We start from the raw sequence: 60948 nt of genomic DNA on the forward strand, positions 1-60948 counted from the left end.
TTCATGGATCCTTGAATTTCTCTTTAAACACAGACATGTAAAAACAAAGATTTGCTCATAAATTTTGAACAAAGCAAAAATTCAAAAATCCAGTAAACAGTTTTGTAGCAATGGGTAAGTACAAGTATATACTAGTGATGAAATATACAGCAGAAATTTCTTTTTAAGTTAAATCACTAAGTTTCAGCACAAAGCCATACAACACTGTTCACATGCACTTTGACGGCGTCATAACTGGTTGTTTGTATAACTAATTGTCATACATTGTTGTGCTGAAATATCATAACTGATCCATTATGTTGAATTAGTGCAATTTTAAAAAATACATGTGAATGTGGAAGTTTATAACTTCCTGCACTATACCTCTTGCTAAGTATGATCTTGTAACATGATTTACATTGTGCATAGATTATGGTGCTACTAAAATAATGAAGTTTAGGAGTGTGTACATGTACCTTTTACCATATATGTTCATGTTTGCTGATGATGCATTTTTGTTTTTTACGGAGTAATGAAGGCTATACACAACACTTAAAACCTTAGTGATTGCTTTATGAATGGTCAGTTTGTTGGCAGTTTAAGTTTACAACATTTTACTATATAAATGTAAGCATTTATACACTTTGGACCATGCAGTATGTTATATATCACTATAATATGGTCACATTATCTGAACGTCATAATTATTGACACTGTTGACATGTACCCTAAAGGCCTTTGTATCATCAACTTAAGGTCCACACACATACCAGATGTTGCTAGCTGCTAAGGACAGTCATTTACTAGGCTTTTGGAGATCTTTAGACTCGACTGTAACTCATATATACTGTAATGCAGTGTGGGGTCCTGTGTTGTTGTTGGTTTTTTGGTGTTTTTTTTTACATTAGCACACTTACATTTTTAACATGCCATGATGTGCTAAAATGACATACCAAAAGGAGTAGCACATGTACCTGAAACTGGAGACATTTTAGTGTGCTACAAGTCTTAGCACACCTATAGTTATTTGTAGTTACACTGCAGGGAGAAGTTACTATACTAAGAGAAAGTTGTCCTTCAAGCTTAAGATTAGACATGTGTACCAGTTAATTGCTTTGCCCCTAAATTTCATTAATATTAGCTATCAGTGTACTTGTAATTTGGTATATAGCCTGAGGGCATAAATATTACCAGGTAAGTCCAAAAATGAACATACTTATTATATTATACACATGATATTGCAAAGGATCATATTAACGCTCAGTTTGCCATCTGAATTATCCCCACTTACATCCATCACCAGAGGCCATGACAGAAGATGATATCATTTTCAAGGATAAATGTTCATAAATTTAGTTTTTTTTAACAGCCTGCCTGATCAAATTAATTTGTAACTCTGTTTAATGAATTGGTAGAACCATGTGGTGCAGACCCAACATTCTTCATCAATTGAAGCTATAGCACAAGCTAAGAGGTGCTTGCCATCTCCAATCAACAGAAGCTGGTCATATATACAAGACTAGTTTGCACAAATATTTACTCCTATATTGACATAGATCCTTAAATAACATTAACTTTTATTACATACCATCAGTCTGGTAAAACTATAATGTTCTTAAATGAAGATACCACTTGTCATCTTTATGGAAAGACATGTGATCACCCCTGTAGTATAACATCGCCGTACAAAAAGAAATAAAAGGTGTTGTTATTATTATTACAAAGATACTGATATATAAAAGTGTACACACGTGTTTGCATCTGGATGAAGCACAAAGTGTAAACTTTACTGCTTTGCTTTTTTGTTTGCTTTGTGGGAAAAAGATGGTAGTATTATCCTTCTCTTCTCTCCCCTCTTCTCATCATCTGCAATAACTACAGACACCTTTTCTATTACACTACAAGGGTCTTTCTCTCCCTTGAAGCCACCAGCTATAAATAGAGCTAGCTGGTTATTCCTATCAGTGAAGACAACTGCTGAAGCACCATATCTCGACACTGTAGTGCGACCAATATATTTCCATTCTTGTGTGTCAGGTTCGAACCGCAATATGTCAGAAAACGGTTCCAAATCTTTGTCACATCCACCCACTACAAACAAGGATTCTTTGATCACAAATGGAGTGCTGTTGAAATGTGGTACATCCATAGCCAATTCTAATTCTACTTTGTGTTCTGGATCAGGTGGAGATGGTAAAAGCAAAGCACCAACATTGTGAATCTTAGCCATTTTACTTCCAACAAAAATAAAAATGTCATCTTTGATAATAGCACACTTTATATGATCTCTAATATGTTTTTTAAGGTTAACAGTAAATGTAAATGGACATGACATGGTGTCCTCCTTATTGGAGATGAAGAATGTGCGATTGTTGTAAAAATGGACAAGGTACTGTTGACATTCTTGAATCATAAGATCTTGCACACACACACAACCGCATTATCTGTTTGTCTGCTACAAGAAGAGGATCCAAACAAATCTTTCATACTTACACCGACGACTTACACCGGATGTTTTCGAGGTCAAGAGTGATTTATCAGAATGCCCACCCGAAGACCACTCATAGCATTGGGATGGTTCTGTTAGAGATATAACCCAACATTTTTTAGTGTACTGGCTACCATACGCTGATGAGTATAGTGATGTGTACCCTGTTGATAATGTTATTTGTTCTCCGATTTTGTAACCACCATGAAAACTTTGGTATAATTCCGGCAAAGGACCCCAGATGTAACCATCTTCTTTATCTACACCCTCAACCAGGGTAACCATACAACCACGAATCACACAATCACCTTCAATGACGTTAGCGTCCGCACCAAAATAGCTATACGAAGCTCTGTTTGTACTGCGTGGCAAAGCCACGATTGCATTTGAAGGCAGTGTTCCACCTTCTGATGTTCTCTAAATCAAACTGAAAATAAAACTATTACCACGTATGTATTTCAGATCCTTGAACATACCTTAATTGGCACTGCAGATATCTCCGCCATAGCTATAAAGCTCCGGATATGCAAAGTGTCAATTAAGTCACATGTGCCTAATAGAGCCGGGGCAGTCAACTTTTATGAACATTTAAGGATCAAAGACACTGGTACTACGCCGGGTTATACCGTATAGCCTAAATATTTCGAGAGGGAAAATTTTCGCTGATTTCGCGGTGTTGGGGGTTATCAGCGAAAATTTAAGCTTTGAAATATTCAGACTCTTCCAAGTGTTTGGCAAATCCGCGAAGATTTTATTTTTAGCAACATATAGCTCAACCTCGAAATATCATGTTTAGGCTATACGTACATTGCTACGCGTAGCTAGCTATAGCTACGGCTAAAAAAGGGGGCTAGTTGTGGCCAAAAAGCTAGTTGTATGCCGGGTGACTTTTGGCTAGTTTTAAATGGTGATTGGCCATGGGTTAGTTTATATATATATATATATATATATATTTGTCAATGTACAAACTGAATCATGAGTAGCTATATTCGTACATATGTAGTTAGCTACTTATTTACAAATTTATATAATTATTAAATAAATCAAGAGATGGAGCTTGGATAATATGATCATCTAGCCGGTTGGTTCCGGCATAATTTTATTGTAAAAGGAAAGAAGGAGTTCTTATAAGCATCTACCCTTGTTGGCAACTGCAGAAATCTTTGATGGTGATCTCTAGTTGTGGTGTTGCTTGGTCTAAACTGTTGGTGCACATTAATATCTACCAACGTTGAAACCGGGTCACTACTGCTGACCCGGATGACCCACTGACCCGGATTGCTATCCGGGTCAGACCCGGATAGCAGACCCGGATTTGACCCGGATTGACCCGGATGTGACCCGGATTAATTAAAGCCGAGACGCGTTTCGGCTAGTCTCGAGCGAGCGAACGAGTCTACATTTTGAGCGTTCGATTCGTGTTGAGTAAATATTGTAACTTCAGCCTAGCTGTAGGTTGAAGACCAAAAAAAAAAAAAAAAAAAAAAAAAAAGAAGGTCTTCACCTACTGACAATAGCCTCAATTTCGTGCTACATACTACACTTACTAACAAATGAGCGTGGCTGAGCGTATGTTGGTAATGCGATAAGTGGGCGTGGCTCACGAAAGAGCTACGCGATAGCATTTATAAGTTTCCACGTCGTCAAACGAACAATTTCGTTTCTTACGTGATCCAAATCCGGGTCAGACCCGGATAAATTGTAAACCGGGTCAGACCCGGATGACCCGGAGAAAATGTGACCCGGATGACCCGGATGACCCGACCCGGTTTCAACGCTGATATCTACCATGTCATTAATTATTTTATATACATTAGTGAGGATCTCAAATTATTTCTTCACTTCTCCAATGTGTGCCATTGTAAACTGTTCAACATTTCTGTCTCACTAGCTGTTCTATTATAGTTATTCATCACAAACCTTGCTGTTCTTCTCTGTACCATTTCTAATTTATAGATGTTATGTTCATGGTATGGGGACCACACTGTACTGGCATATTCTAGAATGGCCCGGGGGCGAACAAATGTATTATAGCAGTAGCATTTAACTGTTGTAGGACACTTTGCTAGATTCCGTTGTAAAAGACTTCTTACTGAGTTTGCTTTTGCAGTGATCATGTTAACATGTTGTGTCCATTTAAGATTTTTGTCGATACACCCAGATACTTTGTATGACTTACTGATGGTATTAAGGTATTAGATAGGTAATAGGATGATTGAACATAATTAATTTTATCTCAAAAGTTCAGTCTTTGAAGAAATAAATGACATCTGCCAAACATCAGCCCATTGTGATAAAGTATCTGAATCATTCTGAAGGGCTACCACATCTTGTTCAGAATGAATACTTCTGTAGAGTAAAGTATCATCTGCATACCACCGAATTTTTGATGAAATATTTTGTGCAATATCGTTAATGTAACATAGAAATAAGAGTGGTCCCAACACTGACCCCTGTGGCACTACTGAAGTTACTTTACACAGTTGGCTATATTCACCATTCACAACAACTTGTTGGGATTTGTTTGTCAGAAAGCTTTTAATCTATCTTAATACATTTCCACAAATACCATAGTGACTATAAGTTTGCTACAGAGTCTGTTTATAGGTACGGTATCAAAGGCTTTGGACATATCTAAGAAAATTGCATCAATTTGTCCTGATAGGTTGAGAGTAGTGGCAAAGTCATCAATTGTTTCAATTAACTGGGTTTCACAAGATCTTCTGGATCTAAAGCCATGTTGTTGGTCAGCAAGAACGTTGTGTTTATTTAAATGAGAGTAGATATTTGAAGATATTATATGTTCTAGGGTTTTGCACACAACACTGGTAAGAGAAATTGGTCTATAATTTGCTGGTAAACAGCGATCCCTCTCTTAAAAACAGGTACCACAAAAGCTTTCAGGGATAATTCCTTGTTCTAAGGATCCTTGGAATAATATTGTAAGACAAGATGCTAGTTCTGAAGAGAATTTTTTCAAAAATCTGGTTGGAATATTGTCAGGGCCACCAGCCTTTTGAGCATCCAAGTTAGACAGTGATTGTGTCACGCCTTCATCATTAACTTCAATATGTAAGCCGGGTGACTTTTGGCTAGTTTTAAATGGTGCATGATTGGCCATGGGCTAGTTGTAAAAGTCAGGCTAAATAGCAAGCTGCACCACAGAAAAGTATAACCTTAAAGTTTCGTATAATATTATATGTGCACGTGTGTGCAGCTTATGATTATGATTACTGAAAACACAGTTACAAACTGATATGTTCAGGTAAGGAAAACATTGCAAATCACATAGATAAGAGTCAGTTATAATTTATCTAAAAATACTTGTAGAGATTGGGATTCTATTGTGTCAGTTGGTAAATTGTCCCAACCACAGATAGATTTGGGGCTTAACTGACTGAATCTCTTTTACAGGGATTTGGCTAAAAGTACCTCAAGATCCTATCTTGAGCTAGATGGCTATAGTTTTCAGGGAAAACCTCTCCACTGACCTCCACTATTTGATTAGAAATTGCCTTACAATTTAGCCTATATATAGTCATAGTTACTTTTGTTACAGTCCATGATTAAAATTGCCCTAAAATCTAGCTAATAAAACAATAGTTTATTCTTTAAAAAAAACTACTTTCAAACCCTGTAACTATATGCTGCCTCTATACATAGCTCTTTTTATCCCGGCTTTCAATTTACCATTTCCTTAAAACATTCAGATTTCAGTCATTTCTCTCAAATTGCTTCCAGATTCAATCTCATTACAGCTACATTTCAAAAATTTCCTGGGGCAGTATATGTGCCCCAGCCCCCCTAGTCTCCCTTCGGCCTTCCCCATCCACTCACACTTCACTAAACAAGTTTTCTCTTCATATACTTTAGCTATTTAGAAAATCACAACAATAACTATAGAGTACAATCAGTATACGTATATATACATCAAACATAAATGCAAATTTTGTTTACATGTGTAACAAATACCCCTGCATGCTCTCAGGTTTGGCGGGGGTATGGACAGTAAGGCATACATGGACAGTAAGAAGTAACAAGAACAGCTAATCTCTTGTAGGAATTGACAAGAGAGGGTTAAAATTATATTTTTGGAGTCTGCCAAAAGCTGGTAAAATTGAATAATCCCTAATAGAACAGTCAACTATAATACTTTAATAGAGCATCCATCCTTAAAACAATTAGGAACAAAGCCCATGCAGTGAGCAAGTTGAACTCTTCTTGGCCTGTGCACCATTATGTCAAGTGAATTAAGTCTAGCCATGCCAATTGCCTTAACATTTTATACTTTCTATGTACAGAGCCATAAGACATCAATTCTTGAACAGTTATTCAGGCTGCTTTGGTGAAATATGTGACCAAACCAGTCATTTATCCTTTCTAGATTTCCAAGTTTTATAACCCATAACTTCACATGCCTTTGGAATCTCCATTAAACTTTGTCACATTATTATGCTATAGCTCAGTATAGAGCTGTAAGCTGACAAGTATCAAGGTACTAATATTATATGCACCATAATGCACAGTATTATGATTTGTCAAATTGTTCCAACCAGAAAGACTATAGATAAGACTTCAAAAATGATTCTGGCGTAAAGCTGGTGATATCTCTTCTGCACAATGCTTTACTATATATGGAGATATATAGTCAGGACCACTGGCTTTGACAAGCTAAGTGTACACTACATTACTAGCTCAGTGGGCTTTCACTTTGAACCAACCATGGCAATACCATGCTTGGGGTGTCCATGGTATGAATTTATTTATTTAATTTATTTATTTATTTTATTATAAGGGTAAGGTAATTACAAAAGGCAAATGCCTATGAAAAGCACAAGATACAAAAACAGAGAACAACAAATATTACAAGGACATTAGTACACTATATATCGATACAGAACAAATATAATTAAATACTGTAGCTAGCAAGAGGGAAAAAAGTGTTATAAAAAGTTATGCAACTCTCATCTAAAGTGAGACCGATGAAAATATCATGTGGGACAGAATTCCATAAAAAGATACCATTAACAAAAAAAGAAAACCTATAAGAGTTTAATGATGACTGCTTATAGAAATGTTTTTTGAAATGCACAGAGGCCATCCAGCCACCACAGTCTGTAGGTACTTCAGTAACAATTCGAGACTACTTGAACTGCTAACCCACAATCGATCCTCTTCAATAGTAGCTACTTTTATCAATGTGTTGATCACAGTGACATGCTTGGAGGTGCTCCTAATAAATCGTAAGGGAGTAAACTGTATCCCAATTGGATTCTTTGAGTTAAGAAGCTCGTTAAGAAGTGTTACGTTCGTGATTTAGTCCATAATTCTGGCCGGTTCTGGTTCGTAGCTAGCACGTACACGGTCATGGTCGAAGTTGGAATGATTTTCGATCATCTTGTTCTCAGTGATGTGAATCTAACTGAAAATGATATTGGTCACGGTGCTTTTGGAAGAGTCTTTGAAGTTAACTACCATGGAACACAGTGTGCCGCCAAGGAGATACACGCACTATTGTTGCAATACGCACAAGGAGAGGAACTCCGCAAAATCACAAATGATTTTCTCAATGAGTGCCAAATCTGGAGTACTATTCGTCACCCTTACGTTGTTCAGTTTCTGGGTAAGATCATAGATTATCTCATAGATTATTGAGTAATAGTTTTGCGAATGTAGCTAGCCAAAGTCTGCCGGACCCGGCATATATGCGTAGCTAATGGGGGTATCTAGCTAGCTATATATCCACGGGTAGGGAATATATAATCTATGTTATATCTTTCTCTAGTCAGACGAGGGGTTGTATTGCCCCACCTGCCCCCATGCAGGAATAGGAGGAGATTTATATAATTTTCCTACCCTGGGGCGAAGTTGCAGCATCTAATCCCTTCCCTTTCTCCATTTGAGTACCTCGATCCTTGTCACAAAGCATATATTGCTAAATTCCCACATCTGGGCATAATTTTTTATTTAATTCCCTCATTATGTACTTGTTTTTCCCTCATCAGGGTGGGTGGGACAAACTTTGGTAGTGCATTACAGGGCTGGAGTAGGTTAAATGGTGGTGCTGAACTGATCATGGGTAATGATACAAATTTGATTGGACAGCATATTTGTGGTCAAACCTATAGACCGTACCATAGCAATGAGTCTCAGTGGACTATAAATATCAGACCACCAAGCTAGCTATTATGTTATTTAGGATTAGTGAAATGAAAAATTGACCCCTTTAGAATAGAATTTGTAACTCAGGGGGTGAGGTTTGGACCCTGAAATGCCTTCTGTTTGGGATATAGCTGACATCACATTGGTTACATAGTCACTTCTGCATGGTAGAAAATGTATGCATGCATGCTGTTAGACTTTGCCTCGAGGTTTGTTGAAACTGCCTTTCTAAATAGGGGCAGATCCAGACTTTTTAAAAGGGGGTTCCACTCTGGAAAACTTCAGCCTAGCTGTAAGTCGAAGACCAAAAAAAAACATTACCTGCTGACAATAGCTGCCCCTCACCTTAGATACCCTCACCAACTTACTATATTTCCTTATTTATAACTCCACACTAGCTTGCTACACTGCTCCTCTTAAGAATACTGAGAAAATTTATCCGGGAAGCCATAAAATTCTCACTAGCAAATATACCAAAAGTTTGAATCTGCATAGACAAGCAAGGGATGGTCATATCCAAAGGAGGTGTCATTAACTTGCATTGTTAAGAAGCATGAAGGTTCAAAGTATATGAAGCCATAGACGTGCAATGTATTGCGTCTGCCTGTACTTTTTACAATGAAATATTTGCTTAAGTGTTTTATTTTACCACAGCTTAAAGATTTTCTTGTAAAAATATTCAAATACATTCATGCTATCAAAAAGATTCTGAATACATGTGTATGGTTTCCTGACCAGCTAGGAAAGGATTTACAACCTAGTTTTCAAACATGCCCTAAGGCAATGATTTTGACATGGCAACGTATCTAAAATGATTTAGTATACCTTGTATACAGAAAATTTGGTGCTTATCACAAAGTGAACTATTTCATCAAAATTTGTTGTCTAGCTACTCTACTACATGCTTCTGAGCTAAGGCTATCACAATAGCTCTTTAGTTTTGGGCCACCCTAAAATAGTTCATTAAGTACACAGGCTGTAACAAATTGTTTTGTATACCTGGACTTAATCAGTTCAGTAAAATTCAATAAACTTCTGCACCATGTTTCCAATGTCAATCAGCTTTAATCTTTCAAAAGCATAAATAATAATTTCAGATAAATAATACTAGTGTCACCCAGACTGCACTCTGGAGAAAGAGTATTTATTTACCCGTCTATTGTCAAGTAGCTAAATGATGCCACCTTGTATGTTGTAGGTGTGTACTACAAAGACCAAAATAGGGCTACCTTACCCATTATGGTGATGGAGAAGATGCAGTGCAGCCTGAGGAGTTTAGTAGAAGAGCATGTAAACATACCCTTAAATGTGAAGCTATCAATATTGGATGATGTGTGTCTTGGCATAAGGTACCTCCACAGCAGGGATCCACCAATTGTACACCGTGACCTCACCCCAAATAACATATTACTAGGAAGCCACCTTGAAGCCAAGATCACTGACCTGGGTGTTGCTAAGGTAGTACCAGCTGGTAACACAAAGACAATGACTAATGTTCCTGGAACACCAGATTTTATGCCTCCTGAGGCACTTACAAGAAAACCATCTTATGGTCCTCCTTTGGATATATTTTCATATGGTGGAGTAGTTCTATATGTTATTTCTCAACAGTGGCCTGAACCTACTGATAAATTACAGTCCAACAATGGAGAATATGAAGTGCTAACTGAAGTGAAAAGACGTCAGCACCACCTAGATGCTCTTATCAGAGATGCTGTAGACTTAAGGCCATTAGTGACGACTTGCTTAGATGATGATCCTCAGAATCGTCCTTTAGTGGCAAATGTATCTGAAGAAATAAAGAGGGTGAAAGACCACACTGATGGCCGTCATGTAATGAGTCCTATAGCGTGGTGGGCTATGATATCTGGTCATCTAACATCACAGCAGGTGTGTGTACATTCACTTTACGTAGTTATTTTTATATAGTGACTTAAACTTTAATCTTTCTTGCTATAATGGTCCAATAATATCAGTGTCTATCACCAGCATATGAAAAAAACAATTAATGGATGCATAAAGCAATGTGGAATTCCGTATCAAAACTTACGATTTGTGTGATCGTGCCATACATTGTAATTTTGATGGCTATTACATCATCTCACTACTTTTGTTATTTTCACTTTTAAAATACTAGAGTTAATGAGAGTATCTAATGCTCAAGGTGATTTGGCTTCTTGGCCAGACATGTTAATGGAAATGTAGAATGAGGCATGATGTAAACCATGATACTCATTTTATAATGAAACAGGGGATATATATACATAGCTCTGTGGGAAAATCCCTATATTGGCATGTCAGAACAATCAATGCCAAAATAGGGATTTTCCCACAGAGCTGGGTCGTTCATCTCTCTTGTTCCACTAATTGCTTGTTTCTCTACTTTATTTTTAACTTTAAATAAACAAGTTTGTTTAGCTTTTCATTATAACTAAGCTATGATATGCATCTATGACTGTTCTCTATTAGAATATCCAACTTAAGGTGATTGCTTTATTAGAATAACTATAATACCAAAACAGCCAAGCTGTGAAAAAGGGTGTGGCCCCCAAAGATGTGAAATCCAAGATGGCAGCCAAGAAATGGCTGTGATGGTAGGTTAATGGCAAAAAATTTATTGACAACAATTCAGGTGAATTTGTGTTGCCTTCTCCAAGTTTCACTATTATTTGGCACCAAATTCACCTGAATTGTCATTATTAAATTTTTGCCATTAAAAAATGGCCACTCACCTTCAGCATACACTAGATCTTAACAACTGCTATTGAATATACTGTACATATCTTGTTGTATGTATGCTGTAAAGCAAATAATAAATAAATAAAATAAATAAATAAAAACCTACCATCACAACCATTTCTTAGCCACCACCTTGGATTTCACACATTTTTACCCAATGTAGTTGGATTCTATACAGGGTGACTTGTTGTAGCTGAACTATCTACAAGGTGACTTCTTTGTAACTGAACTTTCCCCACAGGGTGATTTGTTTGTACCTAAGGTGAATTATTTGTAGCTGAAATCTCTACAGGGAAATGCAAGATGCAAACCTGATTTTTGGCCAGCCAGTCGTAAAACTAGACACTAAATGATGCATCATTCTGTGAGTGCTATCCGAGTCAGATGACCACCATTTTTAGCCACAATAACAAACTCATTATGCTTTGCATATGCTGTAAAGCTATATACAACTAATCAACCTAGTTACCACTATTCTTTACTCCTCCGGAAAATTCCTAAATTGGCATGTTTTCACCATCTTTTAGTGCCAAAGTAGGGATTTTCTCACATTGTAACAATGTGCATGCCAATTACAGTAGGGATTTTTTCCCTCATAGCTACATCATCCCTTGTTTCACTACTTTTTATGCTAGCCCTACGTGATATTTAATAAACATTGCACTAGTTTATTTGTTATAGAGCATAGGTATAAAATACATGTGTGGTTGTGGCTGCTGTATTAGAGTATCTCGATCTCTCTGCAGTGCTACCACAATAGATTAAGTGGGGGTTAGTGTATCTATGGTGGTACAATACCTTGCTTTTCACAGAGTTAGATCATTGAGGGGGATGGCCTCAGCACTGATTATTAGAGGTGCGGTGGTGTGGCTGACTACAATTGTTTTATAAGCCCACGACCAAGGATACTACTGTCCGTTAAGCGTCCCTAAAATAGTTTTGTGGCATCTGAATATGCTCATGCAAGGAAAGTGTACTACAAAACATGATTCATCATATATATGGCTTCATGGTAACTTATTCCTGGAATTGGTACATGTATCCACTAGTGTTGTGCGATATAGAGTGTTTTGTATATTGCCTATCACAATTTTTATTGTGATATGATAATTATAATATCAGCATCCATGAAGCCATGGTAATAAATTGCTGACAAATGTAGCACTAATATATGAAAGTAACAATGCACAAAAAAAACCAAAGTCCCGCCTAACCTACTGGAAGTCTCTATTTAAGAAAACAAATTTTTTTATCTTCAATTCTGTCTTGAACATTCCAGTTAACTTTGTGCAATAGTGCTACACCATCATGTGTCATGATAATATCATGACATAAATATCATGATATAAAAAGTTGTATCATAATCACAATAAGTTATACACCACTAGTCTCAACCAATCCAAACTGTGATGCTTATTAACCATAGCACAGGCTAAGGATCTGTGCATGACATGCCAGGAACATGTCACCATTACTATCCACTTGATCCAAAGGTACTTGAATCAGAGCTATCGAAAATATTTACATTTGAAAATAGAGTTGTTATGAGTGAGATTAGAATCACTACATGTCAGGGGTGGAGGAAGTAGTTGATATGAAGGGGCCCAGACTTATGGAAATGAAGCATTACATTGTCTCTGGTTTGGTAAGGTGAGACTAAAAAAAAAAAGGTCACAGCCAGCTAACAATAGCTTCCCACCTCACCAGCTACACATTTATAACTGATAAACTACATAAAAATCCTTACATAGCTCGCTACACACGGACTACTTTATTAGAGTGACTGTTCTATTAGATAAGAAGTTCATAATTCATTCTAAGAGATTGCCATGAATGCCCAAAGAAGTTAACTTTCGCAATAAACGTTGGTGTGGGACAGTATCAAACACTTTCTGAAAATCTAAGTAGATTACATCAACACAATAGCCATTATCCAAACGCTGAGTAAGGTAATCCAATACCTGCAATAACTGGGTAGAACATGATCTTCCCGGCATATATATATAAAGCCAAATTGATAAAGAGAAATTAGATTGTTTGTAAATAGATGACTTAGTATGTGATCTTTAACTATAGACTCCATCAACTTACTGAAGACAGACGTTATAAACTTACTTGTCTGTAATTTCTAGCAAGATTCCATGGACCTTTCTTAGGAATTGGTGTTACATTGGCACACCAACTCATTATTATGTAATAGCTATTATTATTCTATCTTATTTCACTATACTTTATTGCTGGAACCCTACAATTGTACTAGTGTCCGTCAATATCAGGACAACATGCTATTGTACATGTACGTATGTATGTACCATAAGCGTATTAAATTTCGTGGGTAAAATTTTTGTGGTTTCCCAAAAAGACAGATTTGCAAGTGTATTAAATTTTGTGGGAATAATTTTTGTGGTTTAATCTCGACGAGTCGGTTTATTTTCTCGAGCTGCGGGGAGCAAAATTCGTGCTTTAAGATTGCGTTTAAGGTTACAGCTTAACGGCTTTGGCTATAATCCATTTACGCTGGCGTACTTATCTGGGACTAAGCAAACCATTTTGCCATTGACTCACCATAAAAGAATCTTGCCTGTTGGAAAAATACTTGAACAAGACCATCAGTATCTATTCACGTGGTGAACAGGTGCACGTGTCGTTGTCAGGTCGTACTTAGCGCATTACATAGAATTAATATATTATGCATGTTAATAGTGTAAGGAAAGTGTATTGGTGGCAACGGTTAGTATATCTATGGTTAATAGGTCTGCTTGAGCCAAGACGTGAGTTACTAAATGGATTAATTTTCGTGGATCAGTTTTATGTGGATTAATTTTCGTGGATCAGCTGCAAACCACGAAAATTTACACACCACGAAAATTTCTACGCTTACGGTATGTATGTATGTATCTATGTACATATCTATGTATGTGTTGCTGTAAACTTGCAGACTAGCTACTTACATGCTGTCTATCCAACATACATATTTCATGCTTCAAAATTCATAGATGGTATCATCTGCTGCCAAACCTGTTGAGATGGCAGCAGGAAATGAAGGGCTGAAGAAAGAGATTACTGATTTAAAGAATGACAATGATGGTCTAAGGAAGAAGAATGATTACTTAAATACACAAATGGATAATTTGAAAAAGCAGATTGATGATCTCAAAGTGAAGAATGATGACTTGAGCAAGACAATTGCACAACTAAAAGAAGACAATAAAAGTTTGAAGGTAAGGAGGGAGATTAAAATCCCTCTGAAATTTAAACTTGTAAGCTGGCAGCAAGAACATTACACTAGTGAAGTTTGATTGCACAGAAGTACAAGAGACAAGTGCAGTAGACTACTATACAGTACTACTGTACTGTATGATACTTCTTTAATCCATTAAAACCTATATCTCATGACCATCCATAAGCTATCAGGGTTCTGCCCAGAAATTCCTGAGTGGCCAGTGGCCTAAAGTTAGCATGATCTGATATGCTGTGTGTTATATTAGAACGTTTGTGTGCTATATTAGAGTATGCATATCAAAACTAATGTCATAAATTTACCGGATTCCGCAAGGTTTTGCCTGTTTCCGGTAAAAATTGCACCACCTCGTAAACAAACCACTATAACTTCCGCATACTTCAGTTTACGGAAACACCGTTTGGTTTATCGAACTCGTTAATGTCAGGCGAGTCCTGTGGTATGTTAGATTTTGCTCTGAGACGAACAGGAAGGTCAGAAAGAGCTTTGTTCTGGTGAATTACGCATCATCAGGTACGTAAAATAATGCTGGAAAATGGAAAAACAAGGTTTTTCGAGTACTTCTCTGTAAAATTACCAGCTAAACACTTAGTACAGGTGGATTCTTAATCAGTACGCTTCAACACATACAATGATACCAAGTTTTGGGGATTTGGTGGAGGATAACAGCCTGTACTTTTGGGATTTGTCCACCTGCGTAATCAATTTCTCCAATAGGCTTTTGTATGGAGTGCGCATTATGCCGTAATCAACAATGAATAAGTGACACTGTGGTAACGTTACAATTCCAGTACGGGCAGCATTGTATAGGGAAATTCATGGGCTTTCTTTCATTGTATAATGTGCTGTAGAAATTAATTATGGGTGCTAATGCCTGTACTTTTGTGTTTTCTGAATATATTACAAAATGCATTTATTTTGTATTGGACAAGGGAATTACAAGGAATGACAAAGTTTTTTTAATCAGCTTGTTTGACAAACCTGAGGTAGTGAAAGGGTTATAAAGTAGATATTACATCTTTTTAATGTTTAATTCTTTATAATTAAGGGTAAAACTTAGATTTCTGTGAAAAAAAATTTGACCATTGAGGTTTTGGCTGTGATTTGACAAAATGTACAGAGTAGTTTTGATAATATTATGATTGCATGTACCTCAGTGATGTATGTGAGAATTAAACTGGTTGGGTTTAAGAAGGTACTGGTCTGTTTGAACCATGCCGACCAGTGTGGACAGAACCCTGAACTATGTAACTGGTAACAATTGTTTGTCTTTGTATACTACTTTATAATCATTCATCACATTCTTTATTGAACTCAATGGGTAAGGTTTAACAGCTAAAAAATTGCTAAGGTGTTTTTGCTATCATTTGGTATTGACTTTGAATAGCACCTTGCATATCATCTATAAAAATATCACTTGAAAACCAGACTTATTTTCCTTCATGATGACTCGGCAATATTGGTTAAGCCCAAATGTGACTTCAGGCCGACAAAATATAACAACACTTCTGACAAGCTACTGCACTGTTTAAATGTACCAAATTTGCTGCTGACTAACTAACTTTTAGAGTATTTCATTCTTACTGCTTATCTTGAATGAGCTATAATGGGTGGTGGCACTGTGCTCTAATAGTTTTAAGGGCTACATAAGTCACTCTGCTCTGATGATTTGAGGGTGTGGTTTTTAATTGTGCTTTGATCATTGTAGAGGTGTGGTTGCCTTGATATTTGAGAGTGTGATTGACATGATATGATTATTTGATGATGTGGTTGTCCTGCTCTACTCTCAGTAGCAATCAAATTGTTGTATAAATAATAAATCTACTATTACTGTATCAACTCCCTCTTACAATAGTGCCTACTGGTGCTTTGTGGCATATTATTTCAATTACACTCCAATTAGGATGTGTCAATATAGAAAATTAATGCCTTAAGTATGGTTTCCTGGCATGAAGAAGACAACCATTTAATCAAAGTTCAGTGGAAACACTAGGCACGGGGGCAGACACTCGTTGGAACCAGAAAAGACACATCCCAAATCTGAGTTTGTTACTGATGGTAGTTGTATGTTGCACCATTTAGCTTCTAGTCTTGCAACTGTGGTCTGGCAGGTAGGTAGACAGACCAAACATTGCTTTCCCTGACAGTTTTTTTAGTATCTGACCATGTGTAAGGGTTTTCTTATTAGATTTAAACTCTTCTGTAAACATGTTTTTTGTTGCCCAAAATACTTCTATGATGATTTTTTGGTGGCAGCATTTGGGGGATCCCTACTACTGTACTGTATGATAAGGTTGTATACAATAACTGGACTGGACTAGTGGACTGGACTGATAGACTGAACTACTGGACTCAGGTTCTCTTTTAGCACATAGTTAGGCAACTGGTTGTAGCTGTTGCTACATTAAATGCAAAATATGCAGGCAAGAATTAATAATATAGAGAGGAGAGTGTCTAACGCCGTATAGTCCTGTAACAGATGATTGCGCAGAAGTTAAACGGCTTCTTTTCCGTGTAACGACAGACTGGCTAGTATATTTTCGCATTTAACCACAAAGGCTATCCCAGACACAAGGGCGTGCGTTCAACTTGATGTTCAAGTTCACCACGAAGAGCATCGCTCTGTTGCGTAAAGAAGTGTGGCTGTTAACCTCGAAGATAACTCTGGAGGAGAGCGTCTGAGAAACCAATAAACACTGAACCAAAGGCGGAGTATTGCTTCGAATTTTCACTGCGTCGCCATGTTACCCTACCTTTGAGCATTCTTCAATTGAAGGAGCACTGTTCCCTGTACATACAGCTCAGCCTTTAGTTCAGTCTTCGAATATTCTCGAGGATTCATCACGGTGCGGCTAAACTAATTGCGGTAAGGAAACGAACAAATACTAGAAGCCTGTACGTTACACGGAAAGGAAGCCGTTTAACTTCTGCGCAATCATCTATTACAGGCCTATACAGCGTTAGACACTCTCCTCTCTTATTATTAACTCTTGATGCAGGTGAATCTGTCTACTTGGTAATACAGTACATGTGTACACGTATGTAGTGTTGTGGTAGCCGTGCATCTTCAATAGCCATCGAGTCAGCTACATTAAGGTGTGACATTTCACTGTCTTGCTATTCCATAACTGATACGTAGCTGCAGCTGGGAAATGTAGACAAGTCTGGCATGATCACACCTTCTTTTGTGTGTGTGTGTGTGACCGGGGGTTCTTTATTTGCGGGGGGAGTAGTCTAACTACATGAGACTAGCATACTTACAACCAGTTACCCAAATGCTTGGTGAAAAAGGGAAAATACCCAAGTCAAGTAGTCTAGTCCAGTCCAATGATTGTTTACAACCGCATGATAATATCATGCCAGGAATAACTCTGGTAACGGTCATAATTAAGTAATTATTTTTATGTTATGTTATATGTATGCCTTTGCAGGCTGAAAAGAATAACATACAGCATTACAGACATGATGACTATGTGGATGATGATTATGCAGGTAATACATTTGGCGATCTTCTGTATCATGATGGTGGTGATGTTGATGTTGATCTTGATGATTTCAGTCATCATTACGATGTTGATGATTATGGTAATGAGGATAGATTTTTCTGACAGTGTACTACACAACACAGTAATGATGTACACCACATAATATGTTTGTTTTACACAATAGCTATATGGCAACATTAAAGTATAAGGTACTTTATTATTCAGTACATAAATTCACTCTGTATCAAAATAAATTTTCATTTGGACAATTACTGGAGTAATACTCAAATTAGTTAATTTAAATAGAGAAGAATAAACCAGGTACTTTTTGAAGGGTGGATATTTTTTAGAAGAAAACCTGTATTCTGGTTACTTAAATGTGCACAAGCTTTCTGATGTATAAGTATAGAGAATTTGATGGGATTTTAGTGATACATAGTTTAATAGTTATATCAGCACAATATGCAGCCTATGAAAAAAAATTATAAACCAAGGGCCTGACGGTTTATAAATTAAGGGCCTGAAGGTTTATATATTTCATAGACTCCACATTGTGCCCATATAACTCTAATTTTATATTACACTCAGCTTATTTATCTCGTCCATGGTTGTTTCTGTGGATTCGGTAAAAGCGGCTGGTTTTCTCGCAATTATACTAGCGCCATGGCAACTATGCATGCTAATGTGACAAAATAAATGCCCTCATTACATCATTGCACATTAATAATGTATAGTCATTGGTAAACCTAGATTTTAAGCATATGTTATATTGTGCCTGAAGGTGTAGTATATTAGAAAACAAGGCAGAGTATATGAGTTTTATTACCCACCCAAATCAACCTACATAAACAGTAATTGTACCAAGTAATAGGTTTAATTCTAGGATTGCAGTGTGAACATTTAGTAAATAAAAAGTCTACCCTTATAAACTTCATCTATGTCGCTGGCAAACTGATTTTCATGACAACTGTAACTGGCCAGCCATTTCTACACATTCCTTGAATTCCATTTTCATGCTTCTCTGCTTTCCAAAGGAGTGGACAGCCAAAGTTGGTCAGCCTTTTATGATGAATAGTTATACATAGCACTAGATAGTTGGAACAGCTATAAACTCAATTTGTACAGCAAATATATTACAGGCGCTTATTTATTAATAAGCCTAATTTGAGCTTAAGCTTTGTTTCAGTGCATCCAAAGCTATTAATGCACTCGTAAATGTTTGCATGTTGCACATGTATTTTTACCCAGTTTGTTTTCAATACACTTTTATAGCAAAATAGAATTTTGCAGAAACAACTGGTTGTTACTCTCAGGTCACATCTTATAAAACAAGTGCAACTTTGAACCTTGTAGCAATGCCCCTAGTTATGTGTTCTGAATTTTATCATATGGGATGGTTATCTGTTAGCAGTTGTACATTTCTGATGAACCGAGGCTATATTCACCATTTGTGCATGTGTGCCATGCAGATATATATTCTAGGCACTACCTCAGCTAGAGCATAGCCAAAAGGTTAAGGAAATGCTAGCTAAAAATGTCTGCTAATTGTGTGAGCCTTAAACAACCAAACTAGCCACATTGTAGGCTCAGATAGTTTGGGCTGCTTCTTCACCACAAAACTACTACTTGGTGATTGTGTGGTGAATATTGTTGTAACACTCAGTGTACGTGTGTTTAGTTGATGTATGCAGGGGAACTAGACTATTCTCTATTAGAGCTCGACTGCTATATTAGAATATACACATGCTTTGATAAGCTGGATTGTTATTCTTGAAAGGCAAAGCACAAAACCATACTTGCTAACTTAATTGAGTAGATGCTACACATACTTTGTGTTTTTATATGCAAAAGCCTACATATGTTATCAGCAAGAGAAAGACACATCAGTTTAGTGATTGTAAACAGGTGTAGATATACGACAGTGGTTAACCAATACTGTAGAAATATATATATTTATATATTGCGGGAATAGCAATATGCATGCATGTAGTTAGCCAGATTCTGCAGTTAAATAGGTAAATCTGACCACATGCTGCTGTCATTAACAAAACACATCAATGACAAAATACATTAGCTTCCGATCCATTGCGACATATTATTCTCCTTTTATTACCCACCTTTCCAAGATGTACACACTTCTAGAGCAGACTAACTTCCTTGATAAATTATTAAAAAATGATACACTGAGCATTGTACATAAAATTACAGCTGTTTTTATAGCACTACATTATGTCATTGTTTATTGTTTAATTAGTATGCAGTCTGGTGAGTTCTAGAACATTATTCTCACCCGACCATGTTTATTATTTTAGTTACATTGCTTGGTATATAGTTGCCCTATCATGTAAGTTACATGCATAGCATAATATTATTCATATTTGTGACCGGATTTGCGAAAAGGGGTCTTCCAGACACATCCAATTCCATGAACTTGAGAGACCATAACTTGGTATTCAAGTAACATGTAAACCTGAAATTTTCTCCATATACCCATGTTGGCGCTCACTTTTGACCAAATTTCAAGTCAATAATCTTTTCCAATCTGAAGTTACCAATCGTCAAAGTTGGTAAATTTTATGTGTGTGAAAGACCCTTTTTCACAAAATCCAGTCACATTTCATTCTAATAGCAGTAAAATCAATATGCATGAAAATCATGTTAACTGTAAAGGGGGCACACATAGAATATTTAATTGTGACCAAACATAACTGATAAGTTGTGAGTAAAGTATTGTATTTGGGAATATAATTTCTCATGGCTGCAGAATGGATGCTAAATTAGAAAGCATATAGCTACATCTCTAGTGTATTACTATATGGGCCTATGGTCAATGCTGATGATTGCAATTAAAAAGAACACTCAACTTTACAGAAACAGATGTGTGAAGATTACTATAGGATTGGAAATTATTACTATGAGCGCTCGCTAAGAATGACCTTATAACAGGATTGGTTACTAAAATAATGAAGTTTAGGAGTGTGCACATTATACCTTCCCCTATGTTCATGTTTGCTGATGACATAAAGATTTTTTGTTTTGTAAGGAGTAATGAACACTTCAAAGTGAATGGTCAATCTGTTGGCAGTGTCAGTTTACATTGCTAAATGTAAGCATTTACACTTTGGACTAGAGGTGCACCAATCTGACTTAGCTGATATTCAATATAAACCAATATGACCAAGGTGATAAACACAGCCGATCCACTATGGTAACATAGACCTTTCCTCAAACAATGTTGTCAGTTATTTTAAGTAACAGTGTGAGGTTTTCATAACTTATAGCAAAAGCAGATCAGAGATTAAAATCTTGTACATAAACATGTTTTTATGTGTATCTGTATCTGCTGCATTTTCACACCTGTTGCCAATCTGATACCAATACAAAGAAAGAAGGCCAATAGCCAATCTGATTATTGGTGCTCCTCTACTTTGGACCATGTAGTACATCACTATGGATTACATTGCACTGGTTATAAATTGAAACTATAGCTGCAAGAGTGCTTACAATTTCCAATCGATAAGCAGCTGGTCATATGAGAACATAATTATAAATAGCTACTACAACATATATTCAATTAGGCTAACTTGATGATATCGCACTACACCATCATTTTGGCAATGTTCGCCACTTATCATCTTTATGGAGACATGTGATCAATTAATTATAACCTTGCAATAACATTTTTCTTTACTTTGGCCCCTTTTCTGTTACACCTTATCAGTCACTAAGTCAAGTCATTAAGTCTAAGTCCTTGAAATTAGGTTAGGTAATCCTAAGGCTGCAGCACATGTTGCTGTCGTACCTTCAGTGCTGGTCATGTAAAGTGTTAATAATCACCGTACAAAAAGAAATAAAGTGTCAAAATATACTAATAGATAAGTGTGTACACATGTGTGTGTCTGTATCTGCACGAAGCACAAAATGAAATTTTACTGCTTTGTTTTTTTATTCAAAGTTTGCTTTGTGGGAAAGGGATGGTAGTGTTATCCCTCCATTACTTCTCTTCTCTCCCCTCTTCTCATCACCTGCAATAACTATGGACACCTTTTCTGTTACACTACAAGGGTCTTTCTCTCCCTTGAAACTAAATCCCCCACCCCCTTCCTGTGTAAAGTCTTTGCTTGCGAAGTTGACATAGTAATAATAATAAATAAATAAATAAAATTTCTGTGTACTGTACAGTAGCTAATTATAAATTCCGGCAAGGGACCCCATATGTAACTGTCTTCTTTATCTACACCCTCAACCAGGGTAACCATACAGCCATGAATCACACACTTATCACCTTCAACATAAGCGCCATCTGCACCAAAGAAACTCTGTTTGTACTGTGTGGCAAAGCAGTGATTGCATTTGAAGGCAGTGTTCCACTGTCTGATGTTGTCTAAATCAAACTACAAATAAAACTGTTACCATGTAAGTATTTCAGATCCATTTCTTTAGGGGAAAAGCTTAACACCAAGTCTGTGAAATCAAAAGCCAAAGGTCAAGTCAAAAAGATCTTTTTTACCGAAGGCCAAATCTGAGGTGCATTGCTCCCTATCAAAAATTAATCTGCTCATTACCAACTTTGTCTGTAGAAGAAGGGACATAACGGTATGATTTTAAAAAAGAAAATAATGTATTGCAAACATATGGGGATACAAATTTAAGGTAACATAGTGTAGCAGTGAAAAGACTGTTGCTGTTAAATAGCATCAAAAGTTGTCAAAAATCAGGGAAATATTGGTGTTGTCATCTGACAATTTCAGTATTTATAAATATTGCATTTCTAGTATTCGTGTTGCCTTAAATTTGTATCCCCATATGTTTGCAATACATTATTTTCTCTTTTTATAATCGTAACCTTAATTATGTCCATCCACTGAAAGTCGGTTGGTAATGTTTTATCCAAAAGTGCACAAAGGCCTCTTTTAAAGGCTGTTGTTTAAGTTTGTAAACAAATTAATTTATGTTCCAAATCAGTATCTGCCAGTGTTATCTCCTGCAACAAGTACCAGGGCAAACCATCCCTTGAAGCTATTACAGTTGTATGCCAGAACAAATCGATATAGAAACTCTTTCTTACCAAGATCAATACCAGACTGGAACAATTTAGATATGGAAGATCTTGACAATATAGACTTACTTACTTTCAAGAACCGTTTGCAAAATGCATAGACACTAAAATTTTGTTTTTGTACATTAGCGATTTACCCAATGGGTTTTGCTAATCAATAATAATATAATATAATATAAAGGCTTAGAACAGCCCTGACTAAAAAAATCAATCAGTAGTTTAATAGGACAAGCAGGCGCCTGCGGACTAGTGATTCTAAAAATTGGCACACCCAGTTTCAATTGAACACCGGATCTCATTGGAAACTGTCATATTTTCTTCAATACGTAACTAGCAATAAGAGGACTGATTTAGTTTACCAGTTGTCAACATCAGATCATCATTATAAGGTACGTTCGGCCGGTTCATAGATTATAGCTACTGATTTGTGATTGGGGGCATATAATAATATTATAATGTGTAAACCTCGCCTACTGAATATAATGTACACCTAGATTTCTCTTACACGTTTTACTTGAATAGCGATAGCATCATCGATGACGGAATTTGTCACTCAGTTGGCAAATTAATCATGTCAATCAGTTCGTCCCATGACTGGCTTTCACGACTGAATTCGTCCGCTTTAGCAATCGAATCCGTCCGTTGATTGATTGAAATGATGTACTGAATTGTGCAATGATGTGTGTGTTTTGTAGCGTAGCTAAGTCTGTGTACACCCTCCAGTGCCTAACTGGTAAAGTAGATAATAATAATAAGTCGCCAATTATCGGCAGCATGGCAAAACATACTATTGGAATTTGTCAAGTGAAGCCATAAAACAACATTTCATAACACTGAATTTCACCCTTGGTTCTTAGGAATTATACATCAAAACATTTTAACAGTCTTAGCTTGGCTGAACTGATCAATTGAAAACCTCATCAACAGCTATTTCCCTTTCCCCATACACAATACTTGTATTTTCGTACACAATAATGCAAAATGCAAAAGTACAAGCATTAGCACTCATAATCTCTACAGCACAATATAAGAAATCCCTTGAATTGCTCTCCACCCAAACTTTTGTTGTAACATTACCATAGTAACATTTATTCACTTTTGATTACAACATAATATGCGCTCCATACAAAACTCCATTGAAGAATTTAATTACTCAGGTGGACAAACCCCAAAAGCACAACTAGTTACCCTTGACCAAATTAGCCAAACTTGGTATTATGCAATGTGTTGAAGTTTACTGATTAAGAATCCACCCGAACTGAGTTGTTAAATGGTTATTTTACAAAGATTCACTACAAAAAGTGCGAAAAACAGGATTTTTAGTGCATTAGTACGCACCTCAATTTCGCCGTACAAGACTCCCTCCTGTCTCTTCCCTTTGTCCCAGCACACTCTATTATATACTACGCAAATCGCCTGTCATCAAGGAGTACGATGAACCATATCCCATCTCCATAAACCACAGTATGCGGAAGTTATGGTACCGTGTTTAAAAGGTGGTGTTATTATGCAATGTAATCATGAAGCCATACAAATGCAATGTACAGAAAATTTGACAAATGTTTTGATATGGTATGTATCAATTATTAGCATTTGTATACTATAGCTAGAAGCTACAGAGTATATGGAGACTGTTAAAACATTTTAACAGTCTTAGATCAGCTATTTTCATTTTTGACCACCTGATTTTTGTAGTTCTGTTTTGTTTTATCATATTTTGTCTTGTACTGTTCTATTTGTGTGTGTAATGTGCTTTGTATTGTCTTTTCTTTTTGTTCAGATTGTACTCCTATAGGTATATCCTCCTATATGTAATTGTCTCTTGACTAAATTGATAAAAATAAAATAAATGAATATTGGAAGCTACTATACTTTTGTGTCTAACTTGAATATGTCTAGAACGGCTGGCCTCATCTTTGTAAAACTTCTACAAGGACTGCACCTCCCATAACAATTTCATAGAGAACCAACGAGGCATCATGGAGTTACACACAAAATAGCACATTGTGCCAATAATTGGTCAATCACAGAAGTACAGTTGCCGATAATAGGTACCCCATGCTGATAATTGGCACATAATAGGCATTGTGATTTTCCTTATATATAACAAGATGTTCACTCACGTGAGATAATTAAAATTTGGTGCAATAAGAGATGAAGGACTGCTCTGTTAAATGGTTCAAACCGGAAGTTCATGATCATACATCATTGAATTAAGGAATTACAATGGTGTGATGAAATGGTGCCAATAATTGGTGTTGTGTCAACAGCTCAAGTATACTTGTGTGGTTATTATTGTTTTTGTATTTGCTTTTGTACACTCTTGTATGGAAGAACGGCAATGCCAAATATTTGAGCTAGAGTATAAATCAATCAATCAACTCTAAATACTCGGCCAAAGGCTGTTCTTCGTACTGGAGCAGCTATACATGGAACCGCAGCACCTAAACTGTAGCTAACTGTGGCATGCTAAAACAACAACAATGCACCATACAAAACAAGGAAAATATACACCTTATATCCCAGTGAAGCCATACTTCAAAGAATTTTTAAAGGGTGCAGATGTTTTAAGAGTGTGTGAGCATGGCGGAAAATGTCTGATAACATTTGCCAGTATTTCATTCTTTTTAAGGGTATAGAAATGCCACAATACATATTAGTAAGTTACGGCAGCAGTACAAAGAAACCAGAAAAAAAACTTTTAAAAACCAAGCACCATCCAGCTAGCTATAACCTCAACAATGTAAAAGCTATTATTTAATAAGTTTTTGTTTTGTAATGCTAAGTAGAATTGTCTAATTAATAGTTATTGTAATTTGTTTTTCGTAATTAATGAATTTCTCTAATTATGTTGCTATGTACTTCTAAGGAAGTGCTATTCAAACTGCTTTAAACAACATTTTATAATTAGTCTGTTGTGCATTTTTCTGTAAATTCTCTCAACAAAGCTTCAAAGATGTCTTCATTTTTGTTTGTGTATATAGGGAGACATGTTCCCTTTCAAATCAAAGTATAACTCTGGCAGCCTATGATTGATTTTCAGTTGTTAAACATATATAAAACCCAAAGGAAGGTAGTTCACAAAGTCTTTAGAGAGTTACCGCCCGTATTTCAAGCCACTGAAAAGAAACCACCCTCAGAGCAAAGTTTACCTATGTGAAAGTTTCATTGAGCTTTCAATTCTTACATGCCATCTGCTTTAACCATTTAATGGTTTTGGTCATGTATGGGCAAACATGATAGGTACACTCACGTGCATGCACACATGCACATATTTTTATGAAAACAATTACCCTTGACCAGTGTATGCACACTCCTGGTCTAAAAACACAAAACAAATTGTAAGAAAAGTAACTACAGCTAAAACAAGTGAAACTATTTTGTTGGCAGGCACTATGTAATGTTGTGATGTTTTCCCCTGGCAAAATTGTCGTGCATTCTTAGCAACATTTATAGTGATATAGTATAATTTAATGCACCAACTGTTTTGATTGGCTTTGCCAGATGTTGGCAGTGCCAACAAAAAGTCACACAAGAAAAGCTGGCTGGGTTGCAAGACCAGGCGGATTCAAAAAGCTCACCTGAACCTCCTATTTTACAATAGCACTTTTTATTTTTACTAAAAATAATTGTATTAATTAATATTTACTTTTCATTCATTCTTAAACATATCACCTAAACTATGCATGTCTTCATGGACTGCTATTACTGTATCCATAGCACTTCAAGGTTATCTGTGTAAATGTAAACCACATTACTTAAGTCATGAATACAGACAGTGGTTTTCTCTCTATTGCTAAAACTTCTGTTGCCTTGTAAAGAGTACTTTACACCACATAATTACCCGCAATGTTAATTCCATTCATAATTTGTCAAATATGAGCATAGTATCACAATGATGAACACTTAATGGCTGCTTAGACTGGTGGTGCTGTGAACTGGTATGTATTGATGCAGGACTTACACAAAATTAAAGGTTCACTAAATACACTTTGGTTATTGCAGCCAATCCTGCTAGTGTAGCATGCTATAATAGTGGGATTGGTTGGTGCATGTGATTTAGTCAGATTGTGTTTTGTTTAGTAGATATAATACATTTTAGTGTATTGCAGTTAGTCAATTATATTACACTGTAATGCATCAGACAAAGAAACTTTAGTATGCATGAGGTGCTATAAGTGTCCATGTACAGCTAGATTTGATTTAGTTTCATGCCATAACAACTTGAAACACAGTAATAACTGTGCTGCAACCAGTTGTAAGCCTATGGGAGATTTTTAGTGAACTTACACTGGTCCTGTGGTGAAGAATGTTCGAGAATTCCTGGAACAGTCCTTGGATTCAAACATTGCAGTATGTCTTCCATGCTGATTTCTTGTTCCATATCTCATGGAGGAAATTCTGGGATACTGCTTCATTGCCCAACTCATCTACAACAATACCATCATGGAGATTCCCTAACAATCACATATTTTAAGCTACAGATAGTACAAGTATGACTATGATATCCTACATGAACGAATTTCCATCCCATTTAACAAGCATTTTCTAATGCCAACACACTGTCCCATCCACTAACACTTTCTATTCCCTCTACACCCATCGATCCTTACTATCATGCTTTTTTTGTTAACACCCCTTTTTATGGGACACGATATTCCTCTTCATATTCTCCAGTTGTCAAATCGTATGTATTTCACTCTGCACTTTGTCATTTTCTTGTTGTGTGTAATGTAACTGTTTCATTATTATTTTTTGTATGTGTCTTGTTATCTGTTGTAACATGTGTATGTACTTTGTGTGGGGAGCATGTTAACAGGTTATATGCCTTCTGTGTACCCATGGATTTTGACAAGAATGGATAATCTAATCTAGTAATCACTTTTCAGTGTTAACATTCCAGTGGGAAATCTTGCTGTACTCAGTACGCATGTTGGAACAGATCTGTAATACTGACAATGGACATGACCATCGCCTATTATGCAAGTAGTTAAATCTCCATCACTACTAAATCCTACATGTCATTATGCTTTATAGTTACCATAGATATATGAAATTAATAAAATACATGAGACTTTCATTCTTAATGATACTATTTGCTTGCACAATTCAACAATAATGTTTTCAACTCTTTGATATCTCATGATAAACTCAACATCACCTGATCTGTAGCGTCAAAGTTACAAGCCACCCTGTAGAAAGTTCGGCTCCATTACAAGTCACCCTGAATAGCGTTTGGTTAAGTTACTCTAACAAGAACGTTCAGCTACATTACAAGTCATAGAGAGTTCGGCCAAGTTAAAAATCACCATGTAGAAAGATCAGCTAAGTTACAAGCTACCCGTGGAAGTTCAGCTACATTGCAAGTCACCCGGAAGAGAGTTAGATCACTCCTGAGAAAGTTTGGCTAAGTTCAGTTACATTACAAGTCACTTTGTAGAGATCGAGTTCAGCTAAGTTACAAGTCACTTAGTAGAAAGTTCAGCTTTGTTAAAAGTCACCCTGTAAAAAATTCATCTACATTACAAGTCATCCTGTAGAGAGTTCAGAAGTCACTTTTATGTGTTAAGTTACAAGTCATCTTGCAGAAAATTCAGTTACATCACAAGTCACCCTGTAGAGAGTTCAGCCAAATAATCATCCTTAGAGAGTATAGCTATACCATGTAGAGAGTTTGCTATACTATAGGTCACCCTGTAGTGCTGAAACAAGTCACTTTGTAGAGAGTGATTCTTACTCAGATCTAATTTTTCCTTACACTTGTTTGTTTATTTTTTGTAACATAATTTATGACTGGTGAACCAACACATATCGCATCAAAGGAAATAATGGCGCTAGTCAGACATCTTATAAGTATCAATTGAGCAAATTAATGCATGCCCCAACTATCAGTTACTGAAAAGTGATTTGGTCATTCCACTTCATTGTTTTTGCTTTGTTCCACACATTATATGGCATTACAATATTAATGAAGAGCAGCACTTTTGCAATAAATCCAGTTAGTATGAAAATTGTTACTAAACATCAAGAGAAGGATACTATAATTAGCTACAAACTATGGTTGACTCTTACAAATTTTCTTTTTTCCATTAGTAGTTAGACTTTGGAACACATTGTAATTGGCTCCGCCACGCAACATGAGTTTAGTATCTTGCAAATTCACTATGTTCGCACCAGTACACTACAGTCTTTTTGATTTCTGCACAGTAACAAACATAATATTAACCAAGACACATAATAGTGTGTCATGCAGTCAAGAAAGCCAGCACGCCACACTGAGTATATTGACAGGGGAAAAAACAGCATTTTCACATGTGCATGCATAGCTCCATGGCCCCTTCTCCAAAGTACATCATTTTTGCATTATAGCTGTCCACCAGGTAGTGTGAGCCTAACAGCAAGTTTGATTAAATTCGCACTAGCCATTTGCGAGATATGGTGTTCAAAAGTTTGATTTAATTTATTCCCTTTTTTCTTAAGCTGTAGAGGGCTATGGGACTTCAATTTATTTTTGCACACTTTGCAAAATTGGTATGAAACACAAATGTATAACTCAATTGCCTCAATCTTTGGAATAAATGAAGAGCATATAAAGGTGAATTCACGTAGCTACCACATTTGCTATGAATCTGATGAATATTCAAGGATTATGAGCATTTATTCACATAAAAAAGATCAAACTTCTGTCACGGCTATAGGGTAAACTGAGTATGCTTAGAAATTGGTGTATACATAGGTTGATCATCATAGCAGTACCTTTTGATGGTTTGAAAAGCAATAAAGGTACATACAAGTTATAAGCAAAAACCAAAAAAGTGTAAAATCACGGGATTGAGATACTCTAGAACAGTCACTGCAGGTTTTTAAAAGGTACAAAAAACTTAAAACAGAACTGCTTGAAGAAGACTATCAACTTTTTCTGTTGATTCACTAGTAATGGTTTATTGTAAGTAAATTATCAGTAGACTAAATGTTCCCATCTGTTAGTTTACTGCATGATTTTTATTGTGATTTACTAACAGTAAAGCATGGTAAAACAGCCTTCTTGAAGCAGTGTGTAGTTCAAATCCAGGTACCTAATACCCGCATCCTTAACCACTGAACCATTGCTATCTTGGCTGATCACCTCATTTAATTAAATGAAAATTGTAGTTTAAATCTCTAATTTCCAATAGAAGTACTATAAATTGTTCTAATATAGTCTATTATATTAGAATTCCTCAAAAATGTACACTCTATTAGATTTGTACAATAATATTATCAAATATTGATATAAGATCTGCCATTGGAAGTTCTAAATTGTTCTATTAGAAGTCCTCAAAAAAATGTGCACTCTATTAGAGTATTACAATAATATTACCAAATATTGAAATGAAGCATGCAGTAGATCTATCAATGGAAGTTCTAGAATGTTCTATGTATGTTCTAATAAAAATCCTCAAAATGCATGCACTATTTTAGTGTATTACAATAATATTTATATTGAACTAAGGCATGCAATACAATATGTTTATAAGCCTGTCTTCAATATTCATTACTGTTTCTGTATAGATAAGAAGTGTGAGTAAAAACAAACCCTAGAGTCACCATAGCTGGTTTTTGGGCCTTATAAAGTACCAAAAGAAGTGAAATCTACACAAAACAGCCAAGCTGTGCTTAGTTTGCATCTATCCATTCATCACTCCAATGTGTTATCTTTTGCAGATGACACTAAATGCTATAAACTCATATTTATTTGAACTACTTAATTCTGTCAATCTCCAGGATGACCTCAACTCTTTATTTCAGTGGTCTCAAGACTCAAACTTATCTTTTAATACTAAGAAATTTATTCACCTCTCCAAGTTCCCTACTTCTTACAATTCCCCGATAATGTCTAGCAGCACCCATCATGACCTTGATATTATTATATCCACTGACCCGTCCTGGAGAAACCACTACCACCACATTTCATCCAAAGCTTATGGAACCCTTGGATTACTTATAGACGCTCATTCAGCCATTCTATTAACATTAAAACCAAAAGAACTCCATACATAGCACTAGTAAGATCCCAGCTACTGTATCGTTCACCATTATGGCATCCCTACCTTATCCAAAATATCTCTGCTCTTGAAAAAATACAGCACCAAGCCACCAAATACATTCTCAATGATTATTTTTCTGATTATAGAATTCACCTTATCAAACTCAATCTACTACCATTAATGTATTTTTATGACCAGTGTGACATTCTGTTTTCATAAAATCAATTCAAAAACCATACGATCATTTCGATATCCAGACCTTCATCAAATGTTGTCATCATTCTACTAGGTCTACCAGTAACTGATTTGACTCAACCTTTTGTTACCATTAAATTTCAACTACTTAAAATCCTATGGCAGCATTTATGAGAAACTTTGATCCAGACAACCAACATAGTTTCCATGTTACATGTCCTTGTAGTATTTGCTCTAAACATCCCAAGCGACCCAACTTTGATACACTTAGCAGCTAATTGTAATTATATTAGTAATAATAAGTACTTAATTTTAATGTTAAGTTAATGTGTTTGGGGTCTGGTACTACTTTCCGGGTTACCTTTAGTACAATTGTACACTAACTCACTTTTATTGTTGTACAACCATGTAACCTGTAACATTGCGCTATAAAGCTTATAATTGAATTGAATTGAAAAATTGGTGCGGCCTAGGTTTAAACAGTTGTGAAATCAAAGGTGGCAGCCAATCAAGATATGTCTACAGTGATGTTAGTGCTCATTAATTTTAACAATGCCTGGATAATAAATGTGTGTCCTTACCATTACTTACTGAGAAGTTAAGTAGCCATTATATTCTGCTTTGTTTTCAGGTACGTATATTCTACCTGTTATACAGCTTTACGAGCAAAGAGCAGTACGAGAAGTACATACAGCCACTATATGGAAATCACAGACAATTTTCATGACAGCCAGCTCCATTGAAGCCGTCATGTGTTACCACACGATTCAGCCAGTACGCAGTTTTGGAGAAAAAATGGGACACAAAAAAAAAGTCCATGTTGCATGCACTCTAGCTGCTGTAGTACGCTGCTGCGTCTTGAGCCAAGAAATCAAGCCTGTAGCTTTAACCATAGCCATTGGCTGGAAGTGTCAGCTTAGTCAGTTAGTAGAAAATTAAGAATTTTCAAAATTATAGAAACTTGTTGGAAGTGGTTTGGGAGTAAGTCTCTGAAGGCATTTTTTTGGGCTTGGTTATGCCTAACCAATACCGCCAAGCTGTTATGAAGGAAAAGTGAGGCTGGTGTTTGGGTGATATATTTGGGCAAGAAAGCCCAAACCTTCATGACCTCTAGACTATGTATACAGTACTAATAGTGAATTTCTGTTTCTATGTATATAGGTCATGGCATTATCAGCAGTTTGGTTTTGTGTAGTCACAGTCTACTGCTTTGTGTCTGGCATCCATAGTAAAGTGATAACAGTTGGTAACACCAGCATTGAATGCTGCATGAATGGAACGTGTCTTTGTGCTTCTCTTCACTATGCTTTACAAAATCTGGAGAATGATTCCATTATAAACATCACATCAGAATCAGTTACACTGCACACTACCACTCCAATAGGATCAGGAAACCTACACAACATTACAATAACTGGTAATGGTGCTACTATCATGTGTAACAATAGTGGAGGTGTGTACTGTGAGTCATGTAGTGATCTTATTATTGAAGGGATCACATGGGACCAGTGCAGTATGTCGCATATCTTGAGAGCATCCAGCATAAACATAACCCACTCTGTGTTTTTTTATTCAGTGGAATTTCCAATCAATATTGAATACATATATGGAGACCATTCTGTGCACATACACAATAGCTCATTTCTTGTGAAGGATGGCACTACGGAAAATGGTTGTAAATTTATTATAAAACAGGTGATCACTAGCATTAATGGAAATTTTTTTACTGTTTCTATTAGTAATTCAAACTTTCATTGTGTTAAGGTTTACATTGGTAGTCAGCATACTAGATTCACATCAGTAATGATTTATTCATCCAAATTTAGCAACCACAGCGATATCAGTGTAAATTTAACAGGTGACCAAACTAAATCTGTTATTTCAGTAAGCAAAACAGCTTTTCTTGAAAGCCATGGAAATTCTTTACATATCAAAATTGTAAACACTGAAAAGTCTAATATAGCAATTTTAAGTTCAAAATTCATCCATACCAATGCTGCACTTAATATTGATATTACTGGAAAGGACGGGGAAGTTAATTTAGCAGATGTAGAATTCAAAGAAAATAATCAATGTTTAAAAACGTCTTTTGATATGAAATACTTATCTATCAATATTTCTAAAATGCATATGCTATCAAATAGTTACCATGGGCAACAAGGAATTATAGTCATCAACAGCAAAGTTGTGAAAAGATTTACATATAGCTTTGAGCAATGTAAATTATCTAATAACACTAGTAAACATGGTGCTGTGGTTTACATAGCTACACAAAATGATCAATATGTCCGTGCTCCTACTACTAAGATTAACATATCATATTGTACATTTGATAACAACTTTGGAAGATATAGCATTGTACACATAGAAGAACCAGTGCAGCTACAGCACTCAAATGCACTTGGTTTGATTGCTCTTAAATCATCAAACTTTACTAATAGCACTGGATCTGCTTTAGTTGTTTCATCATTTTGGCTTACTCTATATGCCCCTATTGTATTCAGGAACAACCATGCTGAAAATGGTGCTGCTATTTATTTTAATGGATGCTCAAAATTAATGTGTACTCAGCACAGCACTCAAAGGATAGAATTTACAAATAATACTGCCAGGTATCATGGTGGAGCTATTTATTTAAGTTTACCCACCAACAGTTTTTGTGGTAATTATACACTACATGAAGATTCATTGAGTTTCATTAACAACTCAGCTGGCATATCTGGCGATGCAATATTTTTAAATTCATCTAATTTAGAGGCTCATGGTGACCTTCTTTCTTCCATTTTGGAGCTGAACATCAGACAACCAAGCAGTGCAGCTGCTACTTCACCAAAGAGTATTTGCAATGTCACTTGTAATGGACAGAAAGTTGATGACCGTAATAGTTGTGGAAAAAGAATGTTAGGAGAATCAGTGGCTGTTAGCTTTAAATTGTGTGATTACTATGGCAATAGGATTACAGAGCAAAAGCAGTATCAAGTGAGCTGTGTTAACTGCGGTACCAAATATAAATTAATATTAAATGAAGAGTCACCTATCTGTGAAACAGTTGAGTTTATTGTTGCGGCTCTAAATACCACCGAAAATAGTTATGATTATAATGATACCTTGTATTTCAATGTATCTGTTGAGTCAGAATTGTTGACAACAGAACTGTCAGTAAACATGTCACCATGTTTTGCTGGATTTGTATTTAATAAGCTCTCTCAAATGTGTACATGTTACAACAGTGGCCACAGTGATATTTTAAGCTGTGTCATTTCCAAGAATTCACTAGCATGTAGATATGCTGATCGTAATGGAAACCTATGCTCATACAACCATGATACAAATGGTAATGATTTTTTCAAAAAATGTCAATGTCCTGGCATCAGACAGGGATACTGGTTTGGTAATGTTTCTGGGAAACATACAGTATCACTGTATCCTAATGATTACTGTGACTTTAGGAATCGTACAGAGATTGAAAATAGGTATTATGGTTTCTCAATGGAATTGAATGGACAATGTAATCCACGCAGAACAGGAATAGCTTGTGGTGACTGTATTTCTGGCTACACACTTGCCTACAATGCTCCTAACTGTATAAATAGCAACAACTGTTATCCTGAAATGTCTATATTAGTAGTAATACTAACAGTTCTGTACTGGATTGCAGCAGTAATGATATTGTCTGGTTTAATGCATTCCAAATTTCAGATATCTCTGGGGCACACGTATGGGATAATTTATTACTACAGTATAGTCGATGTTTTGCTGGGCAATTATTTGTACACAACTGATGGAATATTTCAGCTAGTCGTGATAATATCTAGTTTTGCTAAACTGATTCCACAATTTATTGGAACATTTTGCTTTATAAAAGGGCTAAGTGGAATTGATCAACAATTCCTTAATTACATTCATGCAATAGGTGTATCACTTCTGTTATGTGGAATTTCTAAAGCAGCTAAGTATTCAAGGAGAGTAGCAAATTATGGTAAATACTTCATTGTTCGAGCTGTGTGTATTCTGCTGTTGCTTTCTTATACTTCTCTTGCATCAACCTCAATTCAGTTACTGAGACCACTGAAGTTTTATGATGTGGATGAGGTATATTGTTATTCTACACCAAAAATGAAATACTTTAGTGGTAAACATATAGCATATGGCATTACAGCTATATTATGCATAGCAGTTTTCGTTCTGGGATTCCCATGTTTACTTCTCTTTGAGCCAATATTAAACAGAAAGTTTAACTTGATCAGAGTTAAACCATTACTAGATCAGTTTCAAGGATGCTACAAAGATAAATACCGTTGGTTTGCTGCTTATTATCTGATATGTCGACTAGTAATTTTCACAATTGCATACACTACTGCCAACTATCGTAATAGGCTCTATTACCTACAAACAACTTGTGTTGTTATAGCAATGATTCATGGGTGGATTCAACCATATAAAAATGGACTACTGAACATATTAGATGGCACCATACTGCTCAATATGGTACTAGTCGTTAATTTGACCACTTTCAGATTTCCAAAGCATAAAATTATAGGAATTGCAATAATTTTGGTCCTATTTCCACTTTTTGTATTGTGTGCAGTCATGGTGAAAACTTTACTCACTCCATGGATTTTGAACAAATTAAGGAAGCACAACCAATTAAGAAAACTCAGTGAATCAGTAGATAGTGATAAAGAGACCCAACCACTTGTGAGGTATGTATATAAGCAGATGATAATATATAGCACATACAGACCACATGCAACATATCAATAGTAAATAATTTTGGTGCTATTAAATTACCATTTATATGCTTTTTGCTTATTACATATGTTCTATAGTTATAACACGGTTACAAGGGATATGACAAAAATATACGCACGAGTGCATATATTTTGTCATATCCCGAGTAATCGTGTTATAACTGTTATATTCTACACCCCAGTAGATGAAACGATTGTAGATAGTAATTTATAGTGAAACAGCACCTGTTGAAGATCAAAGTTAGTAGAAATCCTTGATTGATCAGACATTTTAGACTCTTTAGTGGTGCCACGCCCATCTATTCACAATTAGTAAGTTATCCACAAAGGATACAAGAGCTCATGGAATATTCTTTTCCTTGCTCAGTCAAGTGAATAATTCTTGGTTGATTTAGATGCTTGTTATTAGAGACTTGTTTACCATGTAAGTATTTCGTGGAATATGTGGAAGTTACACCATATACTGTATGGTAAGTGTAGCCACAAAGCGTGGTATATCACAATTTGCCTTGGTATATCAGTTATATACCACAGCGTGGCACTTTTGATTTCAACCACAGGTGTGGTATATAAAGTGATATACCATTCGTAAGCAACAAAGATTTCAAATTGGACTATTATTTATGCTTTGTGTAAATTGGTTCTTCATGGTAAGTCTGGCTAGTAGCAAGCAAATCGCTATTTTAAATTGCTATGTACCGATGTGCGTATATGACAATATATAGTATAACCATCACACACTGCTTACTTGTCTGATACTTAATTATTATGTCATGTACTGATTTACGTATATGTGTACAGGAATAGTGAGATCAGTGTCAACAAAAACATGGCAGTGCACGATGACCAGAGTTATAGTCACTTTCAAGAGTCTCTACTTGCATATGAAGATAACTGATCTATTAAAATTACTGTATACATGCATACATACATAAATACATACATACATACACATACACATACACATACACATACATACATGCATACATACATACATACATACATACATACATGCATTCATATATACATATATACATACATACATACATACATACATACATACATACATACATACATACATACATACATACATACATACATACATACATACATACATACATACATACATACATACATACATACATACATACATACATACATACATACATACATACATACATACATACATACATACATACATACATACATGCACACATACACACTGCTGCTAGCTACCTATATAGCTATTGTTGAAATATAGCATTGTGCAGTTGAGCACCTGCAATCTTTATCGTAGTTAAGTACAATGCAGCTACTAGCTATACAAACTAATGTTTTAAATTTTGCTGTAATATGTGATGGCTCTGCATGCATTTACTGTTAGATACATTGTTTTTGCAATATCATTAAAAGAAGTATACTGTTGCTATAGAGTGCATGGCAACACAAACTGCTCACTATCCTGAGGCCTCAGTAAGACTTGCAGAAGATATAATATCAATGGATGTTACAGAGACTAAGGTTGTGGATGAAATATATAACTCCTATCATGAACCACGGTAGTGGTTCATAATAGAGATCGTCTATGTTTTTTCTAAATGCTAATAGAACACTCAACTAAAAATCACCTTATATACCTTTCCCAACCTCAAAAGAAGCCTTAAAAGTTAATTTGAAACAGGTTTAGGTTCACTAGCAAAGATGAAGTCAAAAGACTTGATAAAAGTACTTCTTTAAAGAACTGAAATCTTCCATTTAAAGTCATTTTGTTCATCTTATTAATATATTATTCCCACAGAACTAGAACAAAATGTGAATACTTTTTGGGGATAAAAACTACATAACTTTCCTTCCTATGTCTTTCTTCACGTCCTTGACCTATTTTTAAATGCATATTGCAATGATAACATCTATTCTCAAGCAATTTTGCTTCTTGTAGGTTCACTTTGTCATTAATCTTCTGACTTGGATTCTGCAAGGGTAACCAACGTGTTAATTGTGTTAATAAGTATCAAATCTATTTATGTTAACAAGTTCATTTGGAAACCTTATATCATTACCTATATTTAACCACAGTATATTAAGTTCCTATCAGAGCAACAATGTTGTTGTGTACCACTGCATACTTGACTTATTGTGATCACATCGCTGCGGGTAGTTGGAAAAGGCAGATACGGTTGGATACGGACATGGATAGCCATACTATTGCTGACCACAGCATGCTATACACTGCCTATAGTTGGATATGTTAAAGTACAAGGTACATTCAATAGTATGGAAACATGTTTGCTAACTCTGATAATATTAGCTGACTACTTAGTAGCTACTGTACATGATGACTAACTCGATATACATGTTTAGTCTGTGTAATATCAAGCACCACCAGTACCTCTTATTATCATGTTAGCTATCCATAAATGGATTTATAAAAGTAAACAAACTAGTGTAAAAATATTATTTTCAAAAATTAAAACGTGGGAATAGAGATTGCTGAAAAAGTAAAGAAACAAGGGTCAAACAAGCCAGCATGTTAAACACACACACACACAGATCTCTATATTTGGACTCAAACATGTACATATACACAGAAGCATTCTCAGTGCTTATTGATTATTTTCAGTACTTATCTGCCCCTATTTATATAAAGCTACTCCTTTTCCTTAGTCTCCATATCCATTTAATCCAAATAGAGATCTCTGTGTGTTTAACATGTTGGCTTGTTTGTTTGTTTGACCCTTGTTTCTTTACATTTTTTCAGCGATCTCTATTCCCATGTTTTAATTTTTGATAATTACTTTTACACTGGTTATTCACTGTTGGTGGATAAATGAAGACAACCCTCACATGGGATTTTTGGTATTGATTGATATGGCTATACAGGCTATATAAATACAAACTTGAACAGTAATAGTGTGTTGAGGATTCCATATGCACATCACATGATCATATACAGATAAAAACTATGTAAACTATAAGTGTCTAACTGTAGCCTGTATTAGCGAAACTGTGTTTAAAATCTGTTAGCCATCAGTGGCCTCTACTTGTGGTACACATCAATATCCAAACTTTATATTCATGCTTGTCTGACAATATATTGGTGGTATAAATACGATACAAGTAATGTGGCACATATCTGGCACATATCCAATTATTTATATAACACATATCATACAGTACGATATATCGTACTGTATAGTAGGGACCACAAAGGAGTAGGCGTGGCTCACAAAATAATATCACCCAAAAAACAGCCTCAATTTCCCCTGACGACAATAAGGCAGTATTGGTTAGGTGAAACTAAGCACAAACAAGCTTTCAGATCTACCCAAAATGGTTTCAACAAGTTGCTATGGAATTTCAAAAATAATTATTTAACAGAATTTTCTATGGACTGAGTAACTGACTGACTGATGCCTTCAGACAAGCATGACTCAACAATGGCTAAGGCTACGGGCTTGAAATTTTCACTGTTCAATGTCGCTTCGGCCTGACATGTGCCTTTTGGTATACCATATGTGTTGTTTTTTTTGACGATGAAAAGGAAGTTAATACAGAGACAGAAATTGTGATAACAGCATTAACACAAAGTACAGAGCAAACAGATTACAACATTAGATTAAGAATTGAGTTTCTGATTGGATTAGGTCCACCGGAGCACGCTTGATGTAATGGCCTTGAGAAGACTGGGACCCTCTGATACATTGTATAGCTGATCAAAACAAGCAAAATGATAAACGACATCTAACCCATCCCAATACTGAAGCGTAAGGCTCCTTCCATTTTTTGGACAACAGGCTAGCCAATCTCTTGTAAAATATTGTGGCCTCGTGACCCATACCTCCAGTTGCAGAGAACACTAATGGGGTAAAAGTACTGTGCTCCACTTCACGGACGTGTGACTCATAAGCCTCTTCTTAATAGCCTCGTGTTTCCTGTAGCAGGATTGAATGCTGGATCCACTGTTTGAAGGGGCAAGTGGGTTGAAGACTCTTATATCTGTGTAGCATTTTTCATAACGGCCGCCCCAGAAGCCATTCATGGATATGTCCAGCCATGCACCATCCTGGGTGTTAGCAGTTTTGTTTTGAAAAGTTTTGCCATTTAACAGCTGTAGATTAGGTTCAACCTCTGCATTGTGGCAGACTTCAGATAGTAATTCTGCTGTGAGGTCCCTTACCTCATTGTGACGGATAGATGGAAAACTGCCTTTTGGACATGTTAGGGAATGATCAATGGTATTGCAAGCACAGTGAGAAGGTATATGAGAAGGCAACCACCCATATCGCAATGCAAGGGCATCATGAAAGGCAGCTTTGTGCAAGGAAAAACCATGTTCTTGCACAGGTAGTGCAGTAAGCCAGTTGGAAGCACCCTTTTCTTGTGCTAAACTAACAGGTTTTTGAAGATTAAGAGAAATTTTAGATAGCAGTTCCTTTGATATGGTGGATAAATTTATGCTCTTAATTTCTTGTTCACAAAAAAACTGGCTGCATCAAATATCTGCACTGTAGCTAAAATCTTGTGACAAAATAAGTGAACGTAGGGGCACTGTGACATAAAGAGAGGCTGAAAATTCAACTGAAGATACCAAATCAGGTGCAACAATGCCCAGACCACCAAATCTAGTTGGAAGGGCAAAAAGTGAACATTGTAATGCACCAGGAGGATCAAGACCAGTCAAGGCTGGTAAACTATGTTAATAAAGCATTCTCAAGTTTGGAAGTGAGAGGATGCATCTGGAACTGTATGCAATACATACAGCCATCTACTAATGAGCCTGTGAGTGAAGCAAATGTAAGCACAATGTATTCTTCATGGACTTACCAGTGTCCTCCTTTGTGTCCCATTTATCTTTGCTTACAGCAAAGTGTTGATTTGGCGATAGCACATGATGGCTTCCCTTCGTAACGGAATCATCCATATTTGTTATAGTGGCTATTTTGATAGCAGAGGTGCTTTTCAACAGCTCTTGTTTTGTACTGCTGCGTAATGGGTTGAACATAGCCAACAACGAAGCATAATGGATACTTCATTTTTCAGATGATAATTGATATAACTTTTTTTTCACAGAAACAAAAATTGTAATAACAGCATAAATACAAAGTACAGAGCAAACAGATTACAACATTGAATTGAGTTTCTGATTGGATCAGGTCCACCGGAGCACACTTGATGTAATGGCCTTGAGAAGACCGAGCCCCTCTGATACATTGTATAGCTGATCGAAGCAAGCAAAACGATAAACGACACCTAACCATAGATAATATATACCTTACAGTATATATTATCTATGCTATCAGTGACTTTAACGTCTGCGCCAAAATAGACAAAGCTCTGTTTGTATTTGCGTGGCAAAGCATCAATTGCATTTGAAGGAAGTGTTCCACCGTCAGATGTTCCCTAAATCAAACTGCAAATAAAACCATTACCACGAGTATTTCAGATCCTTGGACATACTTTTATTAGCACTGTAGTTATTTCTGCCATCTTGCATATACTCTGAACTAAGCTCCGGGGATATGCAAAGCGTCACAATACCATATAGCCAAAATATTTTGAGGGGCAAATTTTTCAAGGTTGAGCAACGTGTTGCCAAAAATAACTAGTTTTTGCGGATTTGCAAACACTCCCAAAATGTAATAGACTATATGGACGTCTAAAATTCAAGGATACATTTTCACTGATAGCTAACCCCCCTGGAAAAACTGCGAAATCAGCAAAACGTTTCTCCCTAGAAAAGTTTAGTCTGTACATTATGCTCTGATAGAGCAGTCACTTACAACAGGTACACTGGCCAGAAAGCCAAAACAGTTTTCACTTGGACATGATGTCCGGCAAACTCAGAGGTAAACTTGCTACCTGGGCAATAGCTTGGGGTATACATTTTAATATTGATAAATGTATGGTGCTACAAGTCACAGTACGTCATAGCTAGCTAAAGCATAGTCCTTTTACCACCAAATAGTTTCTCGACAATCAAAAGCTCAGCCCTTCTAATAAAGCTAGGTATTTGGATGTTATTTTTGAATAACAAATTAACGTTTAATTATCTGTTCATGTGGATTTGGTTTGTCAGAAGGCAAACCAGACCCTTTCCTTTCTACGTAAGAACTTGAATCAGTGTAGCTAATCGAAGAGATGCTTATAAGATATATGTTGAACCAATTTTGAACTATGCAACAACAGTATGGTCTCCCCATACACAATATTGTATTAACAAACTTGAAGGAATTCAAAAACAAGCTGCTCGTTTTATTTTTAAAGACTACCAAAGGACAAGTGTCTCGCATATGCTCAACTCTTTGGGTTTAATATCTGTTTCTTATGTGCATACAAAAATGAAATTATTGATGTTATACAAGATTGTACACAAATTAGTGGAGTTCTTTTTACCCAGCTACATGCATCTCCAACAGTAACAGATCAGGTATACAAGGAATGAACATAAGCTTCCCACTTCACTGCCGATTCTTACAAATTTAGCTTCTTTCCTAGATCAATAAATTTGTGGAACAAATTGCCAATTACTAATGATTGTACACCAACTGAATCTGAACACATTTACCAACTATATTAAATTTAATGAACAGTAATTACTAATCCTAAGATATTGTATTTATACTTAAATTTTTGTGAGTTTTACAATTATTACTTTATATTTTTTTATATACTATACAAGGTCATTAAATTTAACAGCATCAATGAACAATTTAAAAAAGCAAAGGGCTCAGTGGCAGTGGGTCACTCTGTTGCACTCCAGAAGATGCTAACAGTCATGTATTACCTATTACCAAAGCCTGGTTGAGAATAACACCACTTAACCCATGCAAAAATCTCAGGAAAATCTTTAGACACACAAGCAAAACAAGCAGAACAATCACATTCAGTAAAAGCATTTGTCATGTCTACTTTCAATTAAGCTAAAGAGTCATCAGCACCATTAAGCAAAATAAAATGATGCATGTTGTGGATAGCACCTTCTATACCTCCAACCCCAACTTGACCATATAGGTAAATGTGACTAAGGGAAGGGAAGACTGCAAAACAGCTTGACAATCAACAAAGAACTTCATCAACAGCAATGGGACAAACACCCTTTGAGCAAAGCAGTTAAAGGAGCTCCACACAACCATGAAGCTAAGCAAGTCGGAGCCTTGCCCAACAAAAGATGATTGACGAGGCAAGTATAAGAGAGAGCAAACACTCTCTATAGTAGCTGAAATAGTGCTACCGGCAACTGCATCTCGTAAGTGCTGGGCCTGAAGTTTTGAAGCTCCAGGACTACATAGTGCCTTTTGGAAAGGCATGCAAACAAGGCATGACCATTGATTCATAGACAGTAAAAAATGAAGCTTGATTATGAACACTGTCATTAGGACAAGATGAAGAAGGATAGCTATAGCGTTTAGATAGATCTTGGTAAGTGTCATCATTCTTGTGTCTTGCAACTCCTACTGAATTAAGTGCGAACCAAAAATAAAACACATGATTTACTGATCAATGAACTCACTCCATGACACTTGCTTAGCAGGCTTAGAACCCTTGAGATCTTCCTGTAAAGGAGACATTTTAATTCAAAAAGTATGGAATTGTTGTGTTATTACTGAGTTCCATACATATTGATTTGCCTGGATGTTTGGTCATGGAATTAAATTCTTTGGTCTTCTTTACAGGAAGATCTCAAGGGTTCTAAGCCTGCTAAGCAAGCATCATGGAGTGAGTTCAGTAAATCATGTACTTTATTATAGGCTCACACTTAATTCAGTATAGGTGTTGCAAGACACAATAATGATGATGTTAATGGTATGTGTACATGGTGCTGTATCAACCAAAACCTGTTATTACATGTTATAGCTACACTGTATAACTCTAAAATTAAATATAAGGTTTTGGTTGATAGTATATGTCTATTGTGAAGAGCCTCATGGGTTATGGCTCCTGAATTCATTGTGCCATTTAGAGTAACCAGCACAAAAAATGTTTGGGTGGTATATAGCAGTTATACAACACATGCAGGGGCGGCTGGCAAGGGGAGGACACTAATAGCTAAGTTGTAGGTGGGTGGAAAGAACAGATTCTCTTGTTAGTTACTGTATTTTTTAAGCAGGATATAATCACCTCACCTCTCAGTAAATGCCTCACTGTTGATTGTTGCTATTTAGGGCTTTACAGATCATTGTGAAGTATTTAAAATTGTTTACAAGGCTATGAACATCTTATGCACAAAAATAATAATTATTTTTAGAGGCACTTAGTAAGCTCAAAAAGTGCTGACAGATTGCTTGACAGTTGATTTGGCTTTGGGTTCAGGTGAGTCAGTTTGTAATAAATGATAGTAATATTCTTGAGTTATAAATTGATTTTGGCCTGACAAGGTTTAGTATTTCAATCAAAAGTGTATGGCTCCTCTACAAGGGGGGGGGGGATTTTCCCCAAATTTCTTATGCTGTATCCACCATTGACTCATGTACTGCATGGAAAAAACTTCTTTTTGGTCAAATAATGTAGCTACCTAAATAATTATGTTATGGAAAGCATCTCCAATACATTTAACACTAGTACTACAAGTATCTAAATTTCTTTATAAATAAATCCATACAACCAAGAGTTCATCCTCTATAATTATATTATGAACTCTTGATACAACCTATGCACTAACCTCTGAAATTATTAGTTATTTCTTTTGTGTATCACATATAGTGTCAATTGAATTTCACACAAAAATACACACATAGAATCTTTTGTAATATGTGACTGGATTTTGAAAAATCACCCTTATGGGTGCATTGTTGATTCATAGAAAAACATATTATAATAATTTAAAGCTTTGTTACTCACCAGCCACGGCAGCCACACATTTGGATTTTTCAGCAAAGATGGAGCAATTCACAACCTTTAAGAGTAGCTAGTGGCTAAGGTAATCCCTGTAGAGTTTCCCACCATTTTAGATAGGTTGATAGTGCAGCAACTTCATGCTAGTGTTATCTCACTTTTGCCTTTTGCGCCTATATGGTTGATTTTGCTAAATCTGGTCACATATTTGCATATCCATAGCATCACTGGTATATGCATGTGCATATATTATATTTATAGTTTTGCATAAGTGAGTTTTAAATGATAAAAAACTAAATCAAAGAGTCAAATTGCTGTGTTTCCTGCGCAGGAAGTTACTTGTGTGTCATATGGATATTGGCATAATGAGACCTACTGTGATATTTCCATGCACTTTTAATTGAACGTTATTCTTCCAGCACTAGGACTTCAAAATGAAGTCCTTAACAGTAAACTGAAATGGTGAAAATTCAAGTATGATTTTATTGTATGGATAAAGTATGTATTAGGAAAATTTAATGATAATAATGAAATATGATTATAAACTTTGAGCTGGGTGAATCTTTATTTGCTCAGCGAAATTATTTTAGTGTAAGAGTTGACTGTACAGGTCATGCAATATTTTTGTGCATTGCTTGATACATATAATAACACATTTAACATCAAATTTATGCTAGACATAATTGAATCACTGCAGAGTGTTTTTGCACTTGGAATGATTTTGTGTGTATATGCTATGGTTAGGCCAGATAAACTTAATTAATTGTTTCTCATCCCCACCTGCATCCCTATACTCCACCGACTCTAATCTCATTATGAGAGAGAGAGAGTTATTATTGAATAATGAGACACAAAACTACATAAATGAGTCCTCGGTCACATGTGACCACCAAACAGGGTTAATGAATTAACACTTGTGTGGGCATGGCAAGGGAATGTTGAAGAGAGTACAAAAAAATTCATGTATGTACATTAGACTACAGAGAAAGTCAGTCTGGGAAGGGGAACCACTCCCAGCAATTTCAAGCCATAAATATTCTATGGGAAGCCATGATACACTGCTGTGAAGCATCATCCAAAACTTTCCGTAGTGCTACTTTTGACACTAGTGTATCCTGGTGTAACAGATTCTGTAAGCTCTTAACACAGAATGGTGATAGTAGCTCAAAACACCTCACATGGAAATCCAATTTTTTGTGGATGAGAAACAAATAATCAAGTTTTCCTGGCCTTATGAAGCAGTTCAAACATAACTATTTGGCAGGCACTAATCCACTTTAAAGGAATCGAAGCTAATATGTACTGTTGTTGAATAGATCAATAGGAGTGAGCGTGCACGCATGCATTATATTCCAGCAAAATTTTACACCATAGTGGATATAGCAAAATTTATATTAATTGTGAGCTATATGCAAGATGTTTGATGCTAACTTTCGAAAAAAGTGTTATTTATAGGCTCATATGAGTGAGTCTATACATGTAGTCTATACGTGTAGCATGTATATACATAAAAGCTAATTCAACCAACCATATGTGAAATAAATGAAGTGAAGCAGTTGGATTCAGTGATATTACATACTGGCTGCAATTATATGTATGTAAGCTAGCAGAACTATACAAATCTAAAATAACTTTAAAAATATTACCTCAGAAGTCAGAAATTTTTTCTCAGGGCATGCCCCAGACCCCCTATATTGAATCCATTTCTGTTTTATACTTCAAAAATCAACTGATAACCTCACACCATTTAAGTTTGCTCCCTGACTGTTTGGCCTGCATACTCGACTGCATACCTGCACTCCCAGCTACCATGCTTCTACTGATGACAGAGAACTGTTGGTAGGTGATAATTGGCGTCAAGACTTCTTCTAACAGAAGACTAAGGTGTTACTTGCATCCTGAAAGTACTCCTTTTAGACACTCTCCCCCATATAATAACTCTTAGTTTTAATTTAAATTTAATTTCAAGGGCTCCCATTGGAATATGTGGAGAAAAGAAAAATCTCTCTATGCAAACAATCAAACATCAAATATAGATCTAGCTAGTTTTATAATTTTCAAGAGAAAACTTTTTATTAGCTATAAGCCAGGGCCACTGAGAGAATGTAGGGTCCCCAAGGTATGTGGAGACCCTAAATTCTTGTCCCTTACACATGTTAACAATGCCATAATGTACTTGTCAATCAGTTTTTCAGACTCCTTGTGCTAGCAAACACACTGCCATTTTTATTCTAATTAATCTGATAAGTCACAAAATACAACAAAAAACAAATGCATTAACAATTATCAATACAAACATTATCGTGTACATTGTTTAGAGTAAGTTACTAAGCAAAGGCATCCTCACGATCAGCAGTGGTCACCTCATGTTCCTCAGTATAACTGAAATTGGTGAAATGCGTTACCCGATGAGCCTCATGATAAAACTCCTTTGGATTAGCTAGTTGTAACTCATAGTTCATTGTAGGAGAGTGTTTGATACCCATGAAATTATAGTTCCAGGATCCCTGAGAGGGGACCATGAAAAATCCGAGGAACCTGTCTGACAGGAGCATCTGGACACGTTCATAGTGTGATGGCAGATAACCATGGGGATTATTACCAGTATCCTTGTTGTTACGACCCCAGTCAAATCCAGATGGGGTGAGCTTGTATGCAGTGAGTGAACATGACCCTGGAGTGAAACTGCAAGTGATGACGATGGTCTTCTCCCCATCCCAGGAAGGATTATCAGCCATGATCTTAGCATGCATGGTAACATCTTGTGGGGATAGTTGAGGTAGCTCTTTGGGTTGGGTGTGTATCCATCCTAATGGCTCCATATCCTTCAGGTAATCATGTGAGGGTAATCTCTGGGGTAGGTGTACCACCTGATGAGTACCCCACTGAGGTACCATGATGATACATCTAATCTCCTTCACTTGAGGGTTATCAGGGGGACTTACCCCATAAAGGTATCCAGCAATCTGAGTACGCAAGTCAGATATGATGATAAACTTCTTCAGAATGTTCTTAGTTAAGATGTAGGTGAAGCCAGTCTCTTTAATGTCATCAGATGACACATAGATAAGTTTGGTACGCAGGTGCAGGTTGGTTGCTGAGATGGCTCGTATACGCCACTCAGTCTTAGATGAGAAGGTCTGAGTCTCATAGTTGGTCACAGTGGATACAATGATCTCATCACCATGGACATTAACTGTACGTGTTGTGGTGGCCATTAATTGGGATTGTTCTTTAGTCTGTTTCTCAATCTCAGCTATTTGTAGACGTTGTTGTGATGGAGCTGATATCTCCATTCCCAGAATCACATCCCTGATCTCAGACTGAGTAAGTGATGCAACATTGACATTATTCTTCCTGCCATAATCAGCTAAGATCAAATCCTTCAGAGAAACCTCTACCCTGATCCATTCCTCATTCATGAGTGTTGGCCATATATGATGTGGTTCTGTTATCATTGTTTTGTCTGGCTTCAGTATCACCTTGGTCCGGTCCACATTAACATGTAGAGCTCTCAATATCAGAATTAGTCTGGAAAAGGCAGTATATGATGAGATATTCTTCAGCCAGTCATCATACAGATTAAACAATACCATCTGTGGCTCCATGGCCTTTAGGATTAGGTCACCTAACTTCTCTACCTTCAGACAAGCCTGAAAGGGTAGTTGTAGTTCACTCCCCTTGATGATAATATTAGGGAAGTCCACCAGATGCACTTCCAGAGGGTCTAACATTCCTTTCCTAGTAACTATGATCTGTTTGGGTTGTTCCTCTACTGGTAGAGACCTTATAAGTGCTGCTACCTCCTCTGCCGTCTTCCACTTGGCCAGCTGTCCCAATCTCTTCTGACCCGCCCACACAGAGGTGTGGATGATCTTGAGGAACAATTGTCCAGTACGAGGGTTGAACACAAATATGGCTCCATTGATTGGCTTTGTTGTGAGGTTACCTTCAAATGTCTTGTGTCTGATTACACGGTAGGCATTAGTGTCGTCCACAAACCAGATGATTTGATTGGAGAATAGTTCACCATAATTTTGTGATGATAGGTATGGTTCAGTGGGTTCAGAGGAATAGAGTTGTAGTGCCTTACGTATCCTCTCTTAACACGTACAGGGCAGGGTTGGCCTTCATGATCTTACCCATAGCTTGTTGGATTAATAGCTTCATACCTGGGATCCAGTTACCAAATGCACTGTGCAGGTTATAGGCCAGGTCAATAGCAATCAGTGTTCCAGTGGGTGAAGGATAGATACTCATATTATCAGTAGTGTAGTCGAGGAACTTGGCCCTAGCATATCTCTCTACATCATGTGAGTCATAGTCCCCCCATCTGAGCTGTACATCAACCCAGTATTTCTGTATGGTACTGCTGTCCATTGTGTCCTTGCTATCAGCCAGTAGTGATGGATGAGACACATTCCACTTGTATGCGGCAAACAACAAAATGTCTGCACAAGAACTGTTCATTTTGTAAGACTTGCGAGGATGGATGGTCTCCTTCTGAACTGTCTCAATTTCTAAAGCATCCAATTCTTGATCAAACACCTGACACAGATCCATTACAGTACTCTCATGAATCTTCTGCCACAAGTGAGCTCGGAATATCTGGATCAGTGAGATCTTCAGGGTGGGGATCTTGCCATGCATGAATATCCCAGTGAGATCTAGCTGTACTTGGAAACCAACGTAGACATTAGCTCTGTTGATAGTAGGGGACCACCATAAGGTGAACCGACGATTTGGTATCTGGTTGAGACCTGATCGTTGAGCATTAGTCAACTTCTTGTACTTCATTGACTCCTCAAAACCACTAGCCTTCTCCCAGAACAACCCCTCCCAGGTAGGGAAGTAGGTCCCCTTGAACAAAGTATGTTCCAATATCCCCTCCACTCCTCCAAGTGCCTGTATCATGTCAGTACGATAATTGTTCAGGTTCCATAACCTTCCATCGTGCCACTGGTGTGTCCACCAGAATGGGTTCTGCTTCAGCACCTGATATTGTTTGAAGTCAGTACGCACCCTCCAGCCCTTATCGTAGGCTAGTGTGTGCCTGTCCTTCTGGAATAAGGTGTTGATACGGGGGATTCCCCTATCCCAAGAATCCTCCAGATCTTCTGGTGTCAATCTCCTGTTCTGAACATTAGCCTCCTGTCTCTTTAGTCGGTATTCTGCCCATACTCTCTGTGAGTCTATGAACTCACTCTCCCAGGGCAGGACATAGCGATAAAGATTAGGTATCAGCTGATCCTCATCATGACTCATTCCAGACCTGAAGTGAGTAATCCCTCTTGCGTCTGTCTGTTTGGACCACCTGAGATCAGACTGAGGTATTAACACATGTCCCATTGATAACATGCCCAGTCCACCCAACTCCTTGGGGGTGTAGAATACTACTGGAGGGAAACGACTTGGCATCTTTGAATTGAGACCAATCTTGATACGTGTTTGTATCTTATTCTCACACTTCACCAACAGATCCAACAACTCCCTAGTGTTCATTACTGACTCTCTGAAGTAAGTCATTAATCCTATCAGTGCTGTGTTCCACTTGTTAACAATCTTGGTGAAGGTGGTAGAGCCAGATGCCATCAGGATTTGCCTCACTCTGTTGTGGAAACGTTGTTGTGACTCTTCATCAACTTTGAGGAAACACTGAGCAGTTCTCTCCTTGGTGACCTCATCCTGAAGGTTCCACACTCCATCTAGGTGGGCGATCTCTTCATAGGTCACCCTACATTTGGGCAGTATACGACACTCAAAGCCTGACATGTTGAATAACAGGTTGGGATTGTCCTTGCTGTATACTGACACAAAACTCTCTGGAGCATCCCAGTCTATTGTAGTGATGGAACGAGGTAACCTGTTCTTGATGTCCCAGAATACAGCACGACCAAGGTTAACATCATGTTTCATCAACCTCATTCTACTGTCCCGAGGCCAACATTTCCGGTTGCTAAACCCAACAATATTCTCATTATTAGGGTCAGGGTGTTCAGTGAGGTATCGTTGAATGAGGTCACGAGTTTCCTCCGCTGTGAACCTGAAGAATATGTGCAATTTGTTGATGTAGCGAGAGTACAATCTGATTGGATGGCTTGTTTCCGTGTCAACATCTTGAAATGTCAGGAAGTCGTTAGGCATCTGAGGTAGTCTGGCGATTTCACTAGCTCTTTGTAGTCCCAGTACTAGTAAGTCTAGTACTAACCCATAATACTGGACTATGAAGGAGGCAAACTGTAGACCCCTGATGATCCCGTATGAGTTGGTGTGGTTCATATCCTTATAGTTAATGACCACATTATTCTTGGCAGTCATGTAGTCAGCAATATTGTGATCCACTATCAACCTCAATAACCTGTTGAGCAGAGTCAGGTCAATCTTCTCGTACATCTTGTCAAACTCGGCCTGCATCATTACATTACACTCTCCATCACCAGTTTCCCATACATCCTGTAAGTTGTTGATGCCTTGGCACCACTTATACACTAGTAATGGTGGTGGTTCAGTGTCAGCAGGTTTGATCCATGGAGGGAACAACCTCCTCTTGTCAGCCTCATACCACAAGTACTGGTCCAGGTAGGCATCAGTGATCTTCTCCAGTGGCTCCACATCATATACTGGTACAAGGTGACTGTATAGGTCCATAAACTCTATTCCAACCTCTTTGAAAGCTCTTTGTGTCAACAAATGACATTTAATTCTACATAATGCCTCATGTGGGTTATCATAGGCTTGTTCAATAAGTCCCAATTCTTCACGTTGAGATTGGTTCAGTCTGCTCTTTACGCTGTAAGCCTCTTTCAGCCTCTCAAGGGCCAGGATCAACAACTTGATGTCGTGTTTGTATGAGAGGGGAGGAAATGGGATTGGTGAGAATCGTCTGCTCTCCAGCCAATGAAGTGTTGTTGTGTAAATTGCTACGGCTTCTTCAGCCAAGACGTATGCCCCATCTTTTAAATAATTATGTTGTCTCTTTTGTTCAACCTTAAAGTGCAACCTGGTCAATCTACCAAGGTTCTTCTTGAATACTGTCTTGTCAACCGTGGCACCACGTCTGATCCTCTCCCTGTTATAATGAGCAGTATTGGTCCACCAGTCAGCTTTAGACTTGACATAACGAAGGATCATATTCTCCACTGGTATTGGCAGGCCAGGCACTTTCCATAGAATATTAGCCTTCCAACATCTCCATGCTTCACTGAGGTGTTGTAGGATCACACGAGCTTTGTTCTGTTTGATACCCTCAGGCATCATGTCCAATATGTCATGCATCAACGAAGCACGCAGCTCTAGATCAAAATGACTCTCAACTCGTTGCTTAGTAACAGTCGTTGCCACACCCTTTGAGTGACGTCCTTCAAATTGTCGTGATAACAGGTTGCCTAGCCAATGCTCTATCAGGGGGACCACACCCCTCAGGAAAAACATCCACACCCTCCAACCTGGAGCCCAGATACCTACCCCCGGGCCCTTGCCAACTGGACCAGTTTTAAACCGATAATAGATGACATGTTTGAGATCCTTGCACATTCTAATCTGTCTCATCAACTTGTACTTGTACCGGTACATTCCAGTCAACTGACCAACATGAGCAAATGTATATTGTAGTCCATCAGCTAGCTGGAAGCAGTCAACATTTCCAACACGAAACTGCACTACGGAGTCCACTATCAGTTTAGTTAGTCGTAATATCTCACGACACAAGTGGAAGGCATTACCAAAACGAGACTTCTTACGTTCCTTGGTAGTCAGGGTCTTGACCGGTTTCAGGTTGAAGTTGTAGTCAAGATGCAGGTAATTCAGGTTCTTACAATGGATCAGCAGGTTTAACATGTTATAACCTTGACGACACACTTGTAGCCCTGCCTCCACCCAATCCAGTTCAGTTGACTGAAAAAACTTGGTGGACTTGAATGAGTGAAACAGGTACTTCTTGTTCAGAGCTTTAGGTGGACGATGTTTGAGGGCATTCAACACATATACTTTCAACAACTTCTGATAAGACACTCTGACCTTAACTGGATGACCAGTAGGACAGTGTTCACAATACCATTGTTTCACTAGAGGTACATCAATTGCTCTCCTGGTGTGGCCGGAACGTAGGTTGAAGGGGCGTGGTGCCCAGAGCAAGGATATCCCATTGGCTGTATTGTCCGTGTACAGAGGTGTCACCCTCAGGAATGGTTCTATCCCATCGCTGAGGACGAACTCCTCGTCATCATCAAACGTCTCTGTTGACATAACAGCATATTGGTGAGAGATGATATTGATCAAAGGATCAAAGTAGAATGCTGGCAGATCAGGATTCTCAGCCTTGATGTACACTACTGAAGGATGATGGTACCAGGGCAAGTGGACATATAATGGTAGGCTATTATACAGGTAGGGGAACGCTATACGATACTCCGTCCTGATTGGCTGTCTGATTATGATCTTGTTGATGTCATTAAACTCATCCCAATCATCATCACCTTGGGTCTGATCCCTCACAAGAGGTTCAAATTTTGGTCCCCCTGGAATGGCCAGGTTGAGAGCTTTAGCAGTGAAGAAGGATTTCAGGTCAAACAGGTAGAAGTAGTTGTTATCAACCAGATCTGTGAGTAGCTGGCTACCAAGACGATACAGTACCGCCATCTTCTCCACTGTGAGATTCCACCACTTGTAAATGGAACCATTGACATGTGGGGTCCCAACTAAAGGATAGTGCTCATACAGCCACTCATGTACAGCACAATCTTCATCAGGGTCCAGTTCCATCTGTATGGCTTCCAGTGGCTCCACATTCAGTATGTTGTCAGCATAATCCAGGGGAGGCTTCTCATCATCAAATGGAGGGAACCTCATCCTTTTAAAGTGTTTACGATCTCTCTTTTCTCGTCGCATCATAATCCACATCGTGCCCCACTGAGCAATATACACTGGTTCAATCACCCAGGGGATCTCATTGACAAACGTTATAGCTCCTGTGATATGGTACAACACTTTGACGTCTCTAATCTGTTCCCATGGCATTGGTAAGTTCTCCAATAACTTCAACATAGCATGGGGCATGTACTTCAGTGCCCCCAGGTACACTCTTTTATCATGGTGGTACTTCCGACTAGTCATGTCACCATGGTCACGGATTATCTTCCTCACATGCTCCGGCGGAATGTCTTCTTTCTGAGCCTCCACAAACCCAAATTTCCTCTTCTCGCTGTACCGCTTCGACTGCAACTGCTGCCATTTCTTCGCCTTCTCCTGCAGTCGCTCCTCTGATATTGGCGGTGGTTCTGGGATAGGCGCTAGCTGCCTCTCTAACATAAGGCCCGCCATTGCAACCAACTCTAAACTGGTAGCCTAGTACTTACCGTGTTTTTCAGGTTTCTGGCGAAAACCAAAGCATTAGCAATACTTGAACGTGTACAATGATCGGCAAAAGGTACGAATATTCACTTTAATGCCTTGCAAGTTCGAGATGTTTGAATTACAGATCACATGTTTGATCACGTTTATGCTTTGATTGTCGCAAGAAACCTGAAAAAACACGGTAGAAACGTTGCACTGATGTTTTGACAGTTCACGTGATAAATAGTCTACATCACGCGAGACAGTCAGCTACATCACTCTAACAGCTCTAAGGCCACTTCAACTAAATCTTTTCAAAATTCAGCCAAATAAAGGTCGGTAGGTCGGTAAATAAATTTTAAAAAATATAGGCTATTTTGCTAGCTGAAGAGTGATATTGCGAGTCAAACGGTGGCTAAGCTACATTACGGTTGCTGTATCACTTGCGAGTAGGCAGCTATATGTTGAGATATTTAGTGTTACCTATACTTTTTGAGAGCTTAAAGATAAATTTGTAACTCTTTCGTGGCGTTGCCACTCTTTGCAAGGTGATCACGTGATTAACATAATTATTTTATACTGAAAAATATAGGGTCGGTCGGGCCCGAGAAACAAAAGATTTAGTTGAAGTGGCCTAACAGGTCAGGGTAGTGGGAAAACCAGGAACGGACAAATAGGAAACGAGAAATGAGTGGAAATGAATCTTCATTTGTAATTGAAAGGGTAGTAGAGCACATAATTTCTCACTATTTTGGTAGATGAAGTAGTAGTGACTGCTGTATTAGCTACCCAATGGCGGATCCAGGATGGGGCATTTAGGGCAAATCCCCCCCCCCCCCCCCCCCCCCAACTTATGGAGGAGCCAACTATAGCTAGCTAGCTAGTTCTAATTAAAATACTACACTTTATGTCAGGACAAGATCATTTTATACAACTCATGAAAATATGCACATTTTACTAACATTTATTACAAATTCGATTGAAAACAAAGCAAACCGAAGTCAAACTAACTGTGAAACAGTCACCCAGCACCTTCGTGCGTACTAAGCGCCTCTAAAATAATTATCGTGTTGCTGCTGTCTAAGACATTCAGGGCCTTTAAATCAACTTTTAAGACTTCACAACCATCTGCAAACGGTCAAATGGCAAAAATCAACAGTGAGACACCACTAAGAGGTGCTTATTTGCTGCTTTAAAATTTCAGCAACTAACAAGAGAATCTGGCGGCTCTCCCCAACCACCCACAACTTAGCCTGTTTGTGCCCCTCCCCTTGCCAGCTCCTGGATCCGCCCCTGCTACCTAGAGTGTTTTGCAACTCAATTGCTAAAAAATCATAAGCATATAATTACTAACAGCAGGGGCGTACGAAGGGGGTTTCCAGGGGTTAGAGGAAACCCCTTTGGATTTTACGCACTACTTGAAACATTAAGAAATTGAAACTTCAGGTTTTCAGAATCTGGAATCTATCATGGAACAGGACACATTTTAAACTTTTATCTTAGTTAAATAATAGTTTCTAACATGAGTTGACAGCAAAACTTATAGCATTGTTCTGAACTATGCATGATTTTGGTGAAAAGATCGAGATACTCTAATAGAGCAGTCAGGTAATATAAACTACTCTAATATAACAGTCACTTAGCTATAGTGGAAACCCCTTTTCAAAATTCCTGCGTACGCCACTGACCAGAATGGCAATTGTGTACAGTGGAACCTCTCTGTTACGGACATTTAGGGACCCAGAATTTTTGGCCACTTTTGGCTGTACTGAATAGCTATAGAGGTTTTCCTCTTTCAGAGGTAAAAAATGTATCAACCAGACCTGTTGGGACCAAAATTTTTGTCCTTATTATGGAGCTTTTTTTCTATTGTGTTCTTTGGAGTTTGTTAAGAGAGGTTCCACTGTAATGTCTCAGGTCAAATTTCTGATGGTAGATAATGCAGATCAATCCTGGCGATATCAGTGGCTTAAGCTGAAGTGACTTCTATTAGATTATAATTATAATCATTTTCTTCTTTTGTTCTAAAGTTGGCCAGGATAGATGGACCAGCATGCTGGTTACACTCACTACTGGAAGAGCTCTCATTAAAACCCAATTTTGAAAACCCTCTGAAAATGTTCCTTCTGAAAAGTCAAAATTTCAATGGGTGGCAAAGAATTTTTTCACATGCATACTAAGGCTATGAAAACCCATTGAAACTTTACCAATGAATAGCTAGCTACTCCATGAAATTATTTTTCATAGAACTTTAATTGGTTACAGGGGCAGTTTTAGGTGGGTCTGGAGTTTCCAGAACCCCCTCTGAACTAGCGCGCGCCCCTACAATTTGTCTGGGTGATAAAAATTACAAAGAGTTATACATTTTATGGCTCTTTGTATTGGTAAAATTTCATACTTTTACCTTTGAAATCACCTTCACAGCGTTGAAAAGCACGTAGTGACCTTTTTTATTTTTATTTTTTGGTCTTCAACTTGCAGCTAGGCTGAAATTGCAATTCCAGAATACCAGAAACCCCCTTTTGAAAATTTCTAGATCAGCCCCTGGGTTATTTTCATTGGATATTCATTGATTTGTCCAATGAAAATACTATGAAAATAATTCATTGGGGCCACCAATATTTTCTAGGTTTCTTTGAAAAAATTCATTGGATTTTCAAGGCCAAATTGTCCAATAGCGATTACTGAATCGAGAAAAGTCATTCATAATGAAATGGACTGCACTCCTCTGGACTTTATCTAATTGATGTGTTATGGGGTCTAGTACTACCAGATTACCTTTAGTGCAATTGTACACTAACTCATGTTGCACAACTATGGAGCGACGCCTGTAACATTGCTATAAAACTTATGATTGAAAAAAATTGAATTGATATATTTGATATTGTACCAAGACATTATTACAATTGCCATTCTGTTAGGTTGGATGCTTTGAAATTGAATTCTAGTGGTGCATGCATGCATACGTACATGAATAGTATTCCTCAGTTATTAAGTACTGTACAAATAGATATCAATAAATGAAGGTTTTTGACACACACACACACACACACACACACACACACACACACACACACACACACACACACACACACACACACACACACATAAATTTGTAAAGATACACCTCTAATTGCAGACAGGTTTGGATAAATTGCATCCCAAAAACAAATAAATTGTGGAACTAGCATCTTGTTTAATGTTTCAACTGAATGTTTCATTAGAGTAGATAACTGTTCTGTTACTCGACTGTTAGACTATCTCAATCTTATACTCTCAGTGATCCTTTAGTTTTACTGAAAGACATGCATCAGATAGCATTGGTGAGTATGATTCGTGTGTGATGTCCTATGAGGTAGTTAAGGAAGAAATAGTATAATACTAGTTTCCTAAGGGCTGGACAGCTGTTCAGCCCAGCCTAAAACCCCAAAACCGCCTCTGTACAAATCATAACAAAACTCAGTGTATGTGGGAGTGTTAATGTTCTGCATGGGGTAGATTGTTCCATAGTTAATTTAAAACTGCATGTGCACTCTAGTATTTAGTTGATTATTAACATCAATTTTGGCTAATAAACATCTTACAGCTTCTATAGAGGTTTTATTCCTAGACTCCTTAACATTCAACTTTAAACTCAAACCCATCATATGAACTCAAACGCACGCCGCAGACAATAAATGACGCAATCACTACACGTGAGGATTTTACAGGAACGAACGTAGTCAAATTCGGGTGGTAAATAGGAAACGGGAAACGAGAAATGGAGAAATGGGTGGAAATGGAATTCCTTCGCTGCAGAACACTCTTCAATTGTAATTGAAGGGGTAGCTAGCAGAGCACAGATTTTCTCACGACTAAAGTAGCAGTGACTGCTGTATTAGAGTGTTTAGCAACTCAATTGCTAAAAAATCATAAGAAAAGCATATAACTGTACTCTTCACGGCATGTATGCCCTAATAATATTGTGATTTGCACACTAAGGTGCAGTTAATGATTCTTAGATAATTCCTAATTGTTAACCACCTCATATGACTCCCCTCTCCCCCCACTCACTGTAAAGCGCTATAATAATAATAATAACTTAGAGTACTGTTCTCCGGTCCTGTTAATTTTTGTTATTGACATAACAGTAAACCTTGGAGCAAACAGAAGAAGATAATGATAATGAAGGAGGAATTCCAAGTAGCTAGTTATGAAGAAGCAAAGAGTTGACTATAGCTATAAAGCTATAACTAAATACTTGAATCTAATCATAAAGATTCAGTAGACCATTCTATCATAGCTAACTACATAACTATTGGTGAAAACATGACATATTAAATGCTAGTGAGCATCATACAGTATAGACCAGTAACTCTAAACAGTTTAAGTTTTATTATTTCAAACACTGTAAAATTAAAACCCTAGCTGGGGGCTTACCCCCAGACCCCCACACCTGAGTCCTATACTATCATTGGAAACCCCCTTTTAAGAATCCTAGATCTGCCTCTGATTTAGACACTTTTGTAATTACACCTGCATGTTCATTATAATTACACATGATACATAATAATAACACTAAAAGATTAAACCACGACACTGCTCAAAGAGTTTTCAGTTTTATTTTATCAGGGAAGGGTTTATGCTGGGAATTTCTTATTCATACTATAGTTGTGTTGTACACCATCTCCTTTGGATTAGCAGCAAAGTTGAACTTTTGTTGTATTTATATGTTAATATCTATAGCTATCATGTACTGTATACTTACAAATGCAACACAACAGAAGAAATAATAATCCGTTCACAATTTGTTTGAAAATGTAGATCTTGACAAATATTGTATAGCTCCATTAACTAATAGATACTTACTTGGTGTAGCTAGTTTTCAACTTTTTGAAATTCTTCAGCACTTTCTACAACCTTACTAGCTATGTAGCATGTAATCACAAGCAGTGGTTTAATTATGATAAAAACAATGCTGTTGTTAAATTTGATAGCTGAAGAGAATAGCTGACAAAAACCTGAAATGTTAATTTGAAATTCTGAAGTTTCATCTGATTAAGATTGTAAGGCTAAACGCAACTACTGTAATGAGGGGTTTGTTGAATTGATGGTATATAGCACTTGAAAAGAAATTATCATTTATAGTGCATGCATCCTTCTATGTCAGACACCACTATAGTACTCCTTGTGAAACAACTCCATTATGTACAATAACTGAAATTACTTTATAGATGCTGAACTTTCTGACTGTTTGCATGAAAGCCCTGAAACCTGCAATTTTTTGGAAAGGTATAATTGCAAAGCACATAATATCCTTACCTTTCCATCGTGGCAAAGATGTTCTTTTAGTACCTGCATCATCTGCCTAAGTTTAGTGGTTGGCTATTCAGCATCACAGGAAAAGAATTTAAGCCTGAATGATTGTTTTAAAAATTGAACAAGTATATATAGTTTAAGAGAATATTTGTACTCTTTTTAAATGTATTGCATGGACTTCTGATTAATGCTTTAGTTGTAAAAGGAAGTTATTAACCCAAGTATCAAATTTGTAGCTACAACTGTGACTACATATTAAACTTTAAAAAGTTATTCTCAGAATGACATTTCAAACAATTGATTTCATATGATTTATGGTACATAAAGGTATAGAATTTTATTATAACTTCCAAACAATTATTACCATGGCAGGATGTTTGCACAATGTCAAGATAGCAGTGTATTAGCCAAGCTATAAGAATAGGTCTAATTTAAACACTCTCCATATAGTTTACAATAGTTTTATTGATGAATGTTCTATTAGAGTATATGACTGTTCTATTATAGCAGCTTTTTAGTACCTCTGAAATATAATAATTTTACCAACTCCTGTTGATTCCTAGAAGAGGTTAGCTCTTCCCTTCTTGCTATTTTCATTGCCTTTGTGTGCTGTAAATGTAATTACACCTGTACTGTAGCTTCCACCAACTCTCTAGCTAGCACATAGTATAATTTAGATGGGGGTGCACATCTCCCCATAAATCTGCTCTTGTATAGAATAATGCCAAATAAATTGAGTTTAGTAAAATATGTGTATACCTTTGAGCTCTCGAGTATCTCACGTATGTGAAAAAGGAATAGAATCTGGACACCACGTGCACATTGGTTTTTTAAGCCAATAGCTTATCAAAGGGGACCTACAACCGACTTAGGGTGTTTGCTTGCTCTATTATCAGTTGTTTATTTCCTTATATGAAAATTTTATGCTAATGTTGAAATCCATTATTGTTTACATTTTGAATTCCCAACCATATGATTATTCTATTGGTCGAATGCTCTATTAGGGTGATTGTAGCTTGTTACACAAGTTTGAGTTTGATAACTGGACTACTATAAGTGCTATCACACTAGAGCCTGTGAGATGGCTTAAGCTTGTTGATACAAGGATTACTCATAGTATCTATGATATACAGAGACAGCCACAAAGGGACTGGCCTCTATCTTAACCCCCCTCCCCCCCACCATACACATCAATTTCAGCATATTCGGAGGTGGACAATTGTTTGTTGTTTTGTACAAAATTCAATCACATACTTCCCAGTATCCTGATCTCTTTCAAACTACTAAAACTTTGAGCTATATAGTGGTCTCTCTATTTGCTGATCGATTTTCATGCAACTTATTTCTTTAACTGGTTCATCT

General features: G+C 37.0%; 2 protein-coding genes and 1 pseudogene across 2 annotated transcripts; 2 read left to right on the forward strand and 1 right to left on the reverse strand.

Moving 5' to 3' along the window:
• The first annotated feature begins 7658 nt into the window (after positions 1-7658).
• Positions 7659-18359, forward strand: LOC136244352 (probable serine/threonine-protein kinase kinX). Its single transcript, XM_066035926.1, has 4 exons — positions 7659-8090; positions 9828-10519; positions 14365-14589; positions 18041-18359. Exons 1-4 carry the CDS (start codon positions 7835-7837, stop codon positions 18215-18217), a joined length of 1350 nt encoding a protein of 449 aa, XP_065891998.1. The 5' UTR covers positions 7659-7834; the 3' UTR covers positions 18218-18359.
• A 5049-nt stretch (positions 18360-23408) lies between these two features.
• LOC136244586 (uncharacterized) lies at positions 23409-37571 on the forward strand. The gene is made up of 4 exons (XM_066036150.1): positions 23409-23542; positions 32537-35354; positions 35964-36078; positions 36928-37571. Exons 2-4 carry the CDS (start codon positions 32540-32542, stop codon positions 37022-37024), a joined length of 3027 nt encoding a protein of 1008 aa, XP_065892222.1. The 5' UTR covers positions 23409-23542; positions 32537-32539; the 3' UTR covers positions 37025-37571.
• A 9627-nt stretch (positions 37572-47198) lies between these two features.
• Positions 47199-54276, reverse strand: LOC136243997 (pre-mRNA-processing-splicing factor 8 pseudogene; annotated as a pseudogene).
• Positions 54277-60948: the final 6672 nt, after the last annotated feature.

The sequence above is a fragment of the Dysidea avara genome, chromosome 14 (genome assembly GCF_963678975.1).
Source record: "Dysidea avara chromosome 14, odDysAvar1.4, whole genome shotgun sequence".
Lineage (NCBI taxonomy): Eukaryota > Metazoa > Porifera > Demospongiae > Dictyoceratida > Dysideidae > Dysidea > Dysidea avara.

Coding starts and splice junctions, on each gene's coding strand:
- LOC136244352 (XM_066035926.1), top strand. CDS start 7,835: ATGGTCGAAGTTGGAATGATTTTCGATCATCTTGTTCTCAGTGATGTG. Junction 8,091..9,827: donor TTACGTTGTTCAGTTTCTGG/GTAAGATCATAG, acceptor TGTATGTTGTAG/GTGTGTACTACAAAGACCAA. Junction 10,520..14,364: donor GTCATCTAACATCACAGCAG/GTGTGTGTACAT, acceptor CAAAATTCATAG/ATGGTATCATCTGCTGCCAA.
- LOC136244586 (XM_066036150.1), top strand. CDS start 32,540: ATGGCATTATCAGCAGTTTGGTTTTGTGTAGTCACAGTCTACTGCTTT. Junction 35,355..35,963: donor AAGGAGAGTAGCAAATTATG/GTAAATACTTCA, acceptor TATTGTGTGCAG/TCATGGTGAAAACTTTACTC. Junction 36,079..36,927: donor GAGACCCAACCACTTGTGAG/GTATGTATATAA, acceptor ATATGTGTACAG/GAATAGTGAGATCAGTGTCA.